The 69,375-nt window shown below is 44.7% G+C and overlaps 7 protein-coding genes and 1 long non-coding RNA gene across 12 annotated transcripts; 1 reads left to right on the top strand and 7 right to left on the bottom strand.

The window, feature by feature from the left end:
- Window positions 1-776: 776 nt before the first annotated feature.
- On the bottom strand, window positions 777-1,786 carry LOC104584168. The gene is made up of 3 exons (XM_010238324.3): window positions 1,601-1,786; window positions 1,353-1,508; window positions 777-971 (listed from the first exon to the last, which is right to left on the bottom strand). Exons 1-3 carry the CDS (start codon window positions 1,784-1,786, stop codon window positions 777-779), a joined length of 537 nt encoding a protein of 178 aa, XP_010236626.1.
- A 15,981-nt stretch (window positions 1,787-17,767) lies between these two features.
- LOC104584167 lies at window positions 17,768-19,675 on the bottom strand. The gene has a single exon (XM_010238323.1). It carries the CDS (start codon window positions 19,673-19,675, stop codon window positions 17,768-17,770), a length of 1,908 nt encoding a protein of 635 aa, XP_010236625.1.
- A 5,064-nt stretch (window positions 19,676-24,739) lies between these two features.
- LOC104584166 lies at window positions 24,740-25,501 on the bottom strand. The gene has a single exon (XM_010238322.1). The coding sequence runs from the start codon at window positions 25,499-25,501 to the stop codon at window positions 24,740-24,742; it is 762 nt and encodes a 253-aa protein (XP_010236624.1).
- Window positions 25,502-26,847: 1,346 nt separating this feature from the next.
- On the bottom strand, window positions 26,848-35,254 carry LOC100826676 (probable protein arginine N-methyltransferase 6.2). 3 transcript variants are annotated; one of them, XM_003574051.4, is made up of 13 exons: window positions 34,949-35,238; window positions 34,046-34,111; window positions 33,847-33,915; window positions 33,013-33,048; window positions 32,469-32,534; window positions 32,173-32,241; window positions 31,995-32,072; window positions 31,823-31,901; window positions 31,548-31,642; window positions 31,294-31,378; window positions 27,732-27,925; window positions 27,492-27,610; window positions 26,848-27,400 (listed from the first exon to the last, which is right to left on the bottom strand). In XM_003574051.4, exons 1-13 carry the CDS (start codon window positions 35,147-35,149, stop codon window positions 27,358-27,360), a joined length of 1,200 nt encoding a protein of 399 aa, XP_003574099.1. In that variant the 5' UTR covers window positions 35,150-35,238; the 3' UTR covers window positions 26,848-27,357. The 3 variants fall into 3 exon arrangements, 1 of the variants encoding a protein (XP_003574099.1); XR_001407168.2 differs by lacking the exons at window positions 26,848-27,400; window positions 27,492-27,610 and adding exons at window positions 28,416-28,544; window positions 29,030-29,234 and having other exon boundaries at window positions 27,869-27,925; window positions 34,949-35,254; XR_731578.3 differs by lacking the exons at window positions 26,848-27,400; window positions 27,492-27,610 and adding an exon at window positions 29,030-29,234 and having other exon boundaries at window positions 27,859-27,925; window positions 34,949-35,253.
- Window positions 35,255-48,680: 13,426 nt separating this feature from the next.
- Window positions 48,681-50,258, bottom strand: LOC112271585. Its single transcript, XR_002964803.1, has 3 exons — window positions 50,027-50,258; window positions 49,768-49,813; window positions 48,681-48,947 (listed from the first exon to the last, which is right to left on the bottom strand). It is a non-coding gene; the product is annotated as an uncharacterized LOC112271585 (long non-coding RNA).
- On the top strand, window positions 50,234-51,361 carry LOC100825945 (putative GEM-like protein 8). The gene is made up of 4 exons (XM_003574048.4): window positions 50,234-50,404; window positions 50,501-50,581; window positions 50,679-50,953; window positions 51,072-51,361. Exons 1-4 carry the CDS (start codon window positions 50,293-50,295, stop codon window positions 51,246-51,248), a joined length of 645 nt encoding a protein of 214 aa, XP_003574096.1. The 5' UTR covers window positions 50,234-50,292; the 3' UTR covers window positions 51,249-51,361.
- Window positions 51,188-56,869, bottom strand: LOC100842147 (putative pentatricopeptide repeat-containing protein At5g52630). Of its 3 annotated transcripts, none has more exons than XM_024461082.1 (3): window positions 54,586-56,869; window positions 53,216-53,293; window positions 51,188-53,082 (listed from the first exon to the last, which is right to left on the bottom strand). In XM_024461082.1, exons 1-3 carry the CDS (start codon window positions 56,709-56,711, stop codon window positions 53,028-53,030), a joined length of 2,259 nt encoding a protein of 752 aa, XP_024316850.1. In that variant the 5' UTR covers window positions 56,712-56,869; the 3' UTR covers window positions 51,188-53,027. The 3 variants fall into 3 exon arrangements, with proteins under 3 accessions (XP_024316850.1, XP_024316851.1, XP_003571917.2); XM_024461083.1 differs by having other exon boundaries at window positions 51,188-52,912; XM_003571869.4 differs by lacking the exon at window positions 51,188-53,082 and having other exon boundaries at window positions 53,236-53,330.
- A 152-nt stretch (window positions 56,870-57,021) lies between these two features.
- On the bottom strand, window positions 57,022-68,424 carry LOC100825630 (myosin-1). The gene is made up of 23 exons (XM_003574047.4): window positions 67,592-68,424; window positions 66,565-66,666; window positions 66,339-66,482; window positions 66,111-66,261; window positions 66,000-66,027; window positions 65,048-65,213; window positions 64,909-64,972; window positions 64,780-64,793; window positions 64,590-64,674; window positions 64,221-64,324; window positions 63,948-64,086; window positions 61,849-61,967; window positions 61,597-61,749; window positions 61,428-61,517; window positions 60,931-61,008; window positions 60,096-60,254; window positions 59,803-60,006; window positions 59,506-59,711; window positions 59,287-59,422; window positions 58,540-58,669; window positions 58,284-58,430; window positions 58,107-58,186; window positions 57,022-57,941 (listed from the first exon to the last, which is right to left on the bottom strand). Exons 1-23 carry the CDS (start codon window positions 68,000-68,002, stop codon window positions 57,279-57,281), a joined length of 3,573 nt encoding a protein of 1,190 aa, XP_003574095.1. The 5' UTR covers window positions 68,003-68,424; the 3' UTR covers window positions 57,022-57,278.
- Between the last annotated feature and the right edge of the window lie 951 nt (window positions 68,425-69,375).

Below are 69,375 nucleotides of genomic sequence, written 5' to 3'. Positions count from 1 at the left end.
TGCCTCCAGCAAGGCTTGTGTGTGAAGAAGGGTCGTTCGAGTCACGCCCGGATTGATGCTGTTGCACAGATGATTAGGAAAGCAAGAAAGTCATGAATGGAGATTGAAATGTTTCAAGAAAGTCATGAATGGAGATTGAAATGTTTCAAGTGAACTCACCGGAGTCTGTGGAGAAGGTTGTGGAGCATGCTCAATCTGGAGATTGACAAACGCCAAGTCGAACGGCGGTGGTGCTGTAGGCGGCTCTTGAGAGGTGGCGGTGAGGTACGGCTGCATATTGAAAATACAGAGAGTTGCAGTTACGGAACTAATACCATGCTTTCCTGGCTATTATGTGCGGTAAACATACCCTAAGGTGGTCGTACTGAGCCCTCAGTGCGGCCTGCATCTGAGCCTGCATCTGAGCCATCTGAGCCTGGACCTGAGCCGCCACCTGAGCCTGGATCTGAGCCTGGATCTGAGCATCCTGAGCCTGCACCTGAGCAGCCACCATACCCTCCACCTCCTGCAATGCCATTACAAGTTCATTGTCGTTACAATGAAATGCGAAAAGACACGAGATGGTGAATGAAGAACAACTAACCTGCTGTGAGAACTGCCGTGCACCTGGACGACTGCGTATACTAGCACTCGAGCTCGTGGAAGTAGCTTTCAGTTTAGGTAGGCTGGGAATGGTGCTCGGATCAATGGTTCCATTCCCGAAGACCAGCCTACTGTGCTTCATGCCTCCTCCCACCCTCACGACCACTTCCACATCCAGGTTGTGCTGGCTAGGATCAGCCCCGGGCAAGGCCGTGCACCTCCTCAAACACCTCCGCGTAGCCTGTGACCTTGGCATGGTCAGCCGGGGTGGCGTAGGCTTCGGGCGGGGCTTTCGCACTGTATTCCGACACGGTGCTCTCCTTTCCCTTGAGGGTGCAGTCAACGGCCGTGAAACTGGTGAGGCGTTCTTTATCCGGATGAGCCTTCGCCTGAAACAACAAGCAACAACAAGATAGTTAGGGGTGAGGTTCGCACATGAAGATCTTTTTGGGAGAAAAACACATATATAGTTGTTGATGTAGCCCTGCAGGTTCACGCTCCCTTGATGGTGCATTCCGCTTGGGTTCGCCTACCTCCTCTCCCTAAGGAGCCCGTGAGTCTCCACATACTCCGGGCTGCACCACGAGTCCACCAGCGCCTTCCAGGCATTTAAGTGCGAGATGCACTAGTGCGGAGGAACCTAAATGAACAAGTACAAGCCCAAACACGAAGAAGTTAAGCGTTAGCCCTTATTAAGCAAGGAAATGCACTTTATTTTACTTTACCTGCATGTCCTATTCGTGCTCGAGATGCGTCACGATACATTGTGCCTTGTCCAATCTCTGTTTCTTCACTTCGGCATAGTACTTCCTCACGGCGTAGACACGCGCGTGATAGAACATCTCGGACAATGCCTTCTTCACACTTGCCTCGAAGTGCCGTGCAATTGTTGCATCATCAATGCCTTCCGCCAGCTTGAAGAACCGCTGCAGTTAGGCAAAACGGATCCATTCGTGAGTTATATATTTTGCATTACAATTGTTTTGACTAATGTATGCATTGTGCGAAGGCGACTTACCCAAAATTCGCCCTTCACCCGCTCGGCTTTGTTCGCATACACCACATTCTCTCTATCTTGAAAGTCCGGTTGGGCCACGTAGTGTGCCCATGTCCGGGCTACCTCTCGCTCCTCCTTTCCTTCAAGAAGAACCATGCCAGGGAAGTGGTCCTTGAGGAGGACCCCAAGCACAGCCTTGGGTTGCATCGTAAAACACCCGGGTGCAACAACCACCTAGCCCCTGCACGAGGATAAGACAAGTCAATTGCAGTTAATAAATGAAACAACAATTTGATGTAAAGTGAATTCTAGGATCAAGAAATGTACATCTTGGCTGTTGGATGAATGAACGACTTCTCAGCTTCACAAGAGGGCCGCTTGGTGGGGAGATGAGTAGGACCGCGCTGGTACACTTTGTCTGTACCAGAGCTGGAGGCAGCCCCCGCCGAGGCTCCCGGAGGTACCAACAGAGTGATCCTGCAGCTCGTCCTCACCAAAGTCCCCCGCCTCCATCTCCATCTCCCTCACCTCCTCCTGAATCTCCTCCTCCCTGTCATCCTCAGGATCGTACAGTGGATCGAGTGGCGGCGGCGAGGGAGAGGGCTCCCTCCTGTCTTTGCCCTTTGCTTTATGTGCAGGGTTTTCTTCGGGGGTTTGGCCTTCACTTTAGGCGGAGGGTATAGCTCTTCTACACGCCTCTGAGAGGTACTACGCCCGCCCACCATGGTTCATTCACCTTCCATGAGGAAAAGTGAACAAGTTAGTACGGATTATACAGTAGATGTAAATAAATGAAACAACAACTTGATGTAAACAAATGAAACAACTTGATGTACAATACAAGTAAAGTTGAGATTCAACGAACTAACTAATTAAATAGGACGGATTATACAAGTAGATGTAAACAAATGAAACAACATCTTGATGTAAATAAAAGAAACACCAACTAAATGTAAACAAATGAAACAACTTGATGTACAATACAGTAAAGTTGGGAGACAACGAACTAACTAATTAAGTAGGACGGATTACAACTTGATGTAAACAAAAGAAACAACTAAGTATGGGCATGTGGATTGTAGTCTTCGTCATCGGGATCAGCTAGAAGAGCCGCATCAAGATCACTCTCAACATCACTATCAACATTGGCCTGTTCCTCATCGTTGTCGTCACCATCACCATCAACCTCGTCACCTTCACCGTCATTGTCTACTTCCGTGCCCGGAGAATCGGTATACCGTACCACGAAATCACTTGTGTCCCCGCCAGCTTCTTGGAAAAACTTGTCGCCAGGCTCTCGTTGCGGCAGATAATCTTGGTCGTTTAATTCTGGTAGTTTACTGTCGGGGGGATGACCCCGGGTAGGTTCATGGCGACACAACTCTAGCCGAGATAACGGAGGCAAAGCCGACATAGCAACGTATGCCGGCATCATAAAGTTAAACTAACGATAAGCCGACATCCCGAGCGTATGCCGGCATAGTTTTCTTATCTTGTAAGTTTGCAGGATAAGGACCAGCCCCTGGACCTCGGCGGTGCCGAGATCCTTCAAAGGTCTTATCCTGACCATGCGGTGCAAAGTAAAGCAGCGCCATCATCATCTCAGAAAAGTAGTCAGCGCCTGCGTACCGGTGTCAGGTGACCACGCTAGAGAAGCATCGGAAGGGAATCTATGACGGAAGCCGGCAGAGGATAGCTGTACCCGTTGCAGGCTGGCAGGGAAAAGTAAAGTTGTCTTGTCCCCTGCGGTACTGCTTGGAGGGAACCGAGCCGCGTGTCCGGCGGGGCCCAAGGAAGGTGTCGTTAGACTCGGCCTGCATGTCAGTGTGACATGCCTGGCCCATAAATAGAGCACTACACCTCCCTGGAGAGGGGATGGATAACTTAGACATTTTAGGGTTTCCCCTTCTTCTTCTTGTTCTTCCTCGAGAATACAGCTCAAGGAGCGCCATTTTAGAGCTTGCCTATCTCGGCTAATACAACAAAGCAGGAGTAGGAGTCTTACCACGACAGTTGGCGCCCACCGTGGCGCTAGCAGCGGCGCTGGCTGGAGTTTTCATCCGGACGGGAAGCTTCCTCGTCACCGGAGAGCGCGTGGTCTCCGGTTTGGTCCAGAGATTCGGCTCTCTGGGCTTCATCGACAACAACGCGGGCTGCTTCAACGGCACACCGCTTCCCTGTGCAGGCCGCTTCATCAGTTTCGGCATGCACGAGGTCTATGTTGCTACTGACAGCCCTTGCAGGTACCCAAAGCAGGTGGTGATGGCTGAAGATCCCTCCGCCATCTGCACGTCTCGCGGCCGGCATGTCGACTGCCCCGCTGACCGTGTAGAGGTTATTGTGACGGGTCATGGCGCTGATGCGGGAAGGGACACTGCAGGACGTGGCGCTGTCCCAACCAAGTCCGGCAGAACGGCGAAGCTCCCTTTGGAGAAGCCGGAGAACATCGCCGCACAAGCCGGCACATCAGCTATGCCGCCGAAGCCAACTCAAATCTAGGCCTCCATCGAGCGGCTGACCGCGCCGGTGGCGTCGAATGCTAACCCGGCCTAGCTGCAGGCGGAGTTAGAGTTGGAGAGACAGAAGCTGCTGAAGGAAGCCGTCGACGTTGCCAACGCCCGACAATAGCTCGACATCTCGCTCCGTGAGTATAACAAAGCTCATGGTCTCAGTTCTATTGCATTTGCTAACCCTAGCAGAGTTGGGGAGGTGCATAACCGTGGCAAGAACTTGAATGCTGAGATGACGAGAGAGGGCAGGGGTGTGCCAGCTGTGTTGGCAAGTTTTGCCTCGGCACTAAAGCCGAAATACAATACCCCTGTCAAAAACCTCCGGGCTGCCGAGGCTGCGGCTGAGGAGTTGCCGAATCTTACAGGAGAGGCACTTCGGCAGCAGCAGCTGCGCGTGAAATAACTGCTCCAAATAGCCAACGAACAGAATGAGGCATACTTGAGAATGCACGGCAAACCCAGTGCATCTCAGGTCATCCACTCGGCTGCAGATGCTGGTGGCCGGGTTAACAAACAAGCGTCCTCACCTGGTGGCAAACGGGACAAAAGCGTTAACTCTGGACGGGATAATCAGTTGGAACGCTGTGACCCTGCCCTGGCCGAGAAACAAATAGTCAGAAGGGTTGATGATAGCCAAAGTGGTCTGCGTCCCGGCGGCAACCGCCGAGATCAGCAGGAGCGTTACTCGTATGACCATGGGCACCGACCTCGGGGTCCGGCACCTAATACTGCTGCGGGACAGCAGGGTGTCGGGCGCAACCCCCTGTATCGAGGTGAAGATCGCCGTTATGACCGTTACGATGACGGATACTCGGCCATGGCTGATGAGGGTTATATCAGGCGAGAGCGCGACAATCTCGGTCCGCTCGGAGGCCGAATTGGGAACAGGCAGGTATCGCCCATGGATGCATGACATCGGCTTGATCGAATTTATCTGTCCGAGCTTCTGGAGGAGCAAGGCCCTCCGGGACCGCGTTGCTTCGCGCATCGGATCATGAGGGAGAGACCAGCCTCGGGTTTTCAGTTGCCCAGGGGTGCAAGAACGTATGACGACAGTGCTAAGCTGGAAGATTGACTGGAAGACTATGTCACGGCAGTAAGCGTGGCAGGTGGCAATCGCAGATGGGCAATACGTTATGTACCCCAGATGCTCATGGGGCCGGCAAGGATATGGTTGAACAATTTGCCGGAAAGTAGCATCAATTGCTGGATAGACTTTGAGGAAGCATTTGTCAGCAATTTCACTAGCCCTTACGAGAGGCCGAATCGTCCTCAACAGTTGTCCATGTGTAAGCAAAGAGACAACGAAACTGACCGGAATTACCTGACAAGATGGAACAATCTCCGTAATTCCTGTGAAGGGATAGTGGAATCGCAAGCCATATCGTGGTTTGCCCAGGGATGTCGGCACGGCAGCATGCTGTGGCAGAAACTGCAAAGAGAGATGCCAACCACTCTATCTAAAATGATCAGGATCACCGACATGTACGCGCTTGGCGATCCGACTCAGCCATCGGTGATGCCGGTAGAACCACAAAGAGAGCAGCTGACATACAATCCTGCTGAGGCGTTCCGGAGGAACGATCATCAAGATCATGGCAACAAGAGAAGGGATGACAGGCCTGATTACCGGTATGGGCCAGCCCATGTCGCTGCAGTTCAGGACCAGCCTGACGCTGGCTCTAGTCAGCGTCAGAAAACAGGAAATCAGCAGTGGGTCAAGAAGGGAGAACAAAAGAAGCCCTGGCAAAATAAGCCAAAGTATACTTTCGAGGTGATGTTGGATCAGCCTTGTCGTTTTCAACGACTAACCCCAACAAGCCGCGAACCACACAACGCAGCAATGCAGCTGGATGCCACGGGCCGAGAACGGCGAGGCAAGTCGGTTACCCCCACCTCCACCCCTCACGGGTGCAAACGCACAGATTCAGGGACCCCCTCAAGCAAACAACGCTGTTAATCAAGTTGAGGAACAAGAAATCCAAAGGTATGCCGGGAGAAATGAATACAAAGAGCATCACCAAAGCTACATGATTTTCATCGCTGAGCCTATTGACAAACAAAGTCAGCACAGGCGAGAGATGGAAGTCAATGCTGTTATTCCGGCAGTCCCAAAATTCATGTATTGGTCGGAGCAGGAGATCAACTGGAACGGGGCAGACCATCCAAAGGTTATGCCCAATCCTGGTGGATACGCCCTGGTGGTTGATTCGATACTCATCGGGCCCGACATTAACGTCAAATTCACTCGGGTTCTCATTGATAATGGGAGCAGCATCAATATCCTATACCGGGACACGATGCTCAAGCTCGGCATTACAGATAACATGCTTGAACCCAGCCGCACTACCTTTCACGGTATTGTGCCAGGAGTGTCTTGTGCTTCGGTAGGTAAGATTTGAGTGGACGTCTTATTCGGCACCAGGGAGAATTGTCGGACTGAGAACCTAGTGTTTGAGGTGGTGGACCTCAACAGTCCGCACCACGCCCTGCTTGGCAGACCGGCACTCGCCAAGTTCATGGCAACTACTCACATCGACTATCTCAAGATGAAGATGTCGGGACCAAATGGTACCATAACCATCTCTGTCAATTACAAGCGTTCAATTGAATGCGCGGCGGCAGGATCTGCTCTGGCCGAGTCACTGGTCATCTCTAGCGAGAAGAAGAAATTACAAGTAGCTATTGCGATGGCTCAGACGGCACAGATTGGCCTGCCGGCTATGACCAATCCTCATGGAAGTGTGACTTTTTAGGCAGCCAAGGAGACAAAGAAGATACAGGTCGACAGAGAGTTCCCGGACCGCACCGTCATCATTGGTGCCGGCCTGGGGGAGAAATAGGAGGCGAGCTCAGCAGCTTCCTCCGTGAGAATTGGGATATCTTTGCATGGTCAACTCAAGACCTACCAGGTGTGCCGAGGGAGTTAGCTGAGCACTCATTGCATGTCAGTTCAGACGCAAGACCGGTGAAGCAGCCCCTTCGACGCTTTGCAGACGACAAAAGGAAAGTCATATCGGAAGAGGTATCCCGGCTTCTAGCTGCTGGCTTCATCATGGAGGTGTTGCATCCCGACTGGCTGGCAAACGGTCGAGAAGAAGAAAGACGACCCAACTGCTGCCAAAGTGTGGCGCATGTGTATCGATTACACCAGCCTCAACAAGGCATGTCCCAAAGATCCCTTTCCATTACCTCGGATCGATCAAGTGATCAACTCCACTTCCGGGTGTGAGTTGTTGTCTTCTGTGGATGCGTACTCTGGTTTTCATCAGATACCGCTGAACCCTAATGATCAAATAAAGACATCATTTATCACCCCGTTCGGAGCTTATTGCTATCGCACTATGTTGTTTGGTTTGAGAAATGCCGGGGCTACCTATCAAAGGTGCATGCAGAAGTGCTTGCACGATCAACTCAGCAAAAATGTGCAGGTGTATGTCGACGATGTCGTCATAAAAACTAAGAAAAGCTCCATGCTCCTGCATGATATTCGGAAAACATTCGCAAATCTGCGGAGATTCTGAATGAAACTGAACCCCGCCAAGTGCACATTCGGTGTGCCGGCAGGAAAGTTACTCGGTTTCCTGGTATCAAGTCGAGGAATAGAAACGAACCATGTGAACATTGCTGCTATAGAAAGAATGAAACTGCCAAAGTGCCTCAAAGATGTGCAGAAATTCACGGGATGTCTAGCGTCGCTGAGTCGTTTCGTTAGTCGGCTAGGTGAAAAGGCTATGCCCTTATACCAGCTGATGAAGAAAACAGACAAATTTCTGTGGACACCACAGGCGGACCTAGCTTTTCAAGAGCTGAAGAAGATGATTGCTACGACACCTATATTAGCTTCGCCGATGGAGAAGGAGCCTATGTTGTTATACATTGCAACGACAAATCGAGTTGTCAGTGCTGTCATCGTAGTGGAAAGGGATGAAAATGGCAAAGCGGTGCAGAGGCCAGTATATTACTTGAGCGAGGTGTTATCGTCGTCCAAGCAAAATTATCCCCACTACCAAAAGATGGCGTATGGCGTATATATGGCGGCAAAAAAGCTAAAGCATTACTTTGAGGCACATCAGATCCGAGTTATATGTGAGGCACCCGTCTCGTAAATCATGAGTAACAAAGATGCGAGCGGCCGAGTCGCAAAATGGGCCGTCGAGTTGGCGTCCTATGCGCTGCAGTACGACAGACGGGATGCGGTGAAATCTCAGGCTTTGGCAGATTTCTTGGTGGATTGGGCCGAGATGGAGTACGAACCACCGCCCCCGGAAACTAACTACTGGAAATTACATTTTGACGGCTCTAAGATGAAAAGCGGGCTTGGCGCCGGCATAGTTCTGACCTCGCCAAAGCGCGATCAGCTTAAGTACGTATTCCAAATTCACTTCGCAGCATCCAACAATGTGGCCGAGTATGAAGCGCTTGTACATGGATTGAAAACGGCAAAGGAAATTGGAGTTCGGCGGATCCAATGTTTCAGTGATTCGGATCTTGTTGTCCAGCAGGTTTCTGGTAACTGGGATGCATTGGATGCCAATATGGCGCTATACCGGTTTCACGTTCAGAAAATCAGTGGTCACTTCGACGGGTGTGAATTTCACCATGTACCTCGGGCAGAAAATGAAGCAGCCGACACATTGTCGAAACTCGGCTCGACACGACAGGCTATTCCAGCTGGGGTGGCGTTAGAACATTTACGCAAACCGTCCATCAAACCCTCGCCAGAATCGGAGTCGATATTTATCCCGGCAAGTTCAGAAGCTGACGCCACCCTCATGGACATTGATAGTGGCAACGGTTCTAATAACCCGGGGACTGAGCGCCTTAACTCAGCGGAAGCAATGGCGATTGAACCAATGGAGATAGACAAACCAGATGAGCCGATCTTCACCACTCGCCCCGTGCCGGCCTGGGCGCAACCGATAATGTCTTACCTCAAAGATGGGAGTCTCCCGGAACAGGAACTGTCGGCAAGACAAATCTAGAGAAGAGCGAAAGCGTACACCATCATCAATGGCGAGCTTTACAAGAGGAGCGTCACTAACGTCCTACGGCGGTGCGTTGAGCCGGAGGAAGGACAAGAAATACTTCGGGATATTCATCAAGGAGAGTGTGGCCATCACGCATCTTCGAGAACGCTAGTGGGCAAAGCTTTCCGGCATGGTTTTTACTGGCTGAGTGCTCTACAAGAAGCAGAAGACATAGTCAGAAAGTGCAACGGCTGCCAGAGATATGTCCGAAAGATTCATATGCCGGCATCCGAACTTAAGACTATTCCAATCACTTGGCCTTTTGCCGTCTGGTGTTTGGATATGGTAGGACCGTTCAAGCAGGCGCGAGGAGGCATGACGCATATCCTGGTCATGGTCGACAAGTTCACCAAATGGATTGAGGTCAAGCCGATAAAAAAGTGTGACGGAAAAACCGCGGTGTCATTTCTGAAGGATATCATCTTGAGATATGGGTACCCGCACAGTATCATCACGGATAATGGAACGAACTTCGCGGAGGGACCTTTCGCGCGATTTTGTGCTGAAAAGAAAATCCGGCTGGATGTTGCTTCCGTAGCACATCCTCAATCCAATGGGCAAGTTGAAAGGGCGAATGGCATGGTTTTGGCCGGCATAAAACCCCGGCTAATTGAACCATTGGAGCGTACTCCGGGATGCTGGCTGGATGAACTCCTGGATGTTCTATGGAGTCTCAGGACGACTCCCAATCTCTCTACAGGCTACACGCCATTCTTCCTTGTGTACGGGGCGGAAGCTGTCCTACCAGCCGACATTGAACATGACTCTCCACGAGTAACCATGTATAGGGAGGCCGAGGTGAAAGAGGCCTGAGAAAATGATGTCGACCTGCTCGAAGAAGCACGGGAATTGGCTCTATCTCGGTCGGCCATCTATCAACAGTACCTAAGGCGTTATCACAGCCGAAAGGTCAGCCCATGAGTATTCCGGCAAAGAGATCTTGTCCTCCGGCTTGTGCAGCGCACAGCCGGCATGCACAAATTATCACCTCCATGGGAAGGACCCTTCATTGTGAGCAAAGCACTCCACAATGATTCTTACTATCTTATAGATGCACAAGATCCCAAGGCGAACAGGATGGACCGGTCAGGCAAGAAGACCAAGAGGCCGTGGAATGTAGCGTTGCTTCGTCCGTTCTATATTTGAGAGCTGAGTATTTGTATTGTTTTTTCATTATGTTGAATGTTTTAATTAAGACAACGAAATTATCCGCCGGGTTCTTAAAAGAAACTCGAGGACTTAAATTTAAGTGCTTTGTTACAATTATCTTTTGTATGTCAGCATGGCTTGGTTGCGTAATCTTATGTTAATCTAGTAGTGTGTCGGTATTGAAAAAACTCCTGTATGACTTCGATGTTGTCCGCAACCCGGCTTCATGGCAAGCTAGAGATGGCTATAAAATAACCGAGCACATGAAAAATGACTGTAGAAACAAGCAAAGAGGCGATCCGAGATACATGTTATCTTAACTCGGCATTTCTTTGTAACTCGGTTATTCCCGAGCGAATTTTTCAAGTTACTTTTTTTTTTCGAGAGAGTGGTTTTATGACTTTGCGATTCATACGTCGAACGCCGGTTAGGCATACAAAAGAACCGAAGTTGTAAAATTTTACTGAGAGAAAAAAAATGCACTCAGGGACTCGGTCGGGAATTTGATAAACAAAAGACTTGGTTAAAATTGAGAGCATAGAAGTATGTCGGTTACACTTGCACTCGGCATTCCAGGGATCTAAGCATTCTACAATTTTTCATGAATAAACTAAGAAGATACAACAGGGTTATTGGTGCGGGAACTCGGCGCAGTGTAGCTCGACTCCACAACGGCTTCTTCTTTTCTTCCGCTTCCTCTTCCCCATCCGTCATCTCAGCCTCGGCGTCAGAGATTGGGCCTTCAACAATCTTATGCACGTCGGCACATTGTATGAAGGAGTAGGCCCGCTCTTTGCGTTTGGCCACCAACTCCGGATCCGAGAGATGGGGGGAGCCAGCCCCCATTGTCTGCAGCACATTGAGGTTGATGCCGTCGTACCAGCATAGTATGAACGACAGGGCCTCGTCAGCACCGACACGTGCAGCCGACTCCCGCCATTCTTGCAGCCGGGACGGGGCCTCGTGTAGCCGGCTTGCCAGGTCCGGGATCTCCATCGGAACCTCTTCGCCGGGCCACAACGCGCGGAAGGTTTGGAGGGCGGCGTCCAGCATGTCGACGCCGAATGACTTGAGAGGCTTAACCCGGCTCGCGATGCTCACCAGGTAGTCCACCAAGTCCCATTCGTAGGGCTCCCCCGCCGCTACCGCCGGATCCCTCTTCCGGCGAGCGACACTCACGCTCTCTTGAGCATGCTGGACGGATAAGGGGAAGAATTCTGGCAGAAACAAAGGAATTGTAGTCAATCTCGGCATGTTAGTGCTACTATTCAAACAAGTAACTGAATGAAGAAGTTCAACTTACTCGTCAGCATGCTGTCGGTCTTGATGATGTCACGATTGGAGGACCTTAAGAAGGCCGGCCTTCTCGGCGTCCTCCAACTAGGCGGAGGTGGCGCGAGTCTCGAGCTGGACAGCGAGGGCCTTGCCCTTCTCCACCTCGTCTTCCAAGCGGATTTTCTCATCGGCCTGGGAAGAGAGGGCCGAGGTGAGTTGGTTCACCTCGGTCTGGTGCGTCTCAGCCTGCGCCGCGATCTGCGTTTGCAGCCGGGTAATTTCTTCCCGGTGCTGATCGGCCAGCCGAGTCTTCTCGTCTGTTTAAACGGATGTAGATTACAGAGGCTGACATTTAATATGAATGGAACCCGGACTGAGGATGAAATGTTACCTTGAACCTCGGCAACGCGCTTTAGCAACTCCGCTACTTGAGCGTTGTCCCCGGCTGTGAACAAGAACAAGTGTTAGTGGGTGCAGAATACTGATACTCGGACGGAGATCTTATCTCGGTAGGATATACTTACTTTGGCTCTCGCGCTCAGCCTTCAGAGCCTTGTGCTCCGCCTCCAACTTCTTGTACTTCGCTAGCAAAGTCTTGAAGATGGCGGTGCGCTTATTCATGCAAAGCTGCAAAACAGTGATTCACAGCTAAGATTACTGCAGCAGGAAGTTAATACCCGAATCTCGGGGAATAAGTGTTCGAAGTATTCTAAGCTTCGGGCCGACTATTCTAAACCCGACCTGAATCTCGGGGAATAAGTGTTCGAAGTCTTCTAAGCTTCGGGCCGACTATTCTAAACCCGACCTGAATCTCGGGGAATAAGTGTTACAGTGATTCACAGCTAAGATTACTGCAGCAGGAAGTTAATACCCGAATCTCGGGAAATAAGTGTTCGAAGTATTCTAAGCTTCGGGCCGACTATTCTAAACCCGACCTGAATCTCGGGTAATAAGTGTTCGAAGTATTCTAAGCTTCGGGCCGACTATTCTAAACCCGACCTGAATCTCGGGGAATAAGTGTTCGAAGTATTCTAAGCTTCGGGCCGACTATTCTAAACCCGACCTGAATCTCGGGGAATAAGTGTTTGAAGTATTCTAAGCTTCAGGCCCACTATTCTAAACCCGGCCTAAATCTCGGGGAATAACTGTTTGAAGTATTCTAAGCTTCATGCCGACTATTTTCTACTCGCCCTAAACCTCGGGGACTAGGAATACGGATACGATGCTAAATTTAGAAGTTAAAGTTTTCTGAAGGATTGTTCATACCTCGGTGGCTCGGCCGGCCTCGAACAAAGCCACCCTGGCTTGGTACATCCGGGTCGAGATCGACTCCGGAGTCGCTGCCGGCGGTGGCCCCACCAAGGGGCTCTGCCGCGCCGACTGCACACTGCTGGAGGTCACTTCATAGTGATCAGCATTGTTTCAGTCCATAACGGACTGGCCCAACGACCCCTAGCTGTGCCCACTGGTTGTCCGATGGGGAACCTCCTGTGGCCTGCCGGAAGGCCGCGAGCCAGCGGAGCCTGGGGCTGCCAACTTTGTTGCAGCAGCAGGGCCCTTGGCTTTCTTAGCCTGTGCGGTAGCAACTTGGGCATCCTCCGGCCGCGACGTAGACGGAGACGGCGTCGGAGTCGGCTGCGGCTCTTGGGGGTCCTGGGGACCTGTCGCCGGCTCTTGCGGCGTCTTGGAGGCCGGCGGCTCCGTTGATGTCTCGGCTGCGGCCGGGGAGGGGCTACCTCGGTGGCAGCCTCGGTCGCCGAGACCCCGGCTGAAGGAATCTCGGTCTAGCCGACGACCGTGGCGTTGGCACTTGATCCGACATCCCCCGGCGGTCTCATTCCCGCCCGTAGCCGGGTTTGAGGCCTCGGCACGGGAAGAACGAGTCGCCGGGATCTCAGACGCGATACACTTCTGAGATTGTGTGGCCGTCAAAGCCTCCCTGTAGAAGTAAAACTTAGCTATTTGCTTGACAACGAAAGAAGAAGACTGACATAAGCGATCGAGGTGAGATTGGCCTTACCCGACGACCAAGGGCTTGGGCTTGGGGCCATGAGCCGCAGCCCTCTTCCACTTCACATTCGCCGGAAGGTCCTTCTCGGCGGCGCGCTTCTTTGAGACAACGCAATTCTCCCGAGTCGGCGCCGCCGCGGCAGGCTTGCCTGAGTCGGCTATATCCGGAAAAAAGCAAGTATGAATATTTTACTAACAGATATTGAAGAAATTACAGAAGAGTGTCAAAGGTTCTTACTTTCGATACGGCGAGGACCAGCATGGGGGATTGCATGAAATCCTCCGAGTCTGGATCCTCGGCGTTAGCGGATCTGCACGGGGCAGCGAAGCGCTTGTCACGAGAGCCCCCATCTTCCCTCCGCTGAAGAGAGAACATCTGCACAAAGGAGTCGGGTTGAACCGACATAAGCTTATATTGGACAAGTGCCGGCATAGCAGTATGTCGGATACAAGCATGAAATGAGTAAAAGTTAAGGCTTACCGAAGGAGCGCGACGATCCTGGGCATATGCCGGCATACCCCACACCCATTTCTCCGACATGCTAGTTTTGGCGATCGCCTTGACCCGACGCCGAACCTTAGCATGGGAGAGCTTGATGGTCGACACCCTATCCGGGTCAAATTGGCCACAATAATAGCACATCTTGTGGATCCGGTGCTGGAGCGGGCATAGGCGCCGGTATATGAAGGTTGCCAGCAGGTCATCGGTCGACATCCCCTTCTCCTTGAGCTCAAGGATCCTGGCATGGATCTCGGCACCTTCCGGGAAAGAATCCTTCGGGTCGAAGGACCAGTTCCTCTTCTCTTCCGGGGGGGCGACCTCGAATCCCGAAAGGTTGATGAGGTCGGTGGCGGCGGAGTTCTTGATATAGAAAAAGGTCTTGAGCCATTTCTTACATGACTCAAGACCCTGGATCCTCGGAAAATCCGAGTTGCGGCGAGGGACGATGGTGGTGGCGCCGCACTGCATCATCGGCTTTGGAGGACCGGGATTGTCTCTGTCGGGGAGAACCAGTGGCCGGAACATGAAGTACCGGGACCACAGGTCGATGGATGGCCAGAGGCCGAGATAACCCTCACAGCAGGTGATGAATGCTGAGAGGGTGAGAATGGCGTTTGCCGGAAGATAGTGCGGCTGGAGGCCAAAGAAATCTAGGAAAGTCCTAAAGAAATCGCTAGCGGGGAGAGCAAAACCGTGCTCAAAGTGTGAGAGGAAGACGACGTACTCACCGGTTTCGGGGGTTGGCACGATTTCTCCGCCGGGAATGCGGCACTCGACCTCCTCCGGGATTCGCCGGGAGCGGCGGAGCCACGCGATATCCGCCGGGGTCACGTCGAAGCCCTCCCAGGCGGCGCGCTCGGAGCTGGTCCTCTCCTCAGTCTGGGCAGCAGGGTCGACGGCTGGGTTGCGAGAAGAAGACGCCATTGAAGGAAAACAGATCTAGGGTTTGGAGCTTCGATGGGGAAGTGCCTGCGCGAGGCCTGAGCTAGCAAGCTAGTGTGGCGGAGGCCTAGGTGGTTGCGAGCGAAGCGGCGGCTGCGAGCTCGGAGGCGAGAAACCACGGTGGCGGGGATGCTTGGAGTTAGCAGACGGCGGCGAAGTGCGCGAGGAGCAGAGGAGAACGAAGGGACGAAGAGAGCGAGGAGTGCGAAGGGTTTTCTGCCCACATCCTCCTCCTTTTATATATGAGGCGAAGTAATGGGGTGCGCGTTTCCCGTGCCACCACCTTAGTGGCTCACGGGAAGATTGCGCACGATTTGGGCAGTTATGCTCATCAAGGCGCACGCTCGGTTATTGCGCGGCGTGCCGCCGAGAATCCCGCGAGATCTGGAGGATAAGTGTCCGCGTGGGAACCGAAGTTCTATCCTTAAAGGCTCTGTCGGCTTTACTGTCCGACGCGACAGCACGCTCAACTCAAAATGCTCGGTGGCAGTAACTCAAGCCTTATCCTCCCGTTGGCTGCGGTTATGTCGGCAGAAGTAAGTTTTTAATTGTCGGTCATGGAGAAGAAAGAATCTCGGCTAAGGGCTGCATAAGCACGCCAACCCGGAGTCCCGGAATGAATTGATCTCGGCTAGGAGGACCTGGGGTTGTCTTGGCATCCCTCTCGACTGGACCCAAATAGGTGTTAGTGGTCTGTCTATGGGAAACTGTCGCAGCCCGACATCCTTCTATGCCGGACCACCACAGCTTCGGGGACTAGTGTCGGGGGGATGACCCCGGGTAGGGTCATGGCGACACAACTCTAGCCGAGATAACGGAGGCAAAGCCGGCATAGCAACGTATGTCGGCATCATAAAGTTAAACTAACGATAAGCCGGCATCCCAGGCGTATGCCGGCATAGTTTTCTTATCTTGTAAGTTTGCAGGATAAGGACGAGCCCCTGGACCTCGGTGGTGCCAAGATCCTTCAACGGTCTTATCCTGACCACGCGGTGCAAAGTAAAGCAGCGTTATCATCATCTCAGAAAAGCAGTCAGCGTCTACGTACCGGTATCAGGTGACCACGCTAGAGAAGCATCGAAAGGGAATCTATGACGGAAGCCGGCAGAGGATAGCTGTACCCGTTGCAGGCTAGCAGGGAAAAGTAAAGTTGTCTTGTCCCCTGCGGTACTGCCTGGAGGGAACCGAGCCGCGTGCCCGGCGGGGCCCAAGGAAGGTGTCGTTAGACTCGGCCCGCATGTCAGTGTGACATGCCTGGCCCATAAATAGAGCACTGCACCTCCCTGGAGAGGGGACGGAGCACTTAGACATTTTAGGGTTTCCCCTTCTTCTTCTTCTTCCTCAAGAATACAGCTCAAGGAGCGCCTTTGTAGAGCTTGCCTATGTCGGCTAATACAGCAAAGCAGGAGTAGGAGTCTTACCTCGACAAGAGGGCTCCGAACCTGGGTAAATCTGTGTGTTCTTGTGTGAATCGTGCGTGTTCTTCTTCACGTCCTCCCTCCTCCGGTTCCTCCTTCGTCTATCGGCCCCAAGTTAAGCCATCCTATGGCATCTGCCGTGACACCACCACGACATTTAGCATGTGGCTGCACGTGGTACACGACATCCAAACCCTGAAGGCGAGCCACTTTAGTGCACGGCTACGGGAGGAAATAAACTTGTGTAGCTTGTTGAGCCACAATATATACATCCTCGCATTCGAAGACACTGTCTCGTTTTACTTCGACTAGGCCAATTGTGTCATCCTTGTTAACGTGTTTCAGATCGATCCAACGGCATTTGAATACAACGACCTTTGGAGGTTTGGGGCCGCGGTATTGTAGTTCGTATATCTGCTCAACCCTCCGTAGAAGTCATCTCCACCGCATTCTACGAACACCCCGGAATTTGTTGAGGTTCGATTGGGCCGACTGAGCTCGTACCCTGTTGTATGGAATCGATATCCATTGACGTCGTAGGATTTGAATGAACCAACCTTGACATCAAAACCATTGGCAATTTGTCTCAATTGGGAGCTCATAGACGCATCGTTGTTAGCCTACAGGTTTAAGCAGAAAAGCATCATGTATTAGTCGCACGCAAGGCCTCTAGGTGTTGAAACAACTAGGAGCTAAGAAAGAAAGTACTTGATTTTGGAACCACTCAATGAAACCGGATCCGGGGCCATTTGGACCATCTCTAAGAAGGGCATCATGTTCTAGTGGATCGGGTTTTCTTGTTTGCTTCCAGTTTAGTTGAGTGAATGTGCTGACGCAATGAGAATAAGATGAGTTAGAGATAAACTTGTGATCAATTGCAAAGAGGAATTATTTACTGGGCACTTACTTGATGTACGGCTGGACTTCGTTGAGGCTGTTCAAGATATATAACGTAAGGGATCGCCACTCTTGGTAGGACAAGGTGACTGTTTTCTCGGCTTTAGAAGTTCCAAGTTGCCCTTTGAATAGGCTCAACTTGGACTCATCTTCAGGGTTGCCAAGATTGTAGCGGGAGATTGGATTATGCAGCGTGGCAATATCGGAGCTATAGTAACTCGTCGTTGCATTTGACACTTCCTTGAGACGGCTTCAACTTTAGATTTGTTTTTTACTTTAGCTCGAAGGGTCTTCATAAGTCTCTCGACGGCATACATCCAATGATGCTGCACGGGGCCCCACATCCGTGCCTCGTACGGGAGGTGGATAATTAGATGTTGCATCGTCACGAACATGCCCGGCGGAAAGATCCTCTCTAGCTTGCATAGCAACACGGGGGCTTGTTTTTCCATTTCTTATAGCAAGGTGGGGGATAGTTCTTTAGCACAAAGCCGACGGAAGAAAGTGATCAACTCTGCCAACACCCGCCAAATATCCTCTGACACATAGCCTCGAACCATCACCGGCAGCAAACGCTCAATCCATATGTGATAGTCATGACTCTTGAGGCCGTTGATTCGCATGGTGCCAAGATTAACTCCCCTCTTTAGATTAGTTGCATACCCATCAGGAAACTTCAACTCTTTGAACCACAGGAGTACTTCCATCTTTTTGTGTATGTCGAGAGCAAACAGGGCATTTGGCCTGATGTCTGACCTGCTTGGCACCTTTTTAATGCTTAGCTGTGGTCTATCGCAAAGTTCTTCTTGATCTTTTCTAGCCTTCGGATTATCTTTCGTATTGTCAATAATGTTGAGAATTGTGTTGAAAAGGGCTTCGGCGACATTCTTTTCGGTGTGCATCACATCAATACAATGTGGAAGAATAATGTCTTTGAAGTAGGGGAGCTCCCAGAAGCATGACTTGTGAGTCCAGTTGTGTGTATCACCATACCCCAGGAACTTGTCAGGTTGTGTCGGGTCGGGCACAAGAGCATCCAGCTCAGCAAGAAGCTCAGAACCGGTGTGATAACGGGGTGGCCCCTCTTCGACGACCACACCTTTCCTGAAGTTCTTCTTGTCTTGTCTGAACGGATGGTTAGGCAGAAGGAATCGCCTGTGCAGATCGAAGCAACAATACTTGCGACCATGAACGAGCCGATAGAACTCCAAATCAGTCCTGCAGTGTGGGCACATGAACTTCCCCTGCAAGCCTTTGCCGGAGAGTATAGATCCCCTCGGGTGGTCATGAATGGAGAACTGGAACCAGATATGCATCCTAAAGTTTGTCTTTGTAGCTTTGTCATACACCATGATCCCTTCCTCCCAACCTCTTTTCAACTCCTCCATCAGGGGTCGCATATACACATTAATGTTCTTCCCTGGATATTCTAGTCCTGGAATTATCAGCACCAAGAACATGTACTTCCGTTGCATTATCATTCCGGGAGAGAGATTGAGCGGAATTACAAACACTGGCCAGCAGCTGTATGGGGCACTCGTCATGCCAAATGGATTGAACCCATCAGTTGCAATGGCAACTAGAACATTCCGAAGCTCTGCGGCTTTCTCCGGATACTTCCGATCAAAATCCTTCCATGCTTCGCCATCCGACGGATGTGTCAACATCGGCCTATGATCCTTGTTGTATTTGTATTTCTTCCCCAGTTTGTGATGTGTCACAGCTTTGCCAGGCACGTCGGATAGCATCATCCGGCCAATTCTTTCTAAGAATGGAAGCATCCTAAGAACTTTATGGGGTATTTTCGACTGCACCAGATCCTTCCCGTGGTCTACCTCGACATACCTAGAGAAATTGCACTTGGGACAATGCTTGGCATCCGCGTATTCTCTGTCAAACACCGTGCATCCATTTTTACATGAATGTAGGCACTGAGCTGGCAACTTAAGTACACAAAGCATTTTGTTCGCCTCGTACATGCTTTTAGGCAAAAGGTGGCCTTTCGGGAGGAGACTACCGATAACTGCCATCATCACATCAAACCATTCTCTGCTCAAGTTGAACTCGGTCTTCACAGCCATTATTCTAGCAACGGAATCCAGCTTATTGACCTTTGTGTGAGCATGTAGATCTGTGCTTGCCTCCGCCAGCATATCAAGATAGGCCTTAGAGGTTCCCTCCAGTTCTTCCTCCGTTGGAACGCGTGCTTCATCCAAGTCATCTAGCATGTCTTGGAACCCCGTATCATAGTCGTCCGTGCGCCTTCGCACGACCTCCTCTCTTCCTCTATCCTCTTGCTCACCATGGTAGCCCCATCGAGTATAGTTTGGCGTGTACCCGTACAACAGCAAGTGATTGTCCATCTCATCCTTCGTGTATTGTGTCTTGTTATTGCAATGACTGCAAGGGCACCAAGCACGCTCTTCTCCTCTAGCAAATGCAACCTCTAAGAAATCTGCCGTGTTTTTCATCCAATCATCATCCTGGTCTGTCCGACTACAGCGGCCACTATACATCCACTGACGATCAACCATTCTCTGCTATTTTCGGATACCACATGACACCAAAGGGATACACGGTTTAATAACACAACTAGCAACACAAGTAATTAGTTTCGTCAAATTAATTACGTCACATATTTTATTTGTTCACTGAAAAGGGCATGTACTGAACTATTCCACTAATAGGTAAAGATAGGTCCTAATCCCACCCGACGGTGTGTAGATTGGGCCGTTTCCGTGCTCCAGTCCGGTCTGAGACGAAATTTCGGCAGCACCTCCCCGTTGTTCTCCAAATACACGTCTCGACAACAAGCCAAGAGAATGTGCATCCAGAGAACAACGGGGAGATGCTGCCGAAATCACGTCTCGGACCAGACTAGAGCACGGAAACGAACCCAATCTACACACCCCCGGGCTGTCCAAAAAACGTGGACAATCCGAAAGAGTTACACTTATAGATATGCAAAGACTTGCATATTTATATACGTAACCCTTTCAGACGGGAGACGCATAGGGTTACGCGACTTTGACATTTAAACTACAAGTGTCATCGGCTCGATGGCCGGGACAGAGCAAAAGGGGAAGGTGAGATAGAGGGAGATGCTCACCAAGCTACACCGTAGACGAAGTAGTCGAGGTCGAGGTCGAGGCGGGGGAGGGGGGGAGGCGAGGGTGGCGGGGACCGGCGAGGAGGGAGGCGCGGCCGGCGGGGAGAGGGAGGGGGAGGCCGGATCTGGGGGGATTCGGCCGGGGGGCGACGGCGGCGGTCGGGCGCGGGCGCGAGAGAGAGAGAGAGAGAGAGAGAGAGAGAGAGAAAGAGGGGGGACGGAGGTTTTTGTTTTTTTTTAGCCCTCTTTGCCGGTGGCCCGACAAAAAGCCGCCGGCAAAGAATTTTTACATTTTTTTAGTTTTTTTTTGAGAAACACAGTACAAACACAGACACTCACAACACGTGCGTACACTCACCCCTATGAACGCATACACGCACACCCTACCCCTATCAGCACCTCCGAAAGACTGGACCTGGTACGTCATCCACCACTGAAAGAATAGCGCCGGTTAAATCCTGGAATAATCCAGGAAAATGTGACACACATGTCAAGTTTAGGACTTGAACCTGGGTGAGCTGGTTCCACCACAAGGAACCAGACCACCTAAGCTAGGCTCGGTTCACTTTTTTTTCCAATTTTTACTTTATTTATTCACAAAACATTGGGGTTTTCCTGTCAGTTTAGACTTCCTTTTTGTTCTATTAGGACATTTGAACATGAAAAACAAAAATCTACCCAATTTCATAAAGAATTCTGCTCCGTCCGTCCGAATTGCGAAATTTTCCCCCTAAGTTCGGAACTTCCGTGCGGGTTAGTCTAGTTTGTGAACGAAGTGCAACCTCAGATACTTGGATTGTGTTTTCCTCTTAACACCATCTTTAGGAACCCATTTGATGACATCATCCAAGATTTCAAGTTCTCTGGATCATTCGTCGTGTCATTTCAGGCATCGCCCTCTCCTGCGGGCCTTCGGTTTTCTCCGGGCTAGCTTTTCACCAAAACTTGTGTTCTCAAGTCACTTTACTCTATACCTTTGTGTTGTACTAGCACATGGGGACATGAAAAACCAAAAAGCTACCCAAGTCCTCAAAGAATTATGCTCCGTCCTTCTGAATTGCGACTTTTCCCCCCTAAGTCCGGAACGTTCGTGCAGGTTAGTCTAGTTTGTGAAGGAAGTGCAACCTCAGATTCTTGGATTGTGTTTTTCTCTTAACACCATCTCTATGTACCCATTTTATGACATCATCCAAGATTTCAAGTTCTCTAGGCCATCCGTCGTGTGATTTGAGGCATCGCCCCCTCCTGCGGGCCTCCTGGCGTCTACGGGGTAGCTTTTCACCAAAACATTTGTTTTCCTGATGTTTTTCTATTACTTAGTATTCTATTGCCACATGGGCACATGTAAAACAAAAATCTACCCCAAGCACTCACAGAATTCTTCTCCCTCGGTCCGAAATGCGTGTTTTCCTCACTCTAGGGCTTGGGTTTGAATGTTCCTTAGTGTTTTGTTACTAGCTTTTCATCAAAACTTGGGTTTCCATGTCACTTTACTATATCATAGTGTTTTATTAGGACATGTCAACTTGAAAAAGCAAACATCTACCCAAGTCCTCAACAGATTCGGCTGGCTCCGTCCGAATTGCGACTTTTCCCCCTCTAATTCGAGAACGTTCGTGTGGGTTCGTCTAGTTTGTGAAGGAAGTGCAACATCAGATACTTGGATTGTGTTTTCCACTTAACACCATCTTTATGTACCCATTTTATGACATCATCCAAGATTTCAAGTTCCCTGTACCATTCGTCGTGTGATTTCAGGCATGCATCGCCCTCTCCTGCGGGCCTCGTGGCGTCTACGGGGTAGCTTTTCACCAAAACTTGTGTTCTCAAGTCACTTTACTCTACCATTGTGTTCTACTACCACATAGTGACATGAAAAAACAAAAAGCTACCCAAGTCCCCAAAGAATTCTACTCCGTCCGTCCGAATTGCGACTTTCCCCCCTAAGTCTGAAACTTCCATGCGGGTTCGTCTAGTTTGTGAAGGAAGTGCAACATCAGATACTTGGATTGTGTTTTCCTCTTAACACCATCTTTATGTACACATTTGATGACACCATCAAAGATTCCAAGTTCTCTAGACCATCCGTCGTGTGATTTGAGGCATCGCCCCCTCCTGTGGGCCTCGTGGCGTCTATGGGTAGCTTTTCACCAAAACTTGTGTTCTCAAGTCACTTTACTCTACGTTTGTGTTGTACTAGCACATGGGGACATGAAAAACCAAAAAGCTACCCAAGTCATCAAAGGATTCTGCTCCGTCCGTCCAATTGTGACTTTTCCCCCCTAAGTCCGGAACATTCGTGCGGGTTAGTCTAGTTTGTGAAGGAAGTGCAACCTCAGATGCTTGGATTGTGTTTTCCTCTTAACACCATCTCTATGTACCCATTTGATGACATCATCCAAGATTTCAAGTTCTCTATACCATCCGTCATGTGATTTGAGGCATCGCCCCTCCTGCGGGCCTCGTGGCGTCTACGGGGTAGCTTTTCACCAAAACATTGGTTTTCCTGATGTTTTGCTATTACGTAGTGTTCTATTGCCACATGGGCACATGTAAAACAACAAATCTACCCCAAGCCCTCACAGAATTCTTCTCCCTCGGTCTGAATTACGTGTTTTCCTCACTCTCGGGCTTGGGGTTGAATGTTCGTTAGTGTTTTGTTACTAGTTTTTCACCAAAACTTGGGTTTCCATGTCACTTTACTATATCATAGTGTTGTATTACGACATGTCAACATGAAAAAGCAAACATCTACCCCATGGACTGACTAAATTATGTCCCGTCGGTCTGAATTGAGACTTTTGCCCTCAAGTGTGGAACATTCATGCCCATTCGCTAGTATTGTTTGCAAAGAAGTGTCACATCAGGGCTATCGATTTGATTTTACCATTAACACACCCTTCATTTACATATACATGGCACATCATGCACAAGGGGAAAGCCGAGAAACCATTTAATGTTTCGTTATTTCATGCGTCGATGAACTGATCGTAACCAATTAACTCACGGCCGCTGGCAATGAGTAATTAGTTTTATTTATTTTATAAGTGCAAATCGGGTTCAATCTAAACAATAATATATATTACTCTATGTGTTTACAATATGGTTGATTTACATCACAAACAAACAAAAAAGGGGGAAAAAAAGGCTTTTGCCGGCGGCTATTATGTGGGCGTCCCGGCAAAGCCACCTTTGCTAGCGGCTATTTAAAGGGTTAATTTCATTTTTTTTCCTTCGGTTCAATTCGAACAGGGGACATTTGGGAAAAAAAATGGCCTTTGCCGAAGGGGCCGCCAGCAAAGGGTTATTTTTTTTTCGGGTTCGATTCGAACGGGGGAATTTGGGAAAAAAAAATGGCCTTTGCCGGCAACCTTTTCTCGGGGCCGCCGGCAAAGGGTTATTTCCTCTTCTTTTTAAATTCGTGCGCGTGCCACGCCCACTCGACGGCGAGGCTGCGCGTTCAGCACTTCAGCTGGTTCATCCCACACTTGAGGCCAGCCGCGCGGGTACGCGATGAGCCCACCGTCCCCAATGGAGGAGATATTGATCAAGCTGGGACTCAGCCTCCAATGGAGGAATGCCAACGACGCGCCCGCGCAGCCGGCCGGCCCCCAATTAAGTCGGTGGCGCTCCGGGCTCACGTGTTCTTTGCGCACGTGCACCCAATCAATTTGGGGCTCTATGATCCAATCGAGAACAAAATTGGAAAGGCGTAACATCACACTATGATTGTAACACCTTTTGACTGTGGTTTCCTCAACTCCTCCTTGGTATGCCACGAATACCAGAACTTTGGGAAAAGCAGAAATATGAGCCACATAAAGTCAGGCATGAGCTCCGCCAATTTGGTAGTTTATGGACAAAAATGAGTAACATGCAATAGTGGAGGAACGGTTTTGAAGTCAAGTTTATATAACTTGATTTTTCTTTGATAATTTTCTGATACTGTCAGAAATGATGATCTAGCATACACACTATTATTACAACTTCTCGAGGGCCGGATGGATTTTGTACCGTAGGTATGACCATTTGGTTTTAAATTGTCATAGATATTTATGGCCATTTCCGTCGCGGTCACAAAAAAGGTCACAAGTCAACACATCCTAGTACTCACTTGTTACTGCAATTTATTTGTAGTTATGAAACAACTTAACTAAATCGGGATTGAGCTATACCTAACGCGAAATTAACCTCCTTAATCCAATCAAGCATAGCTATGGATAGCAAAAGAATCTGCTACTAGTAATTATACTCTTTGTTTAATCGCAATAGGTACAGAGACATGCAAAAAGTGTGTACCACCAGTGGGAAACAAATCCTATACGGCTGCCCCTAGGGAGTCGACCCAAGGCTCCCACTTATCGCATGCACGACATTGGTGAGGGAGATGCTGCGTCATGTCATGGCGGCAGGACAGGCAGGTGGGTGCCCTGTGTAACCACTCGAGGATGCACCCTCTGTGGAACACGTGCGAACATCCAGGCAAACTCATGGCATCGTCCGGCGCCAGTTTCTCCATGCAGATCGGGCACAGCTCCCCGCCGACATCACGTCGTCTTGGCCCTGCGGCGCCGCTGCACAACAGCACGATGGCCTTCGCCTCGCTGTACACGTTCTTCATGTCCACTTCCATCGAGACGTCGCAGCGGTAGCTGATGTTCCGGAGATCGGCGCCGTCGCGGGTGTCAGCAACAGCAGCGGCGACAGCGAGGATTGTGTCAACGAGGCCGGGCGGCACCAAGGCGTCCCCGCCGTCGGCGGCGCGGTAGCCATAGTACTCCGCGCGTTCCAGCAGCGTCCTCAGCACCCGGCGGACGGCGGTGCGGCAGGCGGACTCGCTCCGGAGGTCCTCGGGATCGAACAGGTCCACGAGGACCTCCTTGTGGGTAACGGCGGCTCGCAGGAAGCTTCCTCCGGGGAAGCGGGACACGCAGCGGATGTTCGCGGAGCACCGGATTCTCACCGCGAGGACATCGGGTTCCCACGGCGCTAGCGGGGCCTCCCTGGTCTCGCACAGCGTCATCCAGGAGACCGCGTGGGTCACGCAAGCCGACTCGTGCTCCTGCGATCCCGCCGACATTGTTGTTTGTTGGCGACGATCGATCGAGAGATGGGAGGGATGGGAGGAGCCCGGGTGATATGCTTTGCGTATATATCGAGACTACCTGCCGCGTTGTGTCCCGACTCCCGATCGGACTCGGAGACGTCTCACACCGTCATACGGCCTGGCCGGTGATATAAGACGCAGCCGGCAAGCAATTCACGCGGTTCATAGAGCCTCTGGCCGTTGCCTACTTTTCTTGCTGGTCCGGCTGTGGTGTTCATGATTTGGAGTTGCCCTGGTGTTCATGTACTGATATACGTGAGGAATTTTCTTTCTTAATCAGCTCTGAATCATGAGGAGCTTAATGCATGCGAAGAAGCGGCTGCCCTCCGCTGACGAAGTGATGTGTACTGATAGTCGTTACCGAGCTTTTTTGCTTGAGCGATATAACTTTGGATAATTTTTCTTTCTTTCTTTTGTGAAATCTCTTTATTTTTGTTTTGAGTGAATTACATTTTTTATATTTTATTTGTAAAAACTTCAAAAACATTATCCCCTTTAGTGAGATTCCATATTTACCAACTGGTCAGGCCCACATGGCACGTCTATATATCACCAAGATATATATTGAATCTTCAACCGTCACCGTATTTACTCATAGAAATAAATAGCGCTTTTTGTGTGATATATATTGAATCTTCAACCGTCACCGTATTTACTCATAGAAATAAATAGCGCGTGATTTGACCGCTATAGTGGCGCAATAGTGGCAAGGAAGTCTCGCCGCGAAATCAATGTTAATCTCTAATTTTGCACTCAGAACGACATGAACCTCATGACAGCATCGCAGCTCTCAAGTCTCAGTGCAGATCTCGAGCTTAATTGTCGCCCATGCGGCCATGCCACCATGGTGGCTGGCCCGGAACGCGCCCTCCCTCCACGAACGGGAAGAAGACAACCTCTGTCGCGTCCTCCTTGCTGCCGGAGCTGCCCACGACGGCCATAGACTCGACCAGCGGTAACTGCGTCTCACACGGGACGTCGATGTCCTCTATGCCATCTTGAACCAGAAGCACGCCCCTGCACTCCCACGGAAGGACAGGACTCATACGTGCTTCACATGAGCCAACAAATGGCTCAGGGTAGGGCTTCTATGATCCAATCTAGAACAAAATTGGAAAGGCGTAACATCACACTAAAGGTTGTAACACCTTTCACTGTGGTTTCCTCAACTCCTCCTTGGTATGCAACGAATACCACAACTTGGGGAGAAGCAGAAATATGAGCCAAATAAAGTCAGGCATGAGCTCCACCAATTTGGTACTTTATAGACAGAAATGAGTAACATGCAATAGTTGAGGAACGATTTTGAAGTCAAGTTTATATAACTTGATTTTTCTTTGATAATTTTCTGATACTGTCAGAAATGATGATTTAGCATACACACTATTATTACAACTTCTCAAGGGCCGGATGGATTTTGTACTGGCAGGTAGTTCTTAAAAACAATGGAAATAACCTACATAGCTCTCTAGTGTAAAAGAAGCGGCTGATGGATGAGTTAAGATGATACTTGTAATTATCAAAGTTCCCCCAATCCATTCTTCATCAATTGTGGATACACTAATCATTAGGCTACAGACCTATTCAAGTCGTACTGCAGATAATGAAAATCTAAGACCTGCTTTGGAGTAAAGGAATATTGTTGGAATGCTGGAGGATTGATCTGTTTCCAACAAAATTTCCAGCATACAAAATGATAGCACATGTTGATCTATTTGCCATCATGATATCCTGCTCCAGTCAGAATGCTCCAAAATTGCAATAATCAATGAGGTTCATGATGCATTTCCACCTATCCAGAAAGCATTACTCTGTTCAAGTTACCCATGTTATCGCATCACAGATTCTTTAACATACCATTGATCTCCAGTACTGCAAAGGCATGAGGGATTCAGAGATATCAAACTTGAAGGCGGCAGTAAGAAATGCGAAAACTGGATAGCACCAGAGGAAACAGACTCACAAATATTTCAGAGAGATGTTGAGGAAACGAGAATGTTGCTGGCTCTGAGATATGGTAACAGAACCTTCAATTATCTGGTCCTTCTTTAGCCCGATAGGTTCAAACAAATACAATAGTGTCTGCATAAAAAAGACAATATTCTTGTGGGTATCAGCAAAATGCAATTTTGAAGGAATTTCAAACTAACCATATGGGCAGAAAAGAAACGGGGACCAATGAGGCGATGTTTAAAGCAATCACCTGCTGCCAGTGAGTAGGTGCATCCTCTGGGGCAGTTGACAGAACAATCGAGACATCTGGTTTTTTCTTTTTACTGCTTGGGCTGGCATTTTGCATGTTCCCATCCGAGGGTTGGCTTGCTTGCTTCTTAGTTTTTTGGCGAACTGGCCCGTTAAACTCGACATCAAACCAAAATGCAAATCCATGCAATGGAGCTGAACATTAACACAAGACAGAGAGCAGGCTTAGCATCACTTTTCCATCTGAGTTAAGAACTTAAGATAAGAAATATTCAATAAGTACTATTGTACCCAAGATTAAGTTGTTTTTTATATGTCCTGGGCAACTTTCTAGAAAGATAAAATTGTTCCAAATTTCCATTAATAATCCAAGGGAACCTCTATCCAAGAGTAGCTTACAATATATAGCTAAAAGTTTCCATGCTGTCAGAAGCATCACATGAATAACACACACGATATAAACATAAGCTCAACAAATATGAAACGATCTATCATGTAAATTTACATATCTTCCAATAATGATTCACTATTCACTAAGCAAAACTAAAAGGCCATGTGAGTAATACGAAGAAAGGATATACGTAAAAGCTAAGAGAAACAAAGACCAATTGTGAATCATGCTAAATAAACATTATAGATGATGCCAAATTGCCAATGGAAACACAAGTATATATTCTTCCTATACCTGAGGTGGATATAAAAGCAGCTAACACATCAGGACGTTAATACGATATGAGTCAAATTGATTTATCCCGCTCCATGATAGGCTTAAATGTCCGATTCGGGCAAATATTAAAGCTTCATTTTCACAACCCTAGGCCAAGTTTGAGGAGAATTAGTACACCCTCTGTTTTTCTAAAAGACCCAATAATTGTCAGTTTACCCCAAAATAAGAAGTATGCATGTAAATTTAATGTTAGTCCATCTTTGCATGCATGTATGACTATTACCTACACAGAGATCATTTCTTATCTTTCCAGGTCACTTCATAAAAGGGTATCATGGTTATTCTCTTTTGTGGTTTCCTCGATCATAGAACTTCCTAAATGTTTGCAGTCAAAATACAACTCATAAGGGACCCCAAAGAGTGCAGTTTCAACAAATCTATTATATACTAAAACTACGTGACAGGTTAACCAAAGAAAGATAGGCATGCTAGAAAATCCCACAAAAAAGCAAATCATCTGCCGTTGATTTGTTGGGCCTTTTATTATCAATGAATCATAAGTTCATAACCCCTTGTCCCCCTAGATCTTCATAACCATACTTAACAACCATCCAGTCATTGATCTGACTGACCTCTATTATTAATGGATCACCACCAGCATGAATCTTCATAATGAATATGTGAGTACACCATCCAGATTTCTCTGTCATTCTTTGGTTCACAAATCGGAAACTCGAGGCAGCTTATTTGGAATAGATTTGAGAACAGCTTTTCCAGCACTAGCTGTGCAATAGCCAGCAACCGAGACACGTACTCCTCTCCGACGCCTCTCTCCCTCTAAATAATACATGCATGCATGGATGATGAATAAATCAGATCAAGAATTCACATGCACATGCATACGCATGGAAAAGGAAAAAAAAAGATCTTCGGAAGATCACAAGCACACGAAAACAAACATGCAGCTTTTTGCCAGAAAATAAAGCAAACAGGTAGTATGTACTAAATCTGTAAGTAATTCTATCCGTAAATATAATTTTTGGGTAGTCTATTATTAATTGCAATTTCTAGAGTGGTACTCCCTCCGATCCATATTAATTGTCGAAATGTTACATGTATCTAGACGCTTTTTAGGCATAGATACATACATATTTGGGCAAATTTGAGACAATTAATATGGATCGGAGGGAATATTTTTTAGTAGAAATTTAATTATTATCTCCATGAAATTGCCCCCTCCAATTGAGCCTGCACAAAAACCAAGCAGATGTATCTACTAGTTGTGTATGCTGTACGTTAATTCTGTTGGTACATAGTATATTTTCCCCATAGAATCAAGAATGAACAAATTATTTTATCACAACATAACGTACCAAAAAGAGATACCAAATCCTATTTACGCTTGTGTACCCCTTACCCAATTCATAGCAAGGTTATTACCCGTTTCCTATCTGATTGCAAGAGGGCGAGTCGTTCACGCATACAAACCACCACACACAAGTACCCCCCTGAGCGTGAGTGTGCATGCCTCTTAACACACAACTAATGACTAACAGAGAAGGAAGATAAATCACAAAACTAACTAAACTTCTGTTGGAACGCATACACATGTGTAAATGAGCAGCGTTATTTGAACACTCGCAACCAGATGGATCTCCCATAGCAGGGTTAGTATTTGTGACATAGTACATCTTAATGCTTACTGAAGTGTGTAGCTGACCCGGTTATCTATTTATCTATTTGTATAATAATAACTATGTCATGCACATACAATTAATCAATCATGATCTGAAAGGATATAGGTAAAAGCAAAACTAAAAGACTCTAATGTAACATATTAACAACATATTGTCTTGATAGAGATGAATGGCCTTCCAACTCCATATCTGAACTTTAGTTCTACGTGGTGATCTGATATAATGGAATGGTCCTGCCTGCTTACTACAAACAGCATCGTCATCCTTCAATTATGTTTACGGTCTAACATAATGTACGAGCAACCAGCCAGCTTATGCATAGTGGCCAGCAGTCTCACCATAAAAACGACCACGGCTATATATATTTGTACACTAGGTTAACTAATTCCACATGGTGATCTAATATTAGTATTACATACAAACAACCGACCAGCTTCCCATCAAACTTTAATTTTGCACACTCATGTAATGTCACATACGAAATCAACGAGATGCATACTCACAATCTGAGCTTTATGCTTGCATACAATAAGATTACAAATGACAAATGTGGTTATTGATCTTGTATTCGGCATTCTGGCAAAGTACTAAATAATATCTGATACAAATGATGCATCTGTTATTGATCTGATATTTTTGCAAATAGGTCAATAACACATGCATGCAACTGCAAAAATTAAAGATGATTATAGATCGCTTCACATGCATTTGAGCTGGAAACTCTACTAGTTCTCTCAGAAAAGAACTAGTTCTATACTGTAAATCCTTAGCGCCAGTTAGCTACCTAGGCTCCTAAAAATTGCTACCTTGCTGCGATATGTTCACAAGCAGGAAAATAGATCCTTAATTGCAGAAAGAATCCAGGTAACACTTCTCGCATAAGCCTTCTAAAATAGGCTTTGCACTTCCCCACAATGCTTGAGTAGACACTGGAGGGACTTGTTGTCTTGTTCTATCAACACTTCAACGAAAACATCACCCAGATTATATAAAAGCTTCCCCAACAGCACTCTGTCTAAGAGCGCTAAAGCTTAAGCCCTCCCAAAGAGGGTTGGTAAGACTTAACAGAACTCCAGATAGTTTCTTTTTTGTTGGGCCACAATAACAGTAAAACCTAGCTCTACAGATCTACTAGATAAAATCATGAATATGTTTTCACATATGTACTATCTCATGTGAAAACAAGAAACACATCTGACCTTGCAGCATTGATGTAAACTTATATGCAGCCGTAATAATTTCAAGGTCCGAAGCTTGTACGGTATAACAATCCACTTGTGCCACCTGCTTCAGGTATCCCAAGTTATAGTAAAAAAAACAGCTCACTTTATAGATGTAGAGCTATAAAAGGTGCGGGGCTAAAAACAGGAACTATATTTATATGTTGAAGTTCGAGTGTGCACAAAATGTATGTCACGGAGGGAAGAATACACATCAGCAAAACCTATCTCACCACCGTTGGCCATGTCAAAACATTCTCTCCGCTAATCGTCTCAACAGAGGGCTCCATGAATGCACATTGTTTGGCAAGAGGCATCATAGAAGACACTGAAGTCAAGAAAAGAATACATACATATTAATGTGAGCATTAAACAATGGTTAGCTACATTGTCCAGCTAGCTTTGAAAGCTATTGATCTCTTTGTACATATTGCGGACAAATAATTAAGTTTCCTCATATTTTGGCAATCTATATAAAGATAACATATATAAAGGATAATGAACTCACTCTTTATACCATATACATCTCGCCAGAAGTAAATACTATCCTGATATCTCTGAGAATTTGTAATAGGTGCCAGATAAAGCTGCAGCACAAATATTTCTTGTATGTCACCCTGGTAATTTTTCAATAGATAGCTCAACAAGATTGCTAGATAACATTTTGGTCAAAGTCTTACTGATGCATGAGACGGAAGAATAAGACCCCCTGGCGTAAGCCATTTATCCCGAGCGAAAATTACGCTGCCCAGCATACTCTACCAACAACACGATGATATTTCAAATTTCACATATAGCACAGATTTAAATTGATGTGTAGAATAAGTCCATTTGTACGAAAAAAGATATTTATAGAACCTCATGGAGAAGCATGTAGCCCATCCATTCAGATATGATGACATCCACTTTTTCTTCGATATCAACATCCTACATTTGAATATTCCAACAGTCATGTCGCATAACACAATGTAGACATCCAAGTAAACTTTAAGGATGCTGACACAACTACAATCAAGATATAATTTCAGCGGTGTGGCTAGTTGGATATAATCTCAGAAGCATAAGACTGCTCTAATGTAAAATAGAAGTTTGATAAAGTCTAGGTACATGCAAATAGTGATAATATGACAAAGGCTATATAGAAAAAGGTATACCTCAATTCGGCCATGCAAAACAATGACTTTGTCAGACAGATCATTTTCTCTCACAACTTCCATTGCCTAAACATGTGAAGATCAAAGAAAATACATTCAACATTATAGAATCCAATACAAAGTAAAAATTGTATAACAAAACTGCAAAAGCATTTCAAGAAGATACATTATTATTTAGCAGATAGAGCAGTAATAACTAATAACAGAGCATCAAGCAAGGGAATTTGTTATGTGTGGCACCAGCTTTCAAGCAAGTAAGAACTTGTTGATCACTATTCCAAAAAATGTAATTATTAATTTATTTTATCATAAGGGGTTCCCCTTCATGTTGCAATTAGTTCTTAACTGGCACACAGGAGGACTGCTGGGGGGTGGACATTGCCAATCAATAGATAGAGGATCTACTCCATCCTATCCAATTTGACAAACAAGGTTAACATTTCTATGCAGCAAAAAAAAATATAATGGTGCCCCACTAGAACTAAATACAATTGTAGTTTTGCGATCTCAATTGGAAGGGGGGAAACAAGAGGTGATGACCTACCTGCAATGCAATATCGCTTGCATCGACTGCATAGACCTGATAACACAACAAATTCATCAAGAAGATGAACTACAAATGAGTGACAAACAAGAAATCTTTCATCCCATACCATGAAATGAATTACCACATGGAAATAACTACAGAACAGTACACGACCCTCTTGCAAAAAGAACCTGGGTATTTGGTAAATATCTGGTACAGATCAAATGATCAATGCACTAATGGAGCTTTCTATCTGACAAAAAATGAGAAAACACTCAATTTCTAAAACAAAGCGTCCAACTATTTCTATCTCAGGCCAAATAAAGAGTGTGTTTGTTGGAGTAAAATCACCAGATAAAGGCATCAAACTGGCATATTTTCACAGGAAAAAAGGACACAGGTTTGGACTGGTAAAACATCATCAACACTATAAAGAGGCCAATCAGTTTCCTAGAACATAATACTGTTAAAAAGGAATTATTCTGCCCCTGGAGTGTTAATCCAACTCTTGGGGAAAACATTATGCTACTGAGATCTCTCTTAAGAATGTCAAATTTTGGTAAGACATATTGTTCATAAATAGGCATGCAAAAATCTTAATAACAGAAAATGACTACAAGATGAATTGATTATACAACTAACCAACATCCGGATCTGATAAGTATGAATTCCTAAGTGACCGACTTACACAAGATATAAGAATGAAAATGAGGAGAAAGCTTGAAGGAACACAAGCATTCAGGATGCACTAAACATCTACAGAGTGAGGGACACTTAGAAGATCAGCAGAAGGTCAACGTTTATAATATCATAAGAATGCATAAGTGCCCAGCTAATAACTACTGGAGTTACCCGAGAGGCACCAGCAAAAGCACAAAATACAGAAAGAACGCCAGTGCCGCAACCAACATCTAACACGACCTGAAAATTGTCATTTCAACCAACCGTGAGAGTTCATTGAGCAGAACAGAAATATCTATCCTATATGGAATCAAACCAAGAATATCATGCATTCAATGGAATAAAAAAAAATTAAGTGACAGTTTCTAACCTTGCCTGAAATTAGATCTTGGTGATTCATGATAGCATTTCTGTAACTATTTGTTCTCACATGATCCTGCAATTAGCAATCTAAAGGTTAGTACCCAATTAAAAAAATGATGTTATTGCATTAGCTTGAGACCTAAGCAATCGATAGATACTATTGAAATTTGAATTCGCCTAGACAACATAAACCACAAAAACAGAACACGGCATGACCATTTGTGGTGCATACATTCTGAGGCATTTTTTTCATCGAGAATGATAGGAAAGGTGAGCATAAGCTAAACTATGGCATTCTGTGTAAGCCATGCCAGATGTACTCTACCAATACACATGGGTTGAGCTTAGTAACTTAAAACAGCAGATGGCAAGATACCAGCATCTCAAATTTTCCAGGTTGACAATCAATGCTAGCATGCATATCACTTAGGCAGCAACAGTGTTATGGTAGTACATCCATAAGGAATACATAGTAGTGCATACACATAAAGTTGTTTCTCCCTGTGTTCTGCTGATAATTCACCTTTGTGACCATTAATCCTTTATCTGCTAAACAAAACTTCAGAACCAGTGGCGTATGGCTGCAAACAAATAATAGTTCACATATGCTCGTGCAAGATCATGATTCTGACGGTGTGTGTTTAGTCAATGAACAGCCCCAAATATGCGAGCTTACACACTAACTGAACCAATGCAGACATTAGATCGAACCCTCACTGGTGGTGGACTAGTAAGGAAAATAAGACACTGATTCCTTAAGTTCAACGGCAGTGATCTCCACGACTAAGTTCGCAGATCGCTGCCCGCAGTAAATAAACCCTAATCACACCGATGCAACAGCCAGGACAGGGCAGACGCCTATCCATCTGACACAAAGCAGAATTCATAGAAAGGAAATGAGAAAGGTAACCTTGAGCATTTCCTCGTGGACGCCGATGTGGGAGTAGGCCCTGAAGTAGGCCATGTCGTAGTCGGTGCAGGGCGGCGGCGCGGGATGCGGCGGCGGCGCTGAGGCCGCTTGGCCCGGCGGAGGGGGGGCCATCCCTCCTACGCGCAGCGCACTGCGCGGCTGCGGCAGGTGGCCGTTGCCGTCGGCACCGCCGGCGAGCATCGGCGGGGAAAGGCGTTCCCTGCCCGTCGCTTGTCGCGTCACGAGTGCCAGCGAGTGGGAGTGATGAGAGGGACACGGGGAATGGAGACGGACTCAGTTTGGACTTTGGACTTGGAGGGGAATTCGGATTTCTCGCGTGGGCTGCTTCGTGTTCGACGGGCCCGTTACGCGATTAACCTAGACGGGACTAGGTGTGCATGTGCACTTAAAGGGGTCTGGGGTGCACATTCCAATATGAAAAGTTCCAGATTAGGTTTTTAGAAAAATAAATTGTTGTCCCTGACACCCCTGACCCCGATTCCCGCGCGCTGTGGTCCCAAGCCATGTTTCGCTCGTCCTCGCCGATTCAGCCCGGCTGCCTCTGCGAAAGATTGCCCCCACGCAAGCAAAAACAGAGGGGCAAAAAGCAAAAAAAAAAGGAAAAAAAGCAAGCAAAAAGGAGACCCAATCCAGATTCGATCTCGTTCCTCTCCCAGGTGCCTTCTTCTATCCCAACTTTCCCCATTGTTTGGATCTTCCATGGAAGCCATCCCAGAAGCAAAAAAAAGAACCAGAAACATAACAAAGCAAGAAATTGAAGTTGCCTTGGCTCTCCATCTGAAGGTATTCCCTTTCACAAACGCCATCAATCCCAACCCCCCCCTCAGATTTTTTGGCAAAATCCAGTATGAACAAAGCAAATTTCTGATCATGTTTAAGAGAGGCAAAGGCAAGAAATCTGCATAAGTAGGCACAATTAGGATAGAATTGATTCGGCACGAAAAAAATCATCGAAAACCACACACCAGAATATTGCATGTTTTGTCCAGAATTGCAAATCTGGCAAGGGTTAAGGATTTGGGCACATGCCTCTATGTTTGAACAGTAAGCACAAAGTAGTTCAGGCAACTCTGAATCTAGACAACTCTGAATTTAAACAGGTTAAAAAACAACACCTATATTGTAACAAAGCACAAGTACAGGTAGTTCAGGCACCTTTGAAACTGGACAGGTTTAAACAACAACTTCACAGTTTATTCATAGTGGTTTTCCCTAGCTGATATCAATGCTTCTCTCCCCAAGTTCCAAGCAAAGAAACAACGGTTGATAGTGTTTTAGGAAGCAACAATAGTGTAGAATTACATTAGTGCTCCCCAAAAAAGCAGAAGCAAACGACTAAATCTCTGGCAACAAAAAGCTTCAGCCCACCCCAGTAGTAGTATTCCCTAGCTAGCAGCATCAGACGATTATTTCTCCCATGTACAAAACAAATAGGATAGTTTCCCCCTTCTTTTGATTTGCCTCCCTTGTGCCATATGTACAAAAGCATCTCTTGAGGAAAAAGACTCCACCTGCAGTTAAAAAATACACATAGACAACATGTCAGGAGACGAAAAAAGTGTTGAATTCGAATATGCTGCTGCAAATGGCAGTACAAAAGGCATAAAAAAGAACATAAAAACTACCGATGAAGTTGCAGATAGATTTGTTGACTGGATATTGCCTAATTAGCTTTGTTGGTTGTTATTAATTGCAGATGGATTTACTGGATCTTAATGAGTTGCCTACTGATGAAGTTGCTGAAGGAATTGCAACGACTGTGTTCCCATCGTATTGCACTCAGCCCGCCCCTAGCAAAGAAGTAAGAGAAGTGATACACAGTGAAACCAATGCTGGCTCCTCGCATAATGGAAGCATGCATTTTGTTGGGCGTGGGGACCAGATTGGGCAATGTGAGTCAACTGACTGAAATCCGCAGACAGCAACTATACCTGACAATGACAACACTGATGAGCAATTCCCAGAAGATGAAGTTTCTTCATAGCCACATGAGCCTTATTTGGGGATGAGATATGACACACTATTATGCGCTAAAAATCACTACAATGCTTACACGCTAGTGAAGGGGTTCTCGATAAGATCAAGCACTTCTAGGAGATCGTTGTACACAAATGAAGTGGAGAAGCAACTTTTTGTTTGCAATAAGTTCAGGAAGCCTAAAGTTGATGGTGAAACGACTAAGAAAACTAAAGTTGCTCATGATCTTAGCTCAAATTCTGAGGTAGGCAGTGGAGAGGAAACTGGTCGAGAGGAGGATTTTCCCATAGGTAAAAAAGCTCCAAAGCAAATAAGACGTGAGACAATTAAGGGCACAAATTGCAAGGCAGGAATGATTATCACGCTGATGGAGAGCAGATGGCAAGTGGTGTATTTTATTGCAGAACACAACCACCCCTTGATTACCAAACCATCCTTGACTAAATACCTAGTATCACACCAGGGTATCCCCAAAGAGGAAGAGAACTTCTTGAGAATACTGCACGATTCTAACTTGGAAATAGGTGTGCGCTAGTTGCTTTTATCTCTGATTTGTTGGTTAACATTAGCTAGTTTGTCAAAAAAAATGCCTTCTCTTAGGCATGATATTGATTCTTTTTGCAGGGCGAATGATGCAACTAATGTCATCTTTTTATGGATCTGGCCTTCTTGTTCCCTATACAACAAAGACGATAAGTAACTACCGGTCTAGGATGCATGCACAAACCCGTGGTGGTGATATGGCTGAAACAATTTCCTATTTTACGCAGAAGCGACTTGATGATCCGGATTTCTACTTTATTGTTTTGTTGGATGAGGAACAAAGGGTTCAGAACTTATTCTGGGTAGATGGTGCAGCCCGCAAAGCATATGAAGACGATTATTCTGATTGCATCTCGTTCGATACTACATATTTGACCAATCAGTATAACATGCCCTTTGCACCTTTCATAGGTATCAATAGGCATGGGCAATCATTCATGTTGGGCTGTGGGTTTTTGAGAGATGAAAAGGCAACTAGTTTTGACTGGTTGTTTGAGACCTATCTAGACGCAATGCATGGCAAAGCTCCCCAGAATATTATTACTGATCAAGATTGGGCGATGCAGGCTTCAATAGCTAAAGTTTTCCCAAACACAGTCCACTGCAGCTGCCGCTAGCACATTATGAAAAAAGCCCAAGAAAAGCTTGGTTCACTCCTTGGTAGAAGGCCAGAATTAGTTGGCCAATTCAACGAGGTTGTTGATTACAGTTTGACCCCTAAAGAGTTTGAGCAGAGTTGGACGCAGATGATAGCAGTGCATGATGTGGCTAGCAACAAACACATTGCTTGGTTGTACAATATTAGGGCAACATGGGTCCCGTGTTACTTTAAGAACTGCTTCTTTCCATTTCTCCAATCAACCCAACGCAGTGAAGGCTTTAATGTTGTATTGAAGCGCTATGTGAACCCACACAATTCAATACTAAATTTTGTCCAAAAATATGAGAAGATACAGTTGAAAATTTCTGGTGAAAGAGGGTGGCAATGACTACAGAACAGATCATCTGCAGGTGCGACCTTGGTCGTCGTATCCAATCGAAAGGCAAGCTTTGAACGTTTACACTAGGGACATATACTATAAATTCCGGGAACAGTTTGAGAAGATTGGAAGGTTCAATGTAAGGAAACTAGCAAATGACATTTATGAACTTTACCCAAACAGAAAGTACTGCTGTGAATATGGAACAAGAACATACAAAGTCACTGCAAGAGTTGAAGAAGATTCCTACTCATGTGAATGTTGCAACCAGAAAGATGGGCTGCTTTGCTGTCACATTTTAAAAATATTCACTCATTGTTCAGTTGATGAGATACCTCAAGATTACATCATGAAGCGCTGGACGCAGCAAGCCATAAGAGAAGAAGTTGCCAGAGAGGAAGAAAAGCCCGATGTTATGCCCAATCAATCAGTGAAAGAGATTCGTTTGGCCAACATGTCGAGTGAATTGCAGAAAGTCGCTAGAGAGGCGTGTGGAACAGATGCAGGAAAGCAGATTGTGGACAAGCACGTGCATGCAATGCACACAGAACTTTCCCATCTTAAGAAGACAAGGAAAACACCTAAAAAAGCAGCTACAACAGTACCGCCAGCTAAAACGTCGACTACTGCGCCAAGTCAGCCAGTTGATGCTTCAGCTGTTCGTAACCCAGACAGGTCGGCGACAAAAGGCAGGACAAGAAAAAGAAGATTTGAAAATGCACTTGAGCTGAGGCCTAAGCGGAGGAACAAATGTGCATTGTGTGGCTCTAAAGATCATAACCAAACAACTTGTCCTTCAAAATTGGTGTGATTCACATTAGGGCGTCTGCTTCTTTCTTCTACTTCTACTTCTACTTCTACTTTTGAAGCAACTTGTAGCTTCTCAAACTACTTGCACTATGTGGGTTTTGAGAAAAAATTGCTATGTTGAACCACACAGATAGTTGCATTCCGTTTCCAGTTTAATAATTGCCCCTTTTGTTGCTGCTTCATTTATATGCTGGGTATATGCAGATATGTGCCTTTGAATTACTGGGAAGAGGCAACTCTTGGGTTCTAAAAAAAGATGCAACACACACATTGTTTGCATGTTCAGACATAGGGTGGGGAAAACTTGCCTTGCGGTTACATTTATAGTACTCAAACACGTAAATGGCATGTATCTAATTGCCTCACAAGGTACCCCGTGTATGTAAACTGCTAGGCAATTTCAAGTGCTGGCGGTAAACTCGACTATCTGGAAAGGACATGGTTGTATATCCACGAGGGGAATTAGAAAAAGAAAAAGCAACTAAAGGTTGCATGTAAAAAGGCAGTAGAACCCATTACCTATCGCCATTAGATCTTGAGGACTGTTTTCCAGTCCAATTTGTTCTCCTCAGAGTTGAGCCAATCATGGGTCAGCAACTTCCTAATATTTGGTATCTTTGACTGTGCATAGTCGAGTGGGTGCCTCTCGTGCCACAAATCCGCATTCACGAGCATGAATATTCCACAGTCATGCCTGCAGATGGTGAAAGGCAGATGCGAGTATTACCAAAAAGGAACACAAAAACAACATGGAAAAAAGGTGGTGTGTGGGCAATTACTTACCCATTATCTTGCTTTGGACCCTCAACATCATACCAATTGAACTGATTCACTTTCACTTTCGATTTCGGGTAATAAGAGTCCCATAAGCATGTAATACAAGCTAATATTGTCTTTGCACAATCATTCAAGCTTTTGTTGCTGAAAGACCTTAGCGAATCAAATATTTCGTATCTCCTGTCCCGTATATTCAGATTGAAGAGCCAATAATGGTTTGAGAAGTCAGGCTATTTTGGATCAAGACTTTGCAACACAGGAAACATAACCTATTCATCAAAAGGAAAACACCAAGCAAGAAAAAAAAAGGGGGGTCAAGAAAAACACATACGAAGCAAAACATAAGCAAGAAGCATGTAACCAGCCGTAGTGTTTGTCTAAAAGTCTGATAAATGAAGGAATTGCTTACCATGTCCATGCAATCTAGATTAAAAAAAATCCTTATTTCATTCCTTGACCAGTCCATTTTTTGTAGCTTGGTCTACAGCAAGCAAGTAACCATTTTAGTTAAAAGTAAATAGTTAAGTTACATTGTTAGGAATTTGTTGTGTGATACAAAGTTGCTTATCGCAATACGTAATGGCATCACAAACTTCTTTACACTGCTCGGTTGTTTCTGCATTATATACTCAATGCCAATCTCAACAACATCGTTGTTGAGCCTACACCTAGGAGCCATTGATGATGCCAATTCATTCAGGGTGATGAAGTATTTGCTGAAGTTTATGATTTGCGGGCTACAAAAATTGTAAGAAAAAGGAGAAAAAATTATGTGGTCAATAACATGGGGGCAACAAAAAGTTTGAATGAATGTGAATTGCTGCTAAACTAGACAAATTTTGCAAGAATGAAAAAACAGGAACTAAAAAGGTATGGGCAGATACTGACCTTGCATCAAGTTTTTTTCCCACCGTGCTCCGGTTGCCCTTCGCAAGAACTGTTGCGTAAGCATCTTTCACATCGCTAGAGCAGTAGTAGGTTCCCTTCGACTCAATATCAACAAGTGGGGGCCTCTTACAAGCAGGTTGCTTAATAAACCTCCGCACGGGACCCTGTTGAGGTGCTGATCCAAAACTGCTTATGGCAGAAGGATCATCATTGTTCTCTTTTCCGTGAATGCTCCTGGCAGGTGGTGGTGGTGTGCAGAGATCAATGATTGTGCTTGCGCTTTTTGGTTTTATAGTTGCAGCTGATCTGCTGCTGGCAAGAGAAAAGTTGTTTACTCCTAGCACACCTTTGCCTTCTAGCGGTGTGCTTAAATCGATAATGGCTTGCCGCTCGTCCTTTGCAACCGATCCCGTAACCCTTTTGAGCTCAATCTGATCTGCCAATTTGCGTGCTTCTGCGATCATAGCATCATCCCAATCATCATCGGAAATTGTGGGTGGATCATTAGCAACATTCAGACATGTGTTCCCCACTGACGTTTCTTCAAGCTTGACATGTGGCCCCGCTGAATTCGGTGACAGCACAGGTTGGCTGTCCAGCGCCAGGTCGAATGATGGACAGGCAAAATCCATGCTCTCGAAGGTATGACGAAACGTGCTCTTACAAATTGGCTGCATTGGTTTATCATTACCTTGTAAATGCTCAATAGGGACGCTCTTGGCTGAATTGCTGTCATTAATGACATTGTGAGCTGCCAAGGGACCCAGTGGAGCTAACAAATTTCCAATGGGTTTGCTAAGTTACTCTACAGTTGGCCCTGCAGTTTGTACCACTGACTGTGGATGGCTTGTGTGAATTGCCAGTTGTGCTGTTGCAGCAGCCAGCTCTGTAACATTTGTTGCTTTTCCCTGAGTACATTGCTTAGTTGAACCTTCTACCTTTATTTCAGTCCCTTGACTTGCACATGTTGAAGCTTCTTTCCTGACATTTCCAATCTCTTTGCGATTTTCTTCTTTTGCTTTGGCCACAGAATCTACAGTTCTTAGCGTCGAATTCCTTCGAAACACTATCTTCTTGTATTTCCTAGCAACTTTAAGTGCTATTGCTGATGCATCTCTAGCTGTACGTTTTGTTATGTCACTGTTCTTAGGCAATGTTGCTTCCGCCTTGGCTTCTGGCTCCCGGACATTTTTATCACCTTTGCATTCTACCCCCATCTTTGCATCTGATAGTTGCTCAGCCTTTGATAGTTGATCTACGACTATGGGGGTGGAAATCTCTTTGCTGGACTCTGCAAGTGGGCCCGCGTGTGAAGTTGCCTCTGGTTTCTTAATCACAAGGCTCCGCTTAGAAGGGCTGGCAACGTTGCCACCCTTTGTCTTTGCTGAATTCCTCAGCCAGCTGTCAATTATGGCAGGTTCAGATTGGCCTGCATCTTAGGTGCTAGCCTGACCCCCTTGGCCAGCATCACCATCGTCGCCCTTGTCAGCCTCACAATGATTATCCCCCAGACCCCTGCCTTCATTGTCTTCTCCTTGTTCTTTTTCCTCGTCCACATCTTCTTCAGCAGCATCTTGTCCCCCCCTCTTTCGTAATTTGCTTATCAGATGCTATGAGGTCATGTTGAGCATCTTTCTGTTCCAATGGCTTACCAAGAGCATATCCTCTCTTCTTCTTCACGACTTTTGCAGTTGGGGGATTTCGTTGCCTTCTCTTCTTGGGTGCTTCTTCGTTGCTTTCTTTCACATCTTCATCGTGTAACTGGCCGATGCACTCAACAAACTTGCCCAGCTTGTGTGATATATCTATACACAACTCTCCCAACATAATTGCAATCTTCCTTTTTTTCTGCAAACATATAATGGACAGTTATTCAACACGTGTATGACGGTCAACAACATAACTAATCAAACCATTGGTAGATAAAAAACACTCAAGCAGAACAAAAATGGTAGTTGAAGTGTCCTGTATAGTGGGGTTGTATGTAGTCGGCAACTTTGAGGAAACGAAATTTTCGGCATGCGCCAAGCCCTTGAACAAGCTATTGTCCACATTAGCTTCGCCAGCGTCGGTTGCAGCACCATAGTTGCCAAAAAAAAAGGAGTAAGGACATGTTCAGAGGAATCCCTGCGGCGCTAAAATGTGGTGGGATATATTGCTTTACTTACATTCAGTTTGCCATATCCTCCATCTTCCTTCATATCTTGCTGGACAACTTTATCTATGAGCTCGGTTGTCCATGCCTCAGCACACATGGGGCAGTTCCTCACATTCTCAGTGATGTCAAGTGAGTCCAGATATAAGATCTGCACAAAACAAAAAGATGAAGAAAATTGCGTGGCACTAATGCTTGATAAAAAAAAGCAAGAGTTCTTATGCCCCCGACTTACCAATAAATGGTACACACAACATTTAGCTGAATTCTTATCCCCGGGCTTCGAGCAAGCTTCATGTATTTGGTCGACTACAAATTCGCAGAAATTGGTATTCATGACCTCGTCCAGGTTGATGAAGTTTGGGTAACACCTCGGGCTGACATGCAGGCTGGTTGTTGGGCACAGTAAGCAACTCATTGCTGCAATAAGCCAAGGCCCAAGAAATTTGTCGTCAGCTTTCCCATTCATACCCTTTATCATCTTGCACCAGTCCGTGATCTCAGGCGACTTCTCCCGCTCAAGACCATACTCCTTTGTTATGAAATCTACAGACTCTTGGGTCTTCTTGTAAATCACTTTCTTGCCCCTGTTTGGCAACTTGAAGTTCCTGTGAACGCTGTCAGCTGTTACTGCAATACTGCCCCTCTCTGGTATAATCATTTGCCTTGACTGCACGGTGTACGTGCTCATAAGCCACTTGTTCATCTCACTTGGCAGCTTTTTGGCAATGTTCAGTAAACCCCCGAAATCCTTGGACTTGATCAAATCTATCTGTTTTGGGGATAACTCTTGGTTCAGTTTGTACAGCCTTGCTAGCGATGCCCTATTCCTCCCAACCTAATGGAAACAGTAGAAAAGAAAATTTGAAGGCAATTAATAAACAACCACCTAAGCTATTTCCTTTCAACCTAACACTAGAAGTTAAGTTTGCAAGAAAATACATCTTGCCCCATGACGCTGCGGTGTCTGCCCTTATGTACAGGTTCAGCTTCATCGACATTGGTAGCCTCCACATGCAAAAAAAAAAAGATGCAGCAAAAATAATTCCATTAGATCAAAAGCAAAAACCAAACCCAACAATGGAAAAACTAAAAAGGCAACCCTTATTAAGCAAAAGCACTTCAGGCTCTCTGGCACAAACCTGCAGTACATTCTCGGCGATGGATATAGCTGTAGCCTGAAGCTGACCATCTTGACCTTGATCCTGCCTTACAGATTTGCTTCTACGCCGCCGATGCACTAAATTTCCTGTTTCAGCCTCTTCTTCATCCTCAATTGTATTCATGTTCTCCGCCTGATGCATGGAAAAACACATGTGAAAACAGATGTAAACTCTAGCAGCTACTAATTCATCCTAAAAAAGTATGCAACAAAGCTGACCTCCCAACTCCTAGGCCTATCAACTTATTACTATAGTCGCAGCAAAAAGTTGTCTGAGAACAACATAAATCTCAATCGTAGGAAGTTGCTCGCAAAAATGAAAAAAGGACAAAAAAAATACTGGACAACAAGATTGGGTGTTCAAAAATTGCGCGCCCCAGATTAGGAAGTTGGCAGGTAAAAGTCAACTACAAAAAAAGCTAGCTAACCTAGGTTTTCAAAATTGAATGACAAAAAAACCGTTCACATAAGCAACTATCTCTATTGTTAATTTCAAAAATTGCATGCCAAAAAATGGTCCATGGAAGCAACTCCTGCCCCCCATCCCCTATGCCTTGTTTACAAAATTGCATGACCATATCGTATTTCAACTATTTGTACTGTATTTCAACTAAAAGTTGCCGGTACAAGCAACTATCTCTACTGTATTTCAATAGTGATTTGCATGACCATATCGTATTTTGCCAAAAAAAAAACAGTTCACATAAGCAACTATCTCTACTGTATTCCAACTATCTCTAAATTGTATCCCATGGAAGCTGATTCAGCAGAGCAACTTCTATATCTTATGCCTTTCAAAATTGCATGACCATGTCGTTTCGGGATAGAACTCTCTCAACTGTTAGGCGACTTTTTATCTACTGCAGTATGAAAAATGTGCTTCTATATCCTCAGCCTAAAAACCTGAGGGAACCCTTGGTTCAAAAAAGCAAAAACCATCAAACCCATCAAATCAATCCATACGGCCAGTTTACATACGGACAGAAATTAGGGGGAATTTAGGGGGGGAAATTGCATCCCAACAAGGCCAAACCACCCTTGGATGGTGTAATGGCCCAGTCGCATGGAGAAATCAGGGGGGTGGGGGGGGGGGAGATTGCATCCCCCTCCCCAAAAACACCACACATTACCACCATGCACGTAATCGTTGGGGGTGAAAATCACCCCAAAAAAAACGCGCATAACCCCCAAAAGTGAAGTTTCAGAATCGTTTGGGGAGAGAAAATTACATACGTGCATATGAATCGAAGCATTGATGAAACAACAGGCATGCACGGTTGAATCAAAGAGGGCATGGCATATGAGGATAGCTTGGGGACAACGAGATTGTCATTTACCTTGGGGTCGACGAAGGGGTCTAGTTCCCTGCCTGCAGTCGTCGATACACCGCCCGAACGCGAATCAACCACCGGAGCAGCTTCTCGCAGCCCCAGTCACCGCCCCCTGCAAGGCTGCCACATACAGCAGCAAAATCCAAGGGGAGGAGGACAACTCAAACCCCCACCGCAAAAATCACTCGCCGCAAGCAACAAACCGCAGACGAAACGTGCGTGGAAGGCACTGAAAGACGCACCTCTATTCTGCTCCCCCCCCCCCACCCGAGCGCCGAATCTCTCTTCTCCGCCGACACGCAGCGCCGGAATCCACGCCGCCAGATGGAGAATCGCGACCTGGGAGAAAGGGCGTGAGAAAGAGGAAGAGACCAGGGGAAATGAGGAGCGAGAGAGAGAGGGGATGGCTACCGGCGCGGGGTTCAAAAAGGCAGGACGTGTGGCCCCACCAGCCAGAGGCGTGCGCCAAAACAGTCTCGCAATAAAACGGCAGCGTCAGACCAAACACTGTCTTAAACAGATCGGACGGGAAGCGTGCGCTAGGTGAAAACGAACGACGATGCAGTGTGCGCACCCGCTTCGTCCATAAGGTGCATAAGCACTTTCAAGCAATTGGGTTAATTCAAATATTTCGCTGAAGAAAATTTCTATCTCCGGCGATTTTCCTCGTCTTTGACTGCTGATTCGCCATTGAGAGACGGGGGGAACCGCGGATCAACGGCTGGCATCAGTTTTGCAGTTTTCTGATTAATTTTGTGTGTTCTTCGCGGTGTCATCTTGACGGTGGAGATGGCGGCGTCTAGAAGATGCGAAAGATGGATCTAGAGATGTTGATTTCGAAAGACCATAACCTGTAGGCATCGCGTCCTACTCCATGGAGTCAGTGGTTCTCGCAATTCTTCTTTTGGTCTTTTTGGTCTTTTTTCTTGTCAACTCATCAACGGAGAAGCAGTTTCACAGCTTGCTTTGTAAGGGGTGTGTCCCCGGCCATGGTACGTTCAAGGATCTTAGGTTCCCATTGTTTGAGATGGGCGACTCAAGCCGCTTTTCAAAACCTATAAGGTTAGTCCAGCTTGTGCAAGCATGGTGTTTTGCAATTTCGTTACCGGTTACACGGAGAAACGTCAAGATGCGGAAGATGGATCTAGAGATGTTGATTTTGAAAGACCATGATGGAGCTTTTAGTTCTACAGTGGATTTTCGTTCCTTATGTTCGTTTAGCTTGTTTCGATCTATTGTACTTTCTTTTATGAATCAATAAAGCCAGATGGTTGTTCTCAAAAAAAAATTAATTCAAATATTTCGCTCAAAAAAATCAATTCAAATAAAATTTGGAGGACTTTAATAGATTTCCTATACTTTGCATGCTTGATTTGCAGAATTTGAAATTATAGCATTTTTTTCCCTGGACTACTTTGCATGCTCATGAAAATATCCGACATAATGGAAATTTTCCTTTGTTTATATGACAATTTTAGCTAGCACCTAAACTTCATGCAAGAAATTGTACTCCCTCTGGTCGGAATTATTTGTCGAAATATTACATACATCTAGACATCTTTTAAACATAGATACGTCCATATTTGGGCAAATTTGAGACACGTAATATGGGTCGAAGGGAGTTTTTTTCGTTGGTGCAATCAAATAACTTTTATCACATATTCGTGTGTTTTGATTTCTAGTAGAATTCAACATGCCATGACATTCAATTGGTACGATTTTCTTAGAAGTAGTAGTGTTGCATATACATAAACTTGGCAGCAATATACAATTTAGTATTCCCTCCGTCCCAAAATAAGTGACGTTGATTTGTATGAATCTATATGAATTCACGTCACTTATTTTCGGACTGAGGGAGTACATAAATTAGCAAAATACAGAATTGTCATCCCGTAGCTTGGTCTGTGGGAGCATTTTAGTTCATACTGAGGTTCGAAGACCAAACTCTTGCCACCATGGCATCCCACGTAAGCAAAACCTCACGCGTGTGCATGTGAGAGAAAGCCCATATCACTATAGGCATGTAGATCTTTAATCGAGCATTGGTGATCCGGCAGGCACAAATCCTTTTTCTTGCAACAGCACACTAGAGTATATTAATGTATCCGATACCAAAGATTGCAGCCACCAGACGCCGGCAGTATTCTTGAAAAAAACCAGACGCCGGCTGAAAATCAACCAGCTGAGCAAACTGCAAAATCAAACCTAAAAGATGTTCAACCTCCACTATGATTAAGGTACTTCACAAAGTCGAGCTTCATGTTCTTCTCTATGCCCACCGTGAACCTCTTCACTACTCTAAATCTGCATTTCTTTTGATGAGTGCTAAAGGCCCATACTAGGGGTAACGGGTGGATCCGACGGTGCTCGATGAAGCCATGACAATAGGATGCGGCCTTGGGAATGGAGACAGTTATCAAACAATGTGATTTACATAAAGCGAGGGGTAGTTTTCAAAAAGAATATGACTGAGCTTTTGCTAGCGGTATGCCAAAAAGGTAAGATTTGGTCTCCGGACCAATTTTTGGACTAAAATGCTCTGGTTGACCAAGTTGTTAAAAGATGAATTAGATTTTGCAAGTTTATGTACTAAATTGCACATCTCGCCAAGTTTATGTATGCTCAGCGTTATTACCTCATTTTTCTCATTCCTGTGTTTTCGAATTTCGAAACCTTGTGAATCAAAAAGGTACACCACTCCCCACCCCCCAAGCTTTATTGTACTCCCCCGTCCCATATTAACTGATTCAAATTTGTCAAATATATGGATGTATCTATGCCTAAAAAAGTCTAAATACATGTAATAAAAAGTCACTTAATATGGGACGGAAGGAGTACATCTTATCATCCAAGTTGTAGTTGTGATTTTGGAAGACATGAGTGGTTTTGTTTTTTTATCCTCCGAATCATGTATGTTTCCCCCACCTCTCTGAATGAATAAAGCTCACCATTCCTCTATTTTTTTTAAAGTAAAGACGTACTTTTGAGGTTAAAAAAAGCATGCTCATTTTGCCTTTTAATTTATTTTTTCTACTAGCAAAGGCCACGTCTCTTGCAAGAAAAGGGTATCATCACAAGAATTGCCACGTCAAACCAAAATCGGCAGATTTCATATCTTCATAATCAACATAGAAAACTAAAACTTAACGACCGCACAAACACAGCTGACAACACCTTTCTGACGAGGTTCTGCATAAGTTCCACGTACATTTGGCATGGACATTTGGAGAAGCAAAGCAAACCCCGAATTATGACGTCCTTAAAACGAGTCCAGATTAGCGGAAAGTAGGCACTTTTACACAACAGATTAGTCTCGCTCCACATCACCTGGGCACCACGTTCTTGGACCTTGAATCTGGTATGAGAAGGCTTTTCTTCATTAGTTTTTAAGGTTCTGAATGATACCCAGGCAGCACAACGGTATGGACCAGGTGCAAGTGAAAAGCACACCACCAATGTGGCGATACAGCCGAAAGATCTTGAACCTGAATCAACAAACCACTTGTGCCTTTTCCTGTGCATTTTCCTATTTTCTTTTTACCAGAAGAAAGGGCCGAAAGGCTCACAAGACTAGTTCTTTTGTTTTGTTTATTTTTTCTGATCAGTAGGGTATTAAGGTTTTTTTTTCTATGCAGTAGGTGAAGAAAAACAATGCATAGATCTTTGAGTATTCAACTAATTCAGAAAACTCAAACCTAAGTAGGCATGCCACTATTGGCATTACTCCGTATGAAGTAGCCAAAATGTCAACTCCTATCATGGATAAACAATGGGCCAGATAAAAAATGAAAAAAAAAAACTAGCTCTCCGTTGGCAGGATTGAAAGCATCAAAGAATTTGCGATCATCTTTATCGCCACGTACTTCTAGGGAGTATGGGTTGGATTCTCTTAACTTTTTTCACTTATGTTACTAATTTCTTCACACTTTTGACGTGGGGTTCATCATGCCTGCATCAGCATTCAGCAGAAATTTTTCTGATCATATATACTCAACATCGGACATTTTTCTAGCTTAGCTTGGTCAAGATTCCTGAAGTAAATTCAATCACCCATCACAAAAACGTGACCCAAATTCATGCAAGTGTAAAGGAGATATGTCCATGCTGTCCATGCATGCGCATAAAAAGTATGTTCACCGGTAATCTGGTGCAAACCAACAATGTGTTTGACATACCTTCCTCTTTGCTCTCCAATCCCCACTAATTAGCACATTTCCTTCCCTGATATGGGAAAATAAGACCAGTATTGAAGTACGAGCCACAAACTAGTTAGAGTTCATGATAAGTTGCCAAACCAACAATCCAACATGTCTTATACTCCCAATAACTTATAAAGCTAACCGTAAGCAAATCATCAACTAACTCACCAACTCCTCTTATCATGAACAAACTGTATGCAACAGAAAGTGCAGTAGAAAAGAAAAGCATCAGTACCTCCTCCTTGTTCGCCGGGCTGAAAGCTCCAAGCCGCTGTGCTCACGCCCATTCCTTTAGTCACGAAAAGTGTGCCTTGCTTTTGATCCCGATGAGGCGATGGTGAGTATGCAGCATAAAGTGCTGATTCAGTTGCACCACTTTGTTCCTTGGAATAAAGCAACCTTTTAGATAGCTTCGCCTTATAAAACCCACAGATGGCTTGGAGCAGGAGTCATATTCTCACACAGAAAGAAACTAGAGCAAGCAGTTTTCAGTAAACAGCTATGGAGGGCTTCAGCCAGAAGCATGTCATCGGAATTCCTTTGGCTTCCTTTGCATATGCTGACGAGGAAACACAGGGAAAACTATCCTGTTCTGCCTTGGTTCACAAGAAGGGTAATAATCTCGCGATCTTGTTTCTCGTTTCTAGTTTCCAACTATGTACTGTAGTCTGTATGTCGATCTGATTTTTTTATCCTTTCCATGGCACAGATAAGAAGAATTCCATCATTTATCGGATGAGCAGGCTAAGCCAGAAAACAGAAAGTTATGTGCAGGGCTTCAAAGAACACAGTGAGTATTCCATCTAATATCTGATTTTTCCAACTTGAGTTGTTACACTGACAAGGCAACAAGTCTCATCACCAATACGTCACATTTTGCCCTGCAGTAACTCTGGGATCGAACCTTTCAGAAACTGTGAAAGGGAAATTGATCTTGGGTGCAAAGGTTCTCCAAGCTGGTAGCATGGAAAAAGTCTTCAGGCAATACTTTCCAGTCAAGAAAGATGAGAAGCTATTGAAGGCTTTCCAGTGTTATCTTTCAACCACAGCTGGCCCAATAGCTGGAATGATTTTCATCTCAACCGAGAAGATTGCCTTCCATAGTGATAGGCCTTTGGATTTCACATCGCCCAAAGGGCGCGTCACAAGGGTGCCCTACAAGGTAATTAAACTAAATCCCCTAGTCAATAGTCTAATTTTTCTGGATAAAAAATCTGGTTAAGAAATATGTCGTCATGCACTTGAACTCAAAGCTAATGAAATTTATGTGCTTTCTACAGGTCATGATCCCTACAAAGAGGATAAAGAATGCTGCAGTGAGGGGAAATTTGTATAATCCTGATGAGAAGTACATTGATGTAGTTACAGTTGACGGGTTCGATTTTTGGTTTATGGGTTTCATCAGTTACACAAAATCATTCAAATATCTTCAGCATGTAATTTCCGAGTTGAGATGACACACCTAGTTTGTAATCCCAAACATACTGTGTACCATGTTGAAATGCATATGTACATTGGACAAATAGAATTTGAACAATCATACTGAGACGAAAAGCATTTTTCTTGACAATATTCTCAGAGGTTATGACTGGCGGGCGAAAATATAATACTTTACAATTACGCCTGAGGTGATTACTAACTAATATGAAGAAAATTGCTTGCCAAGTGGTTATAGCCAGGTTCAGTTCTGGAAAAGAAAATTCATCTAAACCAGATATAACAGCAAAAAAATGATTATATTGAAGGCCTTGCCTAATGTTTTTTCATTAAAGGAGAATATATGTTCAACAGGTTTTCTACTTCAATGAAGTGACAGCTCTAGATGAGACTAGTTTCGATGATATGCTTGAACTCTGGCACGAAGTTAACGTATGGATTATGTTAAAATGGAAGTATATTATCATGTCTTATGGATGGATGGCTTGGTTATATTTTATTTAATTATTTTGTATATTTCAAATTTGAAACCATTTCAGGTGCCTGTTAATTCTCGTAATGTTTTAGTACATTGATGGGCGTTATGGTCTTACGGAGCAATTTGTATTACCATGAGGCCAATAGGTATGGATATTATCATATTAGGCAGTAAACATTGTAATAATTGCAGTCATAGGCACTCCCTATATCAAAACCGAATAATATAAAATCATTAACAACATGGACAAGGGAATCCAGACTTATTTATATAATTGATAAGGAGTTAGGAGATAATCACCAACACATACGTTCCACTATAGTTGAACATCGTTGCAAAATGGCTGCAGAGCAAATGTACACTAATTTGTGTGTTTATAGGAACCAGAATGGTAGGGTTTTGCAAAATGGCAGCAGAGAAGTAGTAGGATATGGTTGCAAATTCAGTTGTACTTGGATGCTAGTTGATATATGACAGAATGACAGTTGACACAATTACACAAGGAAAGAAGAACCTTGTGTTGATTGATTCCCACTAAGAAAAGAAAAGGTGCTACTTCAGATCAAAGATAGGCTAATATAACTTGAATATGTGGCAAATTTAGTACGTTCGAAAAAAATTCAAGGTGCCAGCAATTGAAATTACAGTCGCATAGTGTTATATCAAAGACAACCTTCCTGCTCAAGTAAATAAAGCATTGCATATATAAATAGTGACCAGATGATGACTCTGTAGGTGAAAGTGCTGACTTAATCATGCTACATTATTCTATCAAAGAAAGCCACTTCTTAATTCTTAAGCTATGCCACCTTATTATAATGGATAGAAGCAGGGACCATTTCTTACAACAAAAGGAAGTTTGAAGAGAACTATATCCAGGTCATGAAGGTTATGCAGAACTTTGTTAAAGTTACATATCCAAGTGGTAGCATGATACCGCGTCAACAAGTACCAACCAATACTGTGTTCCCCACCCAAAAGAAAGGAAACCAGTTTCAAGAAATAATAACTTGTGTCCACTATCCCTTACAATAACATCTCACAAATATGACGTATTCACAATTCACCTGAGAGTGACCAGGATTCCATATTGTGGTGAAAAGGCCATGCAATTGCTAACAAGAAAGGTAGAAAAAAAAACTAATATACCTACTCATAGGCAAACAGCAATGCGCTTTGCAGGGTCATTGACCTCACATAGTATCCCTGCCAAAAGACAAAAGAAAAACAGTAGTTCCAAAAAGTCAAGCTTTCAGTTGACAATGTGATGATGACTCTACATCATATTGTAACGTTTCTTTGCACAAAAATGTATACTGTACTAATTCAGTGATGCTGCATTATTTCTATGAGTATTGGTTAGTTGATTCTTCTGCCTGGTAAAAGAGATATACAGCACAAAAATTAGTCTAGTGGCACATTTTTCATGCAAAAAAAGTACTAAAAGAATCAAGTGTCTTCAGATGCCTATTCAAACAAAGACACACAAATAAAGTCATATTTATTTACCTCTGATCGTAAGAGCAGTAAGTCACAACTCTCTGTTCCATTCCTAAGGAATAATTGCAGCACCCACATTGGTACTGACTGGAGAACAGCAACATGTTACACGTACAGAAGGTTCCTAAATTAATATGATGAGAACATGATGCATGTTACATAAAAAAATGCGCAAAAGGTGTTGATGAACATCTTAAACTTCTTCTGTGTGTCCTATTAGTTTTGGACGCTAAGAAATGACTGATGTTTCAGCAGCTTCATGACTGAATTTTTAAGTAGTTAAAAGGGAAAAGAAGATGCGTGCAAGGATTTGTCAGGCTGGAAGTAATGATTTTCTTTTGGACAGAAACATTGGACAGGGGAGACCCCAACTTTGTATAATATATTAATAAAGGAAAAATATTTACAAGAAAAGGAGGGCCAGGAATGTACAAGAACTGCGTGCAAGGATTAATAAAGTTGCAGAATCTGAGAGCAGTCATAGATTCCTTTTGAATCTAAAAGACTAAACCACGACATCGCTCCTAAGAAGGTGTTCCCAAGACCTAGAGCTCAGTGGTATATTGTCAAGGATCTTAGCAATCCTTTGCTTCTAGATGTGACATGCTGCTATGATAAAGATCTCGAGGACGAAGGGGCTATGGAGGAGGCTGCGTCAGTTAAACTCTCCGCACATTGAAGTCTCAATCTGTGCCAGCAAGTGATGCATGGTTTAAGGGGTGTCAATGTTGCATATGACACAAGTTGTAGTATGGCTCTTCAAACAAAATCTGGTTGAGAAAGATGAAAAGTTGTCGAATACTTCTGAATTCTAAATATCTACTGAAACCGGTCTCTTAACAGGTTATTTGTTAAATCAACTACTAGTGTTCCATTCTGTATTGAAGACCCAGGTGACAAATTTCTTCAAAATGTCCTATTAGCAGGAATGGGGGAGTTGCAGAGAAACTTTCTTACAGGTTGCAGAGAACTTGAGGTTCTTTTAAAACATAAACTGTAGCTTATAATTAAAAATTAAGGTATTGTGCCTTGTAAACAACAATGTCTTGGTTCAGCTAAAATTTGAAACAACTTTAACAGCATTAAAGATATCTATATTTCCATTCATGCCATGCAGAGGCACAAGCATTGGCAAGCATGTGTCAGTTTACCCGTGGGCAGTTAATGGCAATCAACTATGAGCTATGGCCTTGTGCTGTTTTTTCGTACCTTTCCTAAACAGTGTTTTATTTCGTAATTCTCTGCACCATTAATATTGCTATGATTGCATGCACTCACAATAGCGACGTAAAAATTTGACTGTGCAATAGACAGATGGCAACAATTCAAGAATGCTAAATATACTTGCTAGTGCAAAAGAAGATATTTGAGTTAATCACCAGTAATCTCCACAGGAACACCCCCCTTTCACAAAATGGTGGAACCTGGAGTTATCTCTAACAATAATATCTCTGTTTTCTACCTTAGAAATGAACTTCAGTGCAGAATGGCAGTCTGCACAGATACGCAAATTCTTCTTCACGATGATTGGTTTTGTAGCAGGCATGCTTATCAAAGCAAAAGCTACGGCAATCCGCTCACTGTGATAACGCAGAATCCTCTGCTTTGCAGTGTCTTCTAGGTTACATGGCAAGAAGCGTGTGTCCGGGACATAACCTTCCTCCTTTATCCTCTCATAGAGTTCCTCGAGCTTTTCATATATCTTCTCCTGCTGTGGGTGTGACCAATCTTCTGAACCAAACACATGAGTTTTCTTGTTAGAATCAACCCAGCTAAAACCAGGCAGCTTCTTAATCCTGTTATCCCTCATCAACTTCCTGACTGCCTTCACATCCTCCCATTGGCCCAATGATGCATAGATCCCAGAAAGAGACACATGAACACCAGTGTTATCTGGCTCAAGCTTCATCATGTTATCTGCCGCAATCTCCCCCAGCTCCTTGTTTCCTCGCATCCGGCAAGCTCCAAGCAAGGAGCACCATCCATAGGCATTGGGCTTAACAGGCATCTCACCTATAAATTTTTCTGCTTCGTCTAATCTCCCAGCTCGTCCATACATATCAATAATACAAGAATAGTGCTCCCCTTTAGGCTCAATACCATGGTGATCCTTCATGGAATAAAAATATTTCAGTCCTTCGTCCACTAACCCAGCATGACTACATGCTGTAAGCAGGCTGACAAACGTAATGTGATTTGGCCTGATACCACTTGAGGTCATCCTATCGAAAGCTCGGATTGCTTCCCTACCATGACCATGTTGTGCTAATACATTGATTGCCGCATTCCAAGCAATATCAGTATGGTATTCAATCTCCTTAAATAACTGAATGGACAAACTTATGAGGCCACATTTTCCGTACATATCCAAAAGAGTGGAACTGACAAAGGAGTCACTGATCAAACTTGTTTTGATCACTTCAGCATGCAGCTGGGCACCTTGTTCAAGCAGAGCCTGCATAGCACAGCCCTTGATCATGCTCGAGAAAGTAAATTCATTGGGTTCGACTCCTTGCCTCCGCAGTTCAATAAACATTAGAAGGGCCTTCTCAATACAGTCAGTCTCGATGTAGCCATCGATCAGCGAGGTAGCTGACACAACGTTCAAACTTCCTTGGTCAATCTTCACCACACGAGCAGCATTGTCCATATCAGCAGCCTTAGCATACATGTCAGTGAGCGCATTCCTCACCGCAACCTCCTGTTCAAACCCTGACTTCATTACACAAGAGTGGATGGCTCGGGCAAGCCATCCATCCTTGAGCCCTCCCGACGCACTCAAAACACTACATAGGACATGCTGGTCAGCTCCAACCAGTCCCTCACGTCTCATATCCCGGAAAGCTATAACGGCCGCCTCAAGGTTCCCATTCTTGGCGTACCCATCGATCATGGCCGTCCATGCAACAGCATCCTTTTGTGGCATTTGGTCAAACACCCTGCACGCTTCGACCAACAGCCCGGACTTGGAATACATATCCGCAAGGTTGCTCGCGACGAAGAGCTCGGCGTCGAATCCGAGCCTGACGCCGACGCAGTGCAGCTGCGCCCCGGCGTGCCGTGCGGCGAGGGCGGCCGCGGCGCGCGCAGCGCTGGAGAGCGCGAATTGCGTGGGCACGAGGCCCGCGCGGCACATGGAAGAGAAGGCGGCGAGCGCATCGCGGTGCATGGAGTTCTGCGTGAGGCCGGAGACGAGGGTGGTCCAGGAGACGAGGTTGGGGCGGGGCATGGCGTCGAAGAGGCGGACAGCGGAGGGGACGTCGGCGCAGTGGGAGTACATGGTGATGAGGTGGTTGGCAAGGAAGGTGGACGCGGCGGCCGCGCCGGAGAGCACGAGGCGCGCGTGGAGGCAGCGGCCGAGGCGGAGGTCGCCGGCGCGGCCGCATGACTGGAGAGGGGCAGCGAGCCGGAGTGAGGTGGCGGTGTCCAGTGAGCGGGAGTGCTGGCCCCTGAATTTCCCCATTCGGGTCAGCGGGCGGGGTCTGGCCATGTATGCATTGCCCATGGGATTTCGAATCCCCGTGGTGGTCAAATTCTGTAGCAGCTTCACTTTCTCTAGTACAACATTTCAGATTGCACCTTCTCTTAAAACTTTATGTGGATTTGCAGTTAAATTCCTACATTCCAAATCTTTCGCACATGCCAATATGTTATCCATTTCGGGAAATCCGGCAGGATGTTAGCACAGGTTAACCAGCTACGGCTCAAGTTGCCACTCGTCACCAACTAACTGAAGAATAAGAAAACCAAGAACAACGGGCCATACTATACAAGTTTAAATTGATGATGGCATCAGGCTAAATAAGAGAGAGAAAAGAACTGAGCAATCGCCAATCTTCCCCTTTAGCACTACAGTAGTACATCTTAGCAAGTAATTACATCACAACTCAGTGGTTCTTGGGCTCTGCAAAGATGCCCACTGTTCTGTGGAAGAACTATACAACTCGCCCTCCACAAATCACAAATCCAGTCCAAAACACTGGACTTCTCACGTTACTCATAGAATAAAAGGCTCTAGGACTAGCAACCGTGCCGTGGTGTAAAATACCGGCGCATCTACATCATACATAACTCATGAAAACTTGGAGGTGTTCAGCCTGCCCCACCACTTTCGCTTCGCGGAGTTGGGTGACGACTCGTTGCCCCCACTCGCAAGCTTGTTCAGAATCACCTTTGTCTCCCTTATGCGGGAACTGAAATCCTTCTTCCATGAGTCAAAGTTCTGCTTCAGCCTGCGGAGCTCCATGTCTGGGTTCAGGCTGGCGTCCGCCTGCCCAGACTTGACCTCAACCAAGAACTTGGCATCATCAGCAAAGACCTGACTCCGCTGCTCGAATTCTTCCGCTAGGCGGCCGATGACGCTGATGCTGGCGTTCATTTCCCGCCCAGTGATACGTGGGACCAGCTGGGAGCCCCCTCCGACATGATTCCCATTGCTTTCCCAGCTCTGCTCCACTGATGAATCAGACATCCTAGGTGTCTCATCCAGAGCAAGACTCTTCTTCGCTACCGACAGGCTTGATTGCAATGACCGCATTTGCTTCTGCCACATTTCCTCCATCGCTTTCATTTTCTGCTCGTATTCCAACCATCGGTTTTCGTATTGCTGAAGCCGCTGATGAAGCATTTCATTCTCTTCGTCCTTTTCTCGAACAGTGGCCTCAGCCCTTAGGATTCGCCTTTGTAGCTCAGCCAGGAACGATGCCTTGATCAAAATTTGGTCACCCTCTGCTTCCTGGAAGAATTGAATTCAAGTGTTAAGCAAGCAGATAGAGTTTTCTGCTGTTCTAGTTACCAGATGCGCCAAGAGGAATGCCATCGGTAACGACAGTACCTCACACTGAACATGCATATAAAAGGAGCAAACAAGTAAGAGAGCAGAGACACAAATATGATGTACCTTCTTTGATTCAAATTCTCTTAACACGTTCAATAGATCAACATTGCCGGCACATCTTCTGACAAGACAACCACGAATACCTTCATATTTATGTTAAGACAACAAGGAACCAGAAACAGTGTTATTAATGCCACTTCTATTTTTACAAAGCCTCTTGAAAATGAGAAATCTTCTTACCAGATTGTATTACCACTGAAGCCTTCCGTATCTTGATGAAATATCTTCTAGCAAGCCAGCCTCTTAGATTTCTCTGCACAACAGTGGCTGCTCTATGTTTCCTCAACAGAGACGAATAACTCTGTCTTTCATTCTCACCACGAATGACTGCAAGGTGAGAGCAAATCCAGTCCATACAGTAAGATCAGTAAAAAAAAAGATCTAGCGACAAGGAAATACAGTAAAATGCATAAAGACCATGGTTTTGATGAGTTACATGATTGAAGAGCCAAAACTCCTCTAATGCGTTCCCTTGCATGGCGCCGTGCTTGATGCCCTCTGAAACAGCTTTGAACCCTTAAAACACCATGGAGAGTACGATTTCGCGTGTTCTCAAGTTTGCCAATCTTCAGTTCCCAAAAAACATGGAGAAGCAGCAGAAGATAATTGTCATTAAAAATTTACAAAATTAAGTAGCAGATAAATGTATAGATAAACATTCCAAGACAAAATAATAATATGAATAATAAATTTTACAAACAAACTGCAACTATGTGTAGTTTGCAGACATAAACCATGTGTTCAAAAAAATAACATTGGCCAACAGCCCAACACCTTTGCTTGGAAATATACAGAATTGGAATGGTTCAACCAATCATGCAAATTAGAAGGTTCAAATCCTTTTTTTTTCATTGCTAAACAAATCATTAGGTGTACTTAGTTACTGCTAACTGTGTGTACTACCATATACAGAAAACCAGCAAATCACTAAACATATCTAGGAAATCAATGGAATATCAAATCACTGAATGAACCATATGTTGCCGTAAGTTTCAGGATGGGAAGTATTGACAAAATATGAGGGTTTTGATATATTTTGAAAATATATAATTATGACAATACTGTCAGGAAGTATCAATAGGGATATGGAACCTCAGCTGACTATCGGGATAGATGCGTATGAAATACAGTGATTGCCACTTTACCAGGGACATAAATAATAAAACAAGACTGCTTAACTGACCTGACCAGTTCGGAAGAACAATTTTGTGTAGCCAACTTGATACATCTCAGGCAAAATGTTGAACTGATGAAGAATTGCAACTGAAACACTAAGTGGGTCTTGAGATGCGACATCCTCAAGAAGAAGAAACCCATACCTGATAACTTGAATTATTAACTTTTTGCATACAAAAATATGTAATCACAAGTTTAATGCACATATCCACAGATTTTGATTTACCGCCGAGCAAACTTCTGATGAGTCATTCTCGTTGGATACCCAGATCTTGAAATTCGGACAACCTCAAGAACCCCACAGCACTTGAGCTGTTGAAGCACAAGTTCTTGTCCATAAATTGAAGGGAGTTGCAAATTATTCGGTTTGATACAACGTATGAAGTGTGGTGTCGTACTTTCAAGTCTTTGCATAAGTTGGAACAATTGTCCCTACAACAAGTTTACATACATGGTCAGTAAAAGTTGACCCGTTTCATTCAAGATCTAGCAAAATGGTTATTTAAGAGCACAGATGTCTGACCTTAAATTTCATTGCTACACTTAATTTCTGTGAATCAGCAGCATTAGGCCTATATGGAACGGATTCTAAATTATCAGATTGAGTAAGCATCTTAGATGCAAATATTTGTGGTATAGAAGATTTGCATTTAGCAAGGAGCTGAATTGAGTCCATATGCAATAAATCTCTATTCTTCTCAAGAAAACCTGACGTGTCATATGCAACCTGATCATCAAGAAATGGAAATCATGTTGGTCTAGGGTATAAAGAAAGATAAATGTAAGTATAGCAGTGAATATGTCACAACTTCCAACCTCTCCTGCATAGTGACGAACAGCAAAAGCCTTGCCTCTTTCACCTCTGAAGCAAGAATTGGTGTCAAGATGTTGCTTAAGCTTGTTTGCAAAAGTAAGGTCTGTAGCATTTGGGAAAGTAGATTCCTCATCCAGCAGAGATAATAACCCCAGTGGTCTCTGCGTGCAGTTAAAAAATGTACAAGATAAAGAAGGTTAGGCAGTAAGAATTCTGTGTGGCTGAATAGTAACAGTTTTCATGCCAAGTAAAAACCAAGAGAATTTAAGACTTCAATTTATCAAGTTCTCAAATAATGATAAGAAAGATGGGTCTACATGATCTATTTATTGTTGATGCCTTAAGTGTGAATCAGATATAGTGCTACAGAAGTTGTTGAGATTCCAGGGAGGTCAACCCAATATCGTCTTTCAATGGGAACCCAGGATCCCTTTTGATAAGATAGTATGTGTTCAACCTTGTTTTCCTTTTCCTAATGCTAGGTTGAGAAAACCAGCAACTCCATTTACTTCTAACACATGTCCCCTTTATTCCTAAAAATGAGAGTACCCAGATCTTGGTACGCATTGTAGACAAACATTTCCATTTCGAGTCATGTATTTTCAGTTAATAGATTTTTGCTTGCTAATAAGAGGATAGAAATTACAATAAATTTATAATATTCTACATCACCAAATTCCAGCAAAAATAAAAACATTTATCTTTGCTAATATGAAATAAAGTAGGCAAGCATTTTAAGGAAGTACTGGTAAATAACAAATTACAGCATTCTCCACTGACTAATATAGTTCTGATTTCATATAATGACAGCAGTGAAAAGGATGTACTGGTCCATACTTTCTCAAAGAGATTCAAACAGTCCTGGTTGTCCTCAAACTCAACCTTAGCCCAGTCAATGCCATCTTCAACGTATTCCTGTTCACAGAAACCACGGGCCAGATCTTTTTCAGAAAAGGTGCAACAATCTCAATTCCACCTTTCTGAATATAGTTAATGCAGAGGACTAGATAATAGCAGGTTCAAGAAGCATGTGTGTTTTTCATCTTAAAAGGGTAAGGAAGAAGACTAGAGTTTCATCGCTAGTGTTTAACATTACAGTTACGACAAGATTTCTGCAACAATTATTCTGTAAGCAAACTTCATGGAATGCTAAGAACAAACAGCAACATTTGAAGGGTTTTTTTAGTGAATGATGTTTAAGTATTGTATAGCATATAGAACAAGGAGAATCACTACGACAAAATGAACACTTGCGGATACAGTGATACTACTGACAAGTAGAAGTAGCAATGCTGCAAGATGCACTCTGTAACTTTAAACATAACAATAATCACCTCTTGCTCAAGCTTAAACAAATGGCGGTTGAAATGTTGTTGTAGCCTCTCGTTTGCGTAGTTAATGCAGAACTGCTCAAAACTGTTCTTCTGCAAATTTGTAGAATGTCATGAGAAACCATTTGTCAATTTAAATGTGACGAGTGCAGCTCAAAAGCAAGTACATTACATCAAATGATTCAAAGCCGTAGATATCAAGAATACTGATTGATCTCCCAGTTCGACGCTTGCCAACTGAAAGAGACTTGTTAATTTGTTCTACAAGCCACTCAAACAAACTTGCATAGAGTGCTTTCGCTAGTGCATCTCTTGTGTCCATTGCCTGCAATATTCAAATAAAGGTGGGTGCATGAGAGTTTTAAATTGAATAACCCTTCAGGGCTACTGCTTTACCTTGCCTTTAATCAGAAACCATACTAACCTGTGTGAGCGTAAGTTTCTGAACTATATTTTCATTGTTAACTTTCATGTGCCGCTTTGAGAAAGCTAAATTGAGATCTTCAATACTGCAGCCAAGAAGTCTTGCAACCGTTTCCGCAGCTGAAATAGCAGGACCTATTCTGTTAAGTAATAAAGTAGTGCTACCCATCGATACGGATGCTAATTCGTTGTTGGATTTTCAAAATTGCAGAATGCAGGGCTCTTGACTCAAGATTGAGTTTCATGCACTATGTCACAAAGACGCCATGCTGTCTACGCCTCTGAGGCTTCAACATGGACTCAACTGTGTCTGGAATCTAACCCACTCCAGACCCTCCTGTGGTGTCGATACCAAACTTGCAGCCAATACAATATTCTTCTCATAAATAGGCATGTGTTCTAAATAACCTTGATAGATCTTAACAATAAGAGGATAGCAGGCAGCTTTTAAACTCTGGGTGTCACCAGCTTAAGTTTCATGCAGCACTCATGTTACCGAAAATTTTGATATATTATCCACGAGGGAATACAAGCATTTCTAGTCGCACTTCAATAAGTACTACAAAATCATCCACAGCCATAAACCAGCCTTATCTTAGATGTTGCAATATCTAATTAAGATCTATGAAAAGAGCGCTTTCAAACTTCCAGTTTCCAAGAACAGACACAAAACAAGATAGGCCAGAAATGAATCACTGCAAGGTATACAAATGAGGCTTTTTAAGGTACAATTTACTACTGCCAAGGGTGAGTAGTATAGATTAGATCGGACCGTTGATTAGCTTGGGTATTAGACTTTTCTGTTCGTAAATAATATTTTCCTCGAGGATAGTTTGGTCTTAATGGGTCGATCTGATCCCATCCTTGTTCACCATTGGAAACTTGCGGTTCATAGCGTTATCTTCTCCCTGCAACAATGCCATCGCTCGCTCGGCGCCGACATCGACGCTCACGCGCCTCTCTCTCGTCAGTTGGCTATCTGTCGGCATTGAAGTTCCCTGATTTTTCATGTTTCTTAACAATGTTGCTGCAAGGTCGCCGAACTGGTGCTGCTCCTCCCTGCCGCCTGTTAAGGATGGGAAGTGATCCGCCGGATGATGGGGCAACAGAGGTAAAAGAGCTCTGCGGGGGGGCAGGGAGAGATGTCACAAGCAACTGAGAGAGGCAGCAGGAGCAAGGATAGGGAGGTAGGGAGATCTGGCGATGGCCGCCCGGCAGCTGCAAAACCAGCCTGAAGTGTGAGGGAGAGACGGCACATCAGGGTCAGAGGCTGACTCAAAACAGAGTTTTGCTTCCAATTTAGCCCTTGCAGCTGCGGGATTTCTTTCTTGTTTCTTCCAATTTTCATCCTTGATTGAAGAATATTAGTCACTTAGTCGGCTAGTATCAGCAAATCTAGACCATTGCATCAATTGAATGGACTGTCCATATTGATTGGCGTGTACCATAAAAGTCCTCATGAAAATACAACTTTTGGTATCGTTACAATTTAAGTTGAAGAACTAAAGCTAACGTGTACTCGTGAAGATGAAAAAGATGGTAACAAACAGCAAAATGAGTAAATGAGGAGCGGAAGAGACAAGAAACATTCAGACAAGGGTGGATGGGTAGTTAGTTTCAATGCATGCTATACGGGACCAATCAGCAGCAAGGAGTCCATATCTGTAGAAAACATGCATGAGGGAACAAGAGTCATAATGCAGAATTCGGCTTGCAAGAGATTAGTTCCTCAGGCAGCTCGTCACGTTAAATTTATATTTGTTAGAATTAGTCTGTTCCTAAGCTTTCTTGCAGATAGATTAGTTCCTTTAGATTAGACTGGGACAGATTTGTGGAACCAATGTACCCATTTATGAATTAATCAATGAAACAGCCAATACACAAAGTTAAACCAAGCTTCACAACCTATCTACCTCGTCAGGGACAATCCCTGCTAGTGGTTAGATGAGGGTTTGGCCTATCCCCGGTCTTTGAACCCATTGGGACCCCGGCCCAAGGTCCACAACAATAAAGTAGTGTAAAAAAAAGTCCACATTAGAATTATCTAAAAGTTATGGTCACCATATAAACGAGTGAAAGCATAAATGTAATGTTTTGTACCTTCTTCTATAACGATCTCAACATGATTTTCATCATCAATAACTGTGAAAGATACATCTCCCAGCCATAGCACAGCAGAAACCATTGCAAAAACGTTATCTTGGTCCTCCTTGCTGATATGAACTATGTTCATAGCTTCCTAGAAAAGCAGGTAGCAAAGAACAAAAACAAGTATGAAGATGCTTTCATGGAATGAGCCTAATATTCCTTTATTGTGCGCAGGTAATGGAAAAGGGGTACTTTTTGTAGAATGAGGCAAATAAAATGTTATACCGTTACAGTGTGAAACATTTGGGCATCATCAACACCAGCAATCGAATAGCAACAGCTCTGCTTTAGGTATTTGTATTCATCCACCTTCTTCAAATTCAACTTCTCTGCATCAGAGATGTAAAAGAAAGTTCATGCAATTCAGTTAAGGAGCATGCAGTGCAAAAAAGGAGAGCAACATCAAAAGCAACATGAATTTGTCATTTAGAGATATGATAGCATAAAATCTACAACGGAAACTAAGTAGCACAAATCATATTTCGCTCGATAAATAGAAGGAAAATGACTATATTAAAACGAACGAGACTATCAAGCAAATAAGCTAGTGGCTAATGGATTCAGAGTTAAACAGTGAATGAATAGATTATGTACCTCTGAGAGACGTTGGTGCACCAGCACATAGCTGATAAAATATATGGTAGGAGCGCTCACCGACCGCACATTGTACAACCCTTGACTACCATAGTCAAAATAAGGTCATATTAGCTTCTTATCAATTTATCATGGAACAGCATTTTTTATAAACAATGAAAAAAAGGATAAGCGCAAAATTAAATGTTACCTTCTCAAGTAGAACTGTTCAGTTGTGCATGCAGAAAGATCATCAGAAAATTTCATCAATATAAAATCAAATATGTAACCAGGAAGTGCTAGTGGTTTAGATAAGATGTGCCTGGTTTTAATTACGTACATGTTTGAATCATGGCACGACATATTCTTCCGGTCGTACTGAAATGGATTTCAATGAGCTTTCCCTGCAATGAAGAAAACAGATATTATATCATTTTTGTTCTGCACTACAGTATCGTGATACCAACCAGAAAACTTACAAAGCGACTTGAGTTATCATTTCTTAATGTCTTTGCATTGCCAAAAGCCTCAAGTATTGGATTGGTCTGTAGGATCTCATATTCTATGCCACTTCCTCCCCCGAGAGAAGCAAGATACTGCATGGCAATCTTTGCAGTTTCTGTTTTTCCTGCTCCACTCTCACCACTACATAAAAAATGACATATTTTATCAATTGCTCACCATGGTAACTCAAAATGGTCGCAATAAAACAGAAGAGTTAAAACAGAAAACTTAATTACAAGTTATTCGGCGAAGCAACTTTCGTTAACAAAATTGTTTTGTCATCAGATTTTTGCAGGACATACTAATCCATGTGGCTTTTCAAATCTATAAGTACATAAAAAAATGGAAAATCTGGTGCTACAACAAAACGTTGATCTACCACATTTGTACCTACTTCATGCGAACCAAGTACATGAAATTTTATGGTGGCAACATATCCGGTGAAAACCCCACATTCAGTGCAAACTTGCAAACTATCATCGTAGGCTATTACATAAAAAATGCATGGCTTAGATCAAAGGTGGAAGTCCCACCAACCACTTAAACACAATGGCAGGGGGTTACATGCAAAAGTGCATTTAGGTGGTTGGTGGAATTTCCACCTTTGATCCGACTTCCGAGCCATGCGTTTTTAATCTAATGGACTACGATGATATTTTGCAGGTTTGCACTGAATGAGAGTGTTCAGTTGTTCACTGGATACATCGCCTTTTATGATTGATGTGCCTATCATATCGGTTGAAAGCACACTCAGCTCTTAATTCATGCAAGCCAAAAAAATAGTGTATATTTTAATCATCTCAAAAAGATCCATAGGATGTGAGCTTAACTGATAAGCAATGCAGGCACTTCACTAATGAGGCAACGAGTGTAAGTACATTTGGCAGGATGGGTCACTATTTTTCTGTTCCGCAAAAGGATACTAACCTTATAATAATGGACTGGTTAACTTCATCTGTAAATGAATATGACACCGAGTTAGCCATACATGTATGCAATACCAGAAGAAGTGTCAAGTGTCAACCAGAGCAGACTGACCTCTTTTCATTTCGCGAAGTGCTGAATCTGCTATTGCGTAAACATGTGGACTGTCCATTGTTTTATTTTTATATGAATAAATGTACTCGTTACCATACAGTGGAACTTTCTTAAAAGGATTGACGGCCACCAAAACTGGACCTGCTTTAGTCTACATACAAATAAAATATCATTAAGAAAGCTATGGAACTCCATAAGAAAAGAAAAAAGTTTAATATATGTCCTCACATAAATCATGTCTTGGGAGTATCTGTACTGCAAATTGTACAGTACTGACGGTTCACTTAGATAACTTAGCTGCATGAGATCGTCCACTCCATCAAGAATTTCAGGATTTGCAGGTTGAAGGCTCTCCGTTTTCGACCTCACTACCTTTAATAGGAAGATAGGGAGTTAAATTACCGTAGTCTCAAAGCGATAATCGGATCTTCTGCACAGATATCAGGTAGCTTACTTTGCCTTCAGAAACCTTCAGTACAGACTCATCGCCAGAGGTAGTGAGCACGGTGCATAAGGCCCAATCACCATTTGGAAGCTGACAAAAAACTCTATGCTTCTGCAAATGTGTAGGATAAATGGTGAATTGGCATTGTACTCCATGTTGTCAAAAACAATACTCCCTCCGAGCCATATTAATGGTCTCAAATTTGCCAAAATATGGATGTATCTATGCCAAAAAGCGTCTAGATACATGTAATATGTTGACAATTAATATGGATCGGAGGGAGTACAAGCATTTCATTTAAATTGCATAAAATTTCGGCTACATTCACAACGTGCTTTCTAGCTGAGTTACCAAGATCGCAACAGCAAAAGAGTAGGAACAGTTGGAGCAACATTTGTTGATACAAATTTTAAAAGAAAAAAAATCTATTAACTAGTTTAACAAACCTATAAGTAAACATGCAAAGATCCCTTACCCCATGAGAAGTGGAACGAAAAATGTTTAGTCTTGAAGATTTTTTAATAAAGGTACAGCTACTGACAATATAAAAATACACTTTTCAGTAAAAGTAAAATAAACAAACATCACCCATGTGTCACATTAATGTTATTGATGTTGGTAAGGGGAAACTTTATGGCAGATGGATGACGTTTCGATAAAAGCCTGGAAGGCTAGAACTACGAAATTTACATTTTTGGAGTTCTTGCCTCTTGGCATTGCCTATTTATAACTACAATACCATGCAGAAAAACCTAAAATACACAAAAAATGTTAGCCCTATCTTGGCATCAAGCTCAGCCTAGCATTTTATTGTTGTTTCTGGAAATAACCTCCTACAAGTCCTACCGCTGGTTCACATGACAGTCTCGTAAATTTCATCAAAACTACACCTAAAAACAGAATAAAAGGTGTTCACTAAAATTCAGAAATCACACAACATTACACTATACAAGCTCACCAAATTTCGGACATCATAACAAATTCTCGCATCCAGAAATGTCGGAAACAACAGGGGAAAAAACAAGGGAAAATTCACCTGTTTAGCACCGTAAGAGCTCGTGTCACCCCACCTCGTGTCACGTTGTGAGGGGCTGGCAGCGGCGGCCGGCAGCGACTTCCGCGGTGTCGCCGCTGCAGAAGACGCCGAATCGACCTCCCCGCCACCTCCACCACCCTCCTCCTCCTCCGTGGTCCCCGCCTTGGAGCTGTAGGGGGAGTCCGCATCACCCTCGACCCCAAACACCTCCCCTTCTTCCACCGGCGCGGCCGCAGCCCGGCGCCCAACGCCGTTCGCCGCCGGCTTGCCGCCAACGCCAGCAGACGCGGCCGCCGTGGGCGAGTACCTGTAGTCGAGCGGCATGGACCGCGCGGGCTGCAGCTTAGTCGGCATGGTCCGCGCACGCAGCGCCGCCGACTTCCGCACGGACCGCACCTCCACCGACGCCATCGCCGGCCGGCGAGCCCGAAACCGCCCCGCACAGAACCAAAACCCCCGGTCCCCGACGGGATCTCCCCCGAAACCACCTCAAATCCACGCAACCCCTCCTCAAAACTCCCCTCCCTCCCTCACAGCGCCAATCGATGCAAACAACTCCCAAAAATCTCAAAAATGAAAACCAGAGAACCAGCCGATCTCGCGAACCGCCAGGGACTCCCGGCAGAAACGGCAGCAGGGACGAGCTAGCTCCCTCCTCCCCGCTCCCGTAATCGCGGATGCGCAACTCACCGCGTGGCCGCGGCTCCTCCTCCACAGCTCGCGTACGCCTCCGTCTCTCTCTCTCTCCCCCAAGCCAGCGACAGAGACAGAGTCACAGAGGAGGAGGAGAGAGACTGTGGGGGAGAATTATTTTAATGGAATTAAGGCGCCTCGCTTTAGTATCGCGAATTACATGGGACTAGTGGTTTAAAAAAATGTTCAAATTTAAACGGGGGCAAGAGAGAGAGGATGGGGGTGGGTGGTGGTTTCGTAACTGGGAAGGTTTTGAATCGGCCACATGGCAATGCTCTCGCACACTCCACTCGCAATAATTCCGCCGCTGCGGAATTTTATCCGGAATACTCTTTTATCCGCATCGGAAAAATATGTGGAAAAAAGCGGGAACGGCTTGGTGGTTAACGGCGCTATAACGGCTACGAGCCGTGCAACGGTGCAAGCAGTTGTACTGAAAATGGCCAAGCGCACCTCAAGTTTTTGAACAATACCTCCTCTTCCTTACGTAGCCGTGTACGGTAGCACGATGAAAGATACATTATACTCACTTCGGCCAGAATTACTTGTCGTGGATTTACTAAATTGCATGACTTCTGTTGGTTGTCAAATTTTATAGAATTTGACCAACGTTATAACAGAAAATATCAACTTCTCCGTTAGATTTATTGTGAAATATATTTTCATAACATCTTGATTTGACACAGCATATACGTTTTGCTATAGACAATGTCAAATTTTAAAAAGTTGGCGTCAAAATCTATATGCCGTATAGTTTGGAGCAGATGGGTTATTTGAAATTTTGTGACCATGTTAATACACATTGTTCAATACTACCTCCGTCCAAGAATAAGGGGCGTATTAGTTTTTCTTTGATCAATGCTTTGATCACAAATTAATCTATTAATATATTATTATATGACATAGATTCATATCTGTTGTAGTAAGATAAAACACTTATATGGGCCGGGCCGTAAATCTTACGTGGCGACGACCAAGTCAACATTTCGCAAACACAGGTCAAGATGTCTACGTGGCACGGTCAATCCCACGTGGCAGAGGAAGAGTAGTTAACAAGTCAAGCCTCTCATACCATGGTCAAAAGGTCAAAT

This window comes from Brachypodium distachyon, chromosome 3, assembly GCF_000005505.3.
Source record: "Brachypodium distachyon strain Bd21 chromosome 3, Brachypodium_distachyon_v3.0, whole genome shotgun sequence".
NCBI classification, from domain to species: Eukaryota; Viridiplantae; Streptophyta; class Magnoliopsida; order Poales; family Poaceae; genus Brachypodium; species Brachypodium distachyon.
The sequence above is the reverse complement of the archived record's forward strand: the minus strand, read 5'-3'. Positions and strand labels throughout refer to the sequence as shown.

Excerpts from the sequence above, each read along its gene's own strand:
- LOC104584168 (XM_010238324.3), bottom strand. The coding sequence starts at position 1,786 with ATGCAACCCAAGGCTGTGCTTGGGGTCCTCCTCAAGGACCACTTCCCT. Across the intron at positions 1,509-1,600 it reads GGGTGAAGGGCGAATTTTGG|CGGTTCTTCAAGCTGGCGGA; the intron begins GTAAGTCGCCTT and ends GCCTAACTGCAG. Across the intron at positions 972-1,352 it reads AGAAACAGAGATTGGACAAG|GCGAAGGCTCATCCGGATAA; the intron begins GCACAATGTATC and ends TTGTTGTTTCAG.
- LOC104584167 (XM_010238323.1), bottom strand. The coding sequence starts at position 19,675 with ATGGACAATCACTTGCTGTTGTACGGGTACACGCCAAACTATACTCGA.
- LOC104584166 (XM_010238322.1), bottom strand. The coding sequence starts at position 25,501 with ATGTCGGCGGGATCGCAGGAGCACGAGTCGGCTTGCGTGACCCACGCG.
- LOC100826676 (XM_003574051.4), bottom strand. The coding sequence starts at position 35,149 with ATGCTCGCCGGCGGTGCCGACGGCAACGGCCACCTGCCGCAGCCGCGC. Across the intron at positions 32,535-33,012 it reads CAAGCGATATTGCATTGCAG|GCAATGGAAGTTGTGAGAGA; the intron begins GTAGGTCATCAC and ends TCACATGTTTAG. Across the intron at positions 31,902-31,994 it reads TTCTTCCGTCTCATGCATCA|CTTTATCTGGCACCTATTAC; the intron begins GTAAGACTTTGA and ends TTTGTGCTGCAG.
- LOC100825945 (XM_003574048.4), top strand. The coding sequence starts at position 50,293 with ATGGAGGGCTTCAGCCAGAAGCATGTCATCGGAATTCCTTTGGCTTCC. Across the intron at positions 50,582-50,678 it reads GCAGGGCTTCAAAGAACACA|TAACTCTGGGATCGAACCTT; the intron begins GTGAGTATTCCA and ends TTTGCCCTGCAG. Across the intron at positions 50,954-51,071 it reads TCACAAGGGTGCCCTACAAG|GTCATGATCCCTACAAAGAG; the intron begins GTAATTAAACTA and ends TGCTTTCTACAG.
- LOC100842147 (XM_024461082.1), bottom strand. The coding sequence starts at position 56,711 with ATGGGCAATGCATACATGGCCAGACCCCGCCCGCTGACCCGAATGGGG. Across the intron at positions 53,294-54,585 it reads TGTTCCTGTGGAGATTACTG|TCAGTACCAATGTGGGTGCT; the intron begins GTGATTAACTCA and ends GCTGTTCTCCAG. Across the intron at positions 53,083-53,215 it reads TACTGCTCTTACGATCAGAG|GCAGAAGAATCAACTAACCA; the intron begins GTAAATAAATAT and ends CTCTTTTACCAG.
- LOC100825630 (XM_003574047.4), bottom strand. The coding sequence starts at position 68,002 with ATGGCGTCGGTGGAGGTGCGGTCCGTGCGGAAGTCGGCGGCGCTGCGT. Across the intron at positions 66,667-67,591 it reads GCTCTTACGGTGCTAAACAG|AAGCATAGAGTTTTTTGTCA; the intron begins GTGAATTTTCCC and ends ACACATTTGCAG. Across the intron at positions 61,518-61,596 it reads ACGGCTTTGAATCATTTGAT|AAGAACAGTTTTGAGCAGTT; the intron begins GTAATGTACTTG and ends ACAAATTTGCAG.